The sequence below is a fragment of the Lethenteron reissneri genome, chromosome 26, assembly GCF_015708825.2.
Source record: "Lethenteron reissneri isolate LAM-NWPU_2019-01 chromosome 26, ASM1570882v1, whole genome shotgun sequence".
NCBI classification, from domain to species: Eukaryota; Metazoa; Chordata; class Hyperoartia; order Petromyzontiformes; family Petromyzontidae; genus Lethenteron; species Lethenteron reissneri.
In genome coordinates this window covers 16,102,371-16,172,628 of record NC_083804.1, presented here as the reverse complement: position 1 = coordinate 16,172,628, position 70,258 = coordinate 16,102,371, and the positions used below count along the sequence as shown (strand labels likewise).

General features: G+C 56.4%; 2 protein-coding genes across 6 annotated transcripts in view; both read right to left on the bottom strand.

Moving 5' to 3' along the window:
• The window catches only part of UBFD1 (ubiquitin family domain containing 1), a 10,520-nt gene extending 2,054 nt beyond the window's left edge, over nt 1–8,466 (bottom strand). The window contains exons 1-6 of one of the 3 annotated variants that reach the window (XM_061560867.1): nt 8,328–8,466; nt 5,010–5,339; nt 4,325–4,533; nt 3,198–3,263; nt 1,940–2,045; nt 501–583 (exon numbers count right to left, since the gene is read on the bottom strand). In XM_061560867.1, coding sequence (XP_061416851.1) covers nt 501–583; nt 1,940–2,045; nt 3,198–3,263; nt 4,325–4,533; nt 5,010–5,339; nt 8,328–8,343 — 810 coding nt within the window. In that variant the 5' untranslated portion in view covers nt 8,344–8,466. The other 2 variants (XM_061560868.1, XM_061560866.1) reach the window with 2 other exon arrangements.
• Nucleotides 8,467–14,111: 5,645 nt separating this feature from the next.
• Nucleotides 14,112–56,260, bottom strand: TRAF7 (TNF receptor associated factor 7). 3 transcript variants are annotated; one of them, XM_061560785.1, is made up of 21 exons: nt 56,218–56,260; nt 45,714–45,866; nt 44,272–44,329; nt 43,156–43,244; nt 41,086–41,184; nt 40,147–40,239; nt 37,236–37,269; nt 34,822–35,039; nt 34,193–34,323; nt 32,140–32,357; nt 27,064–27,137; nt 26,461–26,509; nt 24,969–25,099; nt 24,463–24,545; nt 23,847–23,886; nt 23,141–23,257; nt 20,019–20,141; nt 18,099–18,218; nt 15,959–16,090; nt 15,395–15,514; nt 14,112–14,729 (listed from the first exon to the last, which is right to left on the bottom strand). In XM_061560785.1, exons 2-21 carry the CDS (start codon nt 45,807–45,809, stop codon nt 14,715–14,717), a joined length of 2,040 nt encoding a protein of 679 aa, XP_061416769.1. In that variant the 5' UTR covers nt 45,810–45,866; nt 56,218–56,260; the 3' UTR covers nt 14,112–14,714. The 3 variants fall into 3 exon arrangements, with proteins under 3 accessions (XP_061416769.1, XP_061416770.1, XP_061416771.1); XM_061560786.1 differs by having other exon boundaries at nt 24,969–25,096; XM_061560787.1 differs by lacking the exons at nt 43,156–43,244; nt 44,272–44,329; nt 45,714–45,866; nt 56,218–56,260 and adding an exon at nt 42,231–43,114.
• Nucleotides 56,261–70,258: the final 13,998 nt, after the last annotated feature.

Genomic DNA, 70,258 nt, shown 5'->3' with positions numbered 1-70,258 from the left:
CGCTGTAGCGTGGTGTGGTGCAAGGTGGTGTGACGCTGTGTTGTGGGGTGGGTGGTGCAAGGTGGTGTGACGCTGTGGCGTGGTGTGGTGCAAGGTGGTGTGACGCTGTGTTGTGGGGTGGTGCAAGGTGGTGTGACGCTGTGTTGTGGGGTGGGTGGTGCAAGGTGGTGTGACGCTGTGGCGTGGTGTGGTGCAAGGTGGTGTGACGCTGTGTTGTGGGGTGGCGTGGTGCAAGGTGGTGTGATGCTGTGGCGTGGTGTGGTGCAAGGTGGTGTGACGCTGTGGCGTGGTGTGGTGCAAGGTGGTGTGACGCTGTGTTGTGGGGTGGCGTGGTGCAAGGTGGTGTGACGCTGTGGCGTGGTGTGCAAGGTGGTGTGACGCTGTGTTGTGGGGTGGGTGGTGCAAGGTGGCGTGATGTGACCCCAATGTGTGGTGTGGTGTAACCCCCCCGCGGCATGGAGGGGGGGGGGGGGTGGGGGTGGTGTGGCCGTGCTGCGCACCATCATGTGGTAATCCTCGTGCCCCTCGATCGGCTCGCTCACCACGTTCTTGATCGATCCCATCGGCAGCTTCTCCGTGCGCTCTGCGGCCACACGGGGAGGGGGGGGGGGGGGCGAGGCGGGGAGTCCGTTAGACATGGGGAACAACAGGAGGGCCCAGTGGGGGGGGGAGAGCAACAGAGCCAGGGAACAGCAGCGGGACGGCAGGGAAACAGAGCGCCGGCAGGGGAAGGGGCGGAAGAAACTGGCAGACGCGGCACACAGAGGACCGCACGCTGTCCAGCCGGGCAAAAACATCAATCGGTTGGTTCGCACAGGGAACAGGAGGGCACAGGGCACGCAGAGACAGGCACGCGGAATACGCGGAACGAGCGGAACGAGTGGAACACGCAGCCGGGGGAATGGGGAGCTCGGTGCCGAAGACGACAGTACGGTGGCCACCGGGGGCGGGTTCGTGACGCACCAAGGTCCCCTCTGAGTGAAGAGCCGATGATTGCAATGCCGGCCACTTCTAACGACGCACGCCCCACCCCCCTCTCCCGATTGAGCTCGGCCAGAGCAGAAGGAGAAGGCTCACGGCACCGGGAGGGGCGCGGCATCCTCCTCCTCCTCCTCCTCCCCACGGCCGCCGCGAGTCGAAAGGCCAGGGAGGCGATCATTCCGTCAGCGAAAACAGAAGGTTACCGGGGCGGCCAGTCCGTCGCCATGGCAGCCGCGAGGCGCGTTGAGGTGCCCGAGGCCAATTAGCGGAGAGAAGCAGGCAGCGCTGTCAGCGGCGTGCGTGCGCGCTAATTAGGGGGCACGCACTTACCGACACGTGGCGTTGGTGCGGAGAGACCCGATGTGACGCTGTCTCAAGGTGTGTCAGGATGCGTCACCGGGTGTCACAGGGTGTCATGGGGTGTGGCAGCGTGTCACTGGGTCAAACGGTGCATCTCGGCGTGTCGCAGCGTGTCACGGCGTGTGATGGCAGTGTCACATGGTGTCACGCCTGTGGGGACATCCGTGCCATGACCAGTCTTCTTCTTCTGCGCGAAGCTTCCTGCTCACCCCCCCTCCCACCCCCATGAGCTGCCCCCTTCCCCTCACCCTCCCCTCACCCCTCACTGAGCTGCCCCCCCCTCCCCCCCCGTGAGGTGAGGCCTCGGAGAGTCTGCCCGGCAAGCACCTTTGGGGCACCGCAGTGACGAGATGTTAACTACTTCGCCTGGTTGAAGGTCATGGGTTTGATCCCGACCCTGACGCCTGTATAGTTTGCGTGTCTCTCTCACCATGGTGGCGTGTATCTTTCTCCGTGTCCTCTGGTTTTTCCCACCAAATTTAAATCAACACGCTATCATTTGAGCTATCATTTGTGGCCAGGTCGCTTCTGAAAAAGAGCTATATCACCTGGTGTAATAAAAAAACAAAAACAGTTTTATTGTTTTGTAAAATTGTACCTTTCGTGCCGATCCACAGCTGGTCCTGCTCCAGCTTGAACGTGAGCCGCACCTTCCCCCCGGATTTGTTAAACATCCCGGACAGCGGCACGGACGGCAGCCGCTCCTGCACGCGGGGACACGGGGACATGGGGACGTGAGAACACGGGGACACGGAGACACGGAGACACGGGGACGTGAGGACACGGAGACACGGGGACGTGAGGACACGGAGACACGGAGACACGGGGACGTGGGGACACGGGGACACGGGGACGTGAGGACACGGAGACGTGGGGACACGGGGACGTGGGGACACGGGGACACGGAGACATGGGGACGGGGAAGACACGGGGACGTGAAGACACGGGGACACCAGCACACGGGGACGTGAAGACACAATACTGAGACATGGGGATACCAGGACATAGGGACACAAAGACACTGGGACACGAAGACACGAGGAAACAGGCACACCAGGTTACGGGGACACCAGGATATGGGGACACGGAGACACGAAAATACAGGAACATGGAAACAGGGAGACGCAGGGACATCAAGACACGGGGACACCAAGACACGGGGACGTGAGGACATGGGGACACAGGACTGTGGAGACACGAGGACAGAGGGACATCAGGACATGGAGAAATGAAGCCATAGGGACACAGAGACATGGAGATACGGGGGTAAACAACACAGGGACACTGGAACAAATGCGAGCTGTGTGATTGGGAGGAAGGGTAAAGCGTGCCATCTAGTGGTGGTGTTTGGCATCACCACCAGGGGTGGGGGCAGTGTCCCGGCTCATAACAATGAGTAACAGGGAAGGGGTGGGCGTCGGTGGATTATTGCGCCCATCTGTGCAGAGTTTAGAGCGTTATCCCTTGAAGCAAGCGGGATTACTCGGGGATTCACCCAGGCCCCCCGACGTGGCAAAGTCCAAAAACGCTCGCCAACAGAATTGGCCGGGCACCGATAATACGGTCGGTGGAGTGGGGGGGAGGGGCGGGGGGCTCGTGAACAACGATTACCGGAGAATCGGTGCAGGTGATTTTTTTGTCCCTGACCAAGTGAACCGCGCATGTGTTGTCCTTCACATTCTTTCGTCCGATTCTCAGATGAGAGTCGGAGAAGGAGGGGAGTGGGCAATAAAAGCGTGGAAGGAGGGGAGTGAGAGGGGAAAGTAGCGAGCGACAGAGCAGTGGCCAAAGTAGAAGGGGCGGGTTCAGTAAGAGAGGGGAGAGCATGACAGGTAAGGGTTGAGGCGAGTGCTCACCATGGTACCCTTGATGGCCGGCATGATGTCGTCAGGTTTGCCCTTGTCCAGAACTTTCCTGTGTTGCTGCGAAGACAGGAAGCGGTGGGGGTGGGACGAGGATCACAACCCAAAGAGCACCCAACGAGGGGATTGGAGTGTGACGCGGTGAAGGTCAGGTGAGGGTCAGCCAAGCAACGGATTCCCAAGAGACGTTTCGGAGTTCAGCCTTTCAGCGGCTGCCAATCGTCAGCGACCAGTGGCTAAATAATTTTTTTTTCTAAAATCCGCAAATTCTAAATGTTCTGCCGTTAATGGCTGCGGTGCTTTCGTTGCTCAAGGTTCCTAAACTTTTAGGGCTCAAAAAAATGTGCAAGCAATGGTTCCAGTACCTCTACTGTTCACGGTTCTGGAACTTTCTCTGGTCACGGCTCTAGAACTTTTGCTGCTCACGGGGTCATGGTTCTAGCACTTGCACAGATCACAGCGATGCAACCTCTGCGGCTCAGTGCTGACCGAGCAGTCAGAGGTTAAACTTCATAGAAATGAAGACGCTGCACCAACGCAATCGTAGCTTGGGTGACGGTTGTAGTCGTGGTATATATATATTGAACTTCTTTCGTACCATACATAGCCACCCGTGCAAATCGCAGGTGCGGGCGAAGGGCAAATTAAACACAAAAAGCAGTTCTAAAGAAATTCGCTTTCAATCTAGACTTTAAAGTGCATAGCTCCAGTGGCTTCCTAATATCGGAAGCAAGAACGTTCCAGACGGCCACAGAAGCGCATCCGAAAGCGCGCGATGCGGTGACCATCTTTGTTCGATGGCTATCCAAAAGCCGCTGCCGTGAGAATGATCGGAGTTCGCGTGATGACGGTTTGTGCTCCTTGACGAGATCAGTGAGGTTCATACGTGGAAAGCACTTTGCGTGCAATGAACGCCACCTTGCAAATGTATTAAGTATCCGTTCGGCAATCGGGAGCCAAAGCAGCTTGGCGAGCACTGGACATAGACACGGTCGGACCTTGCAGCACCCGTCACGACACACGTGCCAGGGAATTTTGTACACGCTGCAGGCTTGAAGGTGGTGGTAGTGGAAGTGGGGTTGGCGGGGGGGGGGGGTAGGGGGAGGGGTAGGGGGGGGCACCTTCTGCCGGCAGAGCGGCTCCTTCTTGGGCTCGTCGGCCCGCGTCTCCTGCGCCACCACCTCCTTGGGCGCGTTGACGGCGAGGACGTCGGTCAGCGTCGAGCCGACCACCATGAACTTGGCTCCACTCGTCACCTTCATGTCACGCAGCGTGCGCTCCTCCCGCACCAGCCCCTTGAACATCACCTTCTGCATCGCCGGCGGGACGCCTGGAGACAAACGCGCGCGCACGCACGGGAACGAGTGTAACCGAACGAGTGCAACCCTCTGGGTCGTTAGACGCAGCAGGAAGTATCGGAGAGTAAGACGCAACCTTTGGGTGATTTTGAAGAGAAATTATACCTCAACTCTCCGACATGAACGCGACCTCTATAATAATGGTAAGTGGTTTTATTATATCGCAAACTCTCGCATCCACAGTGCTGGGTTAAACCACCAAACACTACCCCCTACCCTACCCATACTCTCCCTAAGCCTTAACCAACAAACCACTACCCAATGCTGTATTCACACGAACCACCCAGCTCCTACGCCTAAGCACACAAACTATCCTGGTCCGAGCACTCGTCTTACCCCTACCACTATCCACACCAACCGCCCCGTAGCCGACCATCCCGTACCCAAATCCACACCAAGTCAACCTGGCTCGAGCACGACCCCAGCAGTATTCCACTGTGTTTCACACCTGTGAGAGTGTGGATCGTGTTCTTGAGGCTGGCGCCCGTGCTGTCCAGAGACACGGACACATCGAACTTGGCCTTGTTGTAAATGATTTTGATGTCAACCAGGTCGGGCGTGCACTCCCCTCCCTCCGCCGTGACCCCGTTGACGGCAGCGGGCGTCTCCGCGTCGGCGTTCCGCGAGCCCTCTCCTGGCGCGGACTCCGTGACCTCCTTACCGACGACCTCGCCTACGACCTCGCCGACGACCTCGCCGGCCACGCCGACCTCGCCGCGGGAGCCGCCCTCCCCCTCCGACGAGTTTGTGTCGCCGCTCAGCGCGTCGGCCTCTGTGTCTTGAGGCCGCAAGAAACGCGGGGAGGAGAGAGGGGGTGGGGGGGGGAACGACAGAGAGAGAGAGGAACGAGGTGAGAGAGATAGCAGAGAGAGAAGGGACGAGAAGACAGAAGGGTCAGACGAAAGAGTGGCGAGAAGGGAGATTGGAGAGAGTGTGGGTGGAGGGGGGATTAAGGGGGAAGAGTGCTGAGAGGGGAAAGTGGGGAAAGCGTGCAGAGTGTAGAGTGGAGATGAGTAGAGAAAGGGAAAAAGAGGCCATCACTGGGGGAAGCAGCGTGGAAGCAGCCTGACACATGAGCAGCACAGCGCCTGGGTCCTGCTCTACCCTTGGTCACCGGGATTCCTGGATTGTGACCCCCTCCATGACCCCCTCCGTGATCTCAGGCCTACCCCCTCGTCCCTCTCTTACCCGTCTTATAGGGCCCACGAGGTCCCACTCCCCCTCGAGAGTGCCACCTCCTCCACCTCCCCCCCATGACTTGCCATTTTCATACAAGCCGATATCCAACTTCGCTTCGTGACGATTTCCGCGCGATCCCATCGCCAACTGTTTCGCAATTCGGCTGGAATGTCGCTTTTGTTGTTGTTGTTGTACCGCGATTGCTTTTCTGTTGCGCATGAAGATTGATTCAAACACAGCGCAAATTGAAACTGCAATTCACTCACTCGGCATAGGCCCGACCCACGGGCCCGTAAGGGTCTTCTTAAACACGGAGAATACACGAACGCGGCATTTTAATCATTCCAAACCGCTACGATAACGATATGTAAACCGCCAGGCAGTCAATCCCACGAGGAAACAAGTTTGCAGAGAAGTGCTTATTGCACTTGGGTTTCTTTAAACAAAACAAACTAAAACAAAATTTCGGCCACAACGCAAGTAGCCGTCTTCAGGTGAAGACGGCCAAGAAGATGAAACTAAAACAAAGTTTCTAATCACGTTCGTTAATTCCGCAAACACGTCAGCACCTCGCGTATTTCAGATACAAACGCGCGACGATAACCCACGACATCCAGATGTCTCGAGCGAGGGACGACACGATTATCGTGGACTTTACGTCGCAGTAATATCGCCACATCGCGGCGAGGGGGAGTCAACAACGTTTCAAAACGGGACCAAGATGACATCGCAAGCACCACCACCCCCCCTGCCGGCGAAGATCACGACTAGCCCGGTCCCACGACTAGCCCGGTCCCACGACTAGCCCGGTCCCACGACTAGCCCGGTCCCACGACGAGCCCGGTCCCACGATGAGCCCGGTCCCACGACTAGCCCGGTCCCACGACTAGCCCGGTCCCACGACGAGCCCGGTCCCACGACTAGCCCGGTCCCACGACTAGCCCGGTCCCACGACGAGCCCGGTCCCACGACTAGCCCGGTCCCACGACTAGCCCGGTCCCACGACTAGCCCGGTCCCACGACGAGCCCGGTCCCACGACTAGCCCGGTCCCACGACTAGCCCGGTCCCACGACTAGCCCGGTCCCACGACGAGCCCGGTCCCACGACTAGCCCGGTCCCACGACTAGCCCGAGAAGAAGGGGGGGAGGTCCCCGCAGAATCCCGAGAAGGGCCCCCCCCAGAACCCCGAGAAAGGCCCCCCCCCAGAACCCCGAGAAGGGCCCCCCCCCCCAGAACCCCGAGGTTCCCCGTTCCAGTTGTTAAGTCAGCGGTGGTCACCAACAGCGCAGTAGAAGTAGCAGCAAGCAGCGGCAGGCCCACGAGAAACCACGGAACGTGTGACGAGACCCGAGGGGGCACGGGGCCCCGTGGCCGGAGTAGCGGCGTGAGGGGGGGCGGCGTGGGGGGGCGGCGTGGGGGGGGGCGGCGTGGGGGGGGGCGGCGTGGGGGGGGGGCGGCGTGGGGGGGGGGGCGGCGTGGGGGGGGGGCGGCGTGGGGGGGCGGCGTGGGGGGGGGGCGGCGTGGGGGGGGGGCGGCGTGGGGGGGGGCGGCGTGGGGGGGGGCGGCGTGAGGGGGGGCGGCGTGGGGGGCGGCGTGGGGGGGCGGCGTGGGGGGGGGCGGCGTGGGGCGGCGTGGGGGGGGGCGGCGTGGGGGGGGGGGGCGGCGTGGGGGGCGGCGTGGGGGGGGGGCGGCGTGGGGGGGGGGGCGGCGTGGGGGGGGGGCGGCGTGGGGGGGGGGGGCGGCGTGGGGGGGGGGCGGCGTGGGGGGGGGGGCGGCGTGGGGGGGGGGCGGCGTGGGGGGGGGGGGGCGGCGTGGGGGGGGGGGGCGGCGTGGGGGGGGGCGGCGTGGGGGGGGGGCGGCGTGGGGGGGGGGCGGCGTGGGGGGGGGGGCGGCGTGGGGGGGGGGCGGCGTGGGGGGGGGCGGCGTGGGGGGGGGGGCGGCGTGGGGGGGGGGGCGGCGTGGGGGGGGGGCGTGGGGGGGGGCGACCCCCGTAACCTGGGAGGCCGAAACAGCGCTCCCAGCGGGGGGCACCCTCTGGGTTCAACCCCGGGAACCAGAACCGAGACCCGTGACCAGATGATGGTCCCAGACGATGATCCCAGACGATGGTCCCAACCAGATGATGATCCCAACCAGATGATGATCTCAGACGATGATGATCCCAACCAGATGATGATCTCAGACGATGATGATCCCAACCAGATGATGATCCCAACCAGATGATGATCCCAACCAAACGATGATCCCAACCAGATGATGATCCCAACCAAACGATGATCCCAACCAAACGATGATCCCAACCAGATGATGATCCCAGACGATGATGATCCCAACCAGATGATGATCCCAACCAGATGATGATCCCAACCAAACGATGATCCCAACCAGACTGATGATCGCCTGATCCCTAAGACATAGAACCAAGGAACCAGATACCGGTGGGAGGGATGGGGAGCCAGGGGGGGGGGGGGACCTGTTGGCCCTGCGACCAGGGGACCCCGGGGGACCCCGGTGGCACCACGGGGACCCCGGGGGGACCACGGGGACCCCGGGACCAGCTGCTGGCCCCACGACCCCCTCACTCACCGTGCGTAGCCGCCATCACGCAGCGGGGGATTGTGGGTAGCGCACGTGACGTCTCCTCAGGACTCGCGCATGGCTGCGTCGGCTTTCTGCTCTACCCCCCCCCCACCACCACCACCACCTCCTCCTCCTCCTCCCCGTGTCGTCCACAGCGTTGTCTTCCGCGTCCGCCTCTGTCTGTGCCTCTGTCTCTCTGTCTGTGTCTGCCTGCCCGCCACGATGTCACCGCTCCGTGCCGGCTGCTGAGGGAACCCAGAAGCGGCCGCGCGACTGTCGGAAGTGACGTCAGATCCTCCCCCCCCCTCCCCCTCAACGGTGACGTCACGCTCCCACGCGTGACATGGCACTCTCGCGGTGACGTCACGGCGCGGCTGTGTAAACAAGTGGTTGCAGTGGGCTACGAAACGTCGCCTGGTGTATGCATCTTTTAAGACCGCACTGTTGTTGACCAACGTGATTTGTTGTTGTTGTTGTTGTTGGTTAAAGTGGAATTTTTGAAATTAAAAAAAATTATCCGTGAACTTTTTCACGCTTTTAAAAATTATGCGCAACGGTATTTTTAGACGTTTCGTGTCACGGGGCAATGGCAGTTACACCGCAAATGTGTTTTGTTGTTGCTAAACAATCGCCTCACGTTTCGTCGCAATGACATGGCACTATTAAGGTGACATCATAGCCCCGAGAGAGAAGCAGCGGTGCAGCGATGACGTCACCGCGCGCATTGACACGACTCTCTTGGTGATGTCACGAGGAACCAAATCGTCAGATGACGTCACGAGATTGGAAGTCAGACGATTCGATGATGCTGAAGCTACGTTGGCAGTGGCGCAGAAGCACAAATAACAACAATAACAACAACAACACTCAACATACTTTACGTTTTGGAGTAAACGACCCTTCTTCGTGTGCTGCCGAACGTGTGTTTATTTCACGTGGCTGTTTAACGCGTTACGGGCCGTCACATTACAATCAAATGACGTCATTTCCAAAAAAATTGTTACATGGTCGATCTTTCGCAAAGGTGAAGCGACAAAACTATTGTTAAATTAAAGTTGTGCCGATTGTGGCCTCCCCCTCAACCAAACCGGATCAAACTCCAGTAAACGTGCCACGACGTTGGGCCCCGACCCTGGCAGGTTGGTTGTGAGACCCTTACACACCAACGTTGGCTCAAAACTTTCCCGGTTTGTTGTGTGGGTGGGTGTGTGGGTGGGTGAGTGGGTGAGTGAGTGAGTGGGTGAGTGGGTGGGTGTGGGGTGGGTGAGTGGGTGGGGAGTAGGTGGGGAGTGGGTGGGTGTGTGGGTGGGTGAGTGGGTGGATGGGTGGCTGGGTGGGTGCGTGGGTGGGTGAGTGGGTGTGTGGGTGGGTGGGTGAGTGGGTGGTGATAGTGGGTGGTGGGTGGTGATTGGGTGATGAGTGAGTGGGGTGTGTGGGTGTGAGTGGGGTGTGGGTGGGTGAGTGGGTGGGTAGTAGGTGGGTGCCGTGGGTTGGGTGTGTGGGTGGTGAGTGGGTGGGTGGGTGTGTGGTGGGTGTGTGGGTGGGTGAGTGGTGGTGTGGGTGTGTGGTGGGTGAAGTGGGTGGGTGAGTGGTGGGTGTGTGGGTGGGTGGGTTTGTGGTGAGTGGTGTGGGTGAGGGGTGGGTGTGTGGGTGGTGAGGTGTGTGGTGAGTGTGGGTGTTGGGTGAGTGGGTGGGTGAGTGGGTGGGTGTGTGAGTGGGTGGGTGAGTGGGTGTGTGGGTGGGTGTGTGGGTGTGCGAGTGGGTGTGTGGGTGAGTGGGTGGGTGAGTGGGTGGGTGTGTGAGTGGGTGGGTGTGTGGGTGGGTGAGTGGGTGGGTGTGTGGGTGTGGGTGTGTGAGTGGGTGGGTGTGTGGGTGGGTGTGTGGGTGGGTGAGTGAGTGGGTGGGTGGGTGAGTGGGTGGGTGTGTGGGTGGGTGAGTGGGTGAGTGGGTGTGTGAGTGGGTGTGTGAGTGGGTGGGTGAGTGGGTGAGTGGGTGGGTGTGTGTGTGGGTGGGTGAGTGGGTGTGTGGGTGGGTGAGTGGGTGTGTGGGTGGGTGTGTGGGTGAGTGGTGTGTGGGTGGGTGGGTGAGTGGGTGGGTGAGTGGGTGAGTAGGTGAGTGGGTGTGTGGGTGGATGAGTGGGTGAGTGGGTGTGTGGGTGGGTGAGCGGGTGAGTAGGTGGGTGGGTGAGTGGGTGTGTGGGTGGGTGAGCGGGTGAGTAGGTGGGTGGGTGAGTGGGTAGATTAATCGAAGCAGAGAGACGCAATCGCCTTTTTTAACCTGTCGTCGTCTTCCGTACTGCTAATTAAATATTTAACGAGGACAAACGCGTGTTGGGAAGTTTTAAAATAATTTTTTTTTAAACCTATCAACTATTTTTTTTATTCTACCAGGTGAGGCCCACTGTGATCTGTCGCTGTGGTTTTCTCAGAAGCCACCTGGTCATAAGTAATGGCCCAATTTAAAAGGGCTTATCATCACGTGGACGTTATTCACGTGGCATTGCGGCTATTTAAATATCGAGGGGTGGTTTTTTTTCCACCAAATTCTAAAGAAATGGCTCTTCTTGTTATTTCGGTTGCCGACCCCTGGCCTAGCCATATGAAAGCATCCAGCAGTACAAGTCGTGCTGCAATAAACTTCTCGGCAGTAATGGATTCTCGCCACGCGAACACAGGTGCTGATAATACAGGTAGGAACAACAGGTTCCATACTGCCCACCAGGGAGTATTTGTCTGTCGTGCATAGGGGGAGGGTGGGGGTGGGAGGGGTGGGGCTGGGTGGGGAGGGTGGAACCTACACACTACACTTATACAGGTAGGAACAACAGGTTCCACACTGCCCACCAGGGATTATTTGTCTATCTGGCTGTCGTGCACGAATGCGCTGTCCAACCAAGTTCCTACCTGCCCACTCCGAAGGAGCGTGTGGACGTGTTTCCCAGGATGTCCGCGTCAAAGGCTGGACAGGTGGAAACTCAAACCTCGAGTGTGTTCATTTACTCGATTGACCGTGGAGATTAGTTCCAGTTTGTTGTCGGGAGGGGGCAGTGCAGCACAATCGATGGCCCTCTGGCTGCATGCGGAGATTCAACATTCACGTCCATGTGGGTTTCTACGAGTATGGGTCTCTGTGGGTCTAAATGGGTATCTACGGGAATGGGTCCCTCCGACTAACATTACCCATAGACTCAACACTGCCCATAGACTCAAGATTTCCGACATTATGAAGTCACTGGAGCTATATGCACCTTTTAATCATCTTGATTGAAGTTTAGTTTTTAGTGTGTCCTTCCCCCCCCACCGCCGCACCTTCGATTAGCACGGTTGGCTGCCACGTACGGTGCGAAGGAAGTTCAACGTACACTCAATCTTCCTCTTCTGTGCCAGCCCGATCAGCCAGCTGCATACACTTGGCAGTGATTTGTCTCCCATCGCCCCCTCGAGTCTCCCGACTTCTCCGAGGACATGCGCCTCCATTGGTGGCCCAAGCCGGCGCTTGGCAACTCCACATTCCTACGGCAGGAACGGGTTGTCTCCAAAGAGCAACGCTGAAAACTAATTTCTTCAGAACTGCTTTTTTGTGCCGTCCTTCGATTGGCACGGTTGGCTGCCACGTGCGCAAAAAAAATTCAACGTGCGTGCAAGCGAGCGACCGTTGACTTTCCGTGAATTGGCACCCGTTTGAAGGACCGCGGAGGACGATGATGGCGAGGCCGACGCGCAGCACACGCACGAGACGGGAGGCCACGCGGTGTGCGCAGCACGGCGACTTTATTGAGGCTGCCGCGCGGGTCGCGGCGCTGTGCTCGTCGGAGCCGCTTCCAAAATCTCGCCGCACACAATTCTCGCAGTCGGGAGGAAATGGGCAGTTTCTCGCCACGATTTGGCGGAAAAGTTGCCCAAGTGGTTGCTACTTGTCCCACGGAGCTTTGGCTGAAACCGTGTCGGACGACACACAAATACGAACAGTGGCATTGCGTGGTTGGCGTGGGCCCTGGTGCTAGGAATGAAATGCATGTACGAATGTCGAACTTTTTTCACACCATACGTAGCGAACCGTGCTAATAGGTGCGGATGGACCCCCAACCACTCCACCCACACCCCCACCCCACCACTCTACCCCCGGGGCTCACCAACTCCCTTCCCCGTGTCCAATCTCTCCTTCCCATCTTCATAACTCGAGGCCTCCTCCGGTCCGGCCCACAGGCCTCTGTGCAGCTGCACGGCCCTGCAAGCTCGAAAGCCGCTGAATCTGGCCCAGTACGCGAAGTGCCTCCTCAGGGCCGGACAGAGTCTCGATGGCTCCTGACGGTGGAATCTCGCTAATCACGGGAGCCGCGGTGCCTACGGCGGTGGCCGTGGCCCCCATCCGCCTGTAAAGTGCCGGCACGTGGCGGTTGAGGAGCTGGCCGAGACTCCGCCGTGCCCTCCTCCACCCCGTCCACATCTTCACTGAGACTCCACCTCCTACCTCAGACACTCGATTCTCTACCGTCCACCCCCCCCCCATCACGACCATCTTCTCTCCCGCATATTCCCTAATCTCCGAACTGGAACCCCAATCCCTTGTCACCTCCCACCACTCTCCCCCCTACCCCCACAACTCATTGCTGAACGAATACATTCTAAGGTCGCACTCATTACACACAAAATGTGCTTGCCACAAATGAACCACAATACCTTGCTGATCTCGTCAAGGAGCATAGACCATCATCACGCGAACTCCGATCAACCACACAGCGGCTTTTGCCCAGCCATTGAACAAAGATGGTGACTGCATCACACGCTTTTTGTGGCCGTCTGGAACTATGCACTTTGAAACCTAGATTGAAAACTCATTTTTTTTAAACTGCTTTTTGTGTTTAGTTTGTTGTCCTTCCCCCGTAACCTCCGATTAGCACGGTTAGCTACGTATGGTGCGAAAGAAGCACTATCTACATACACACAACAGGAGGCGATCCATTCTGAACCGCTCGTGAACGAGGTGTCTGTTAAAAACTGATTGCGACGCATCTCAGCGTCTAGGCTGCGTTAACAGCAGCGTGACTTACATTTTAAAATGCGACCGATTAAGCCACGGGTTGTGGCAAGTCACCTTCAAGTTACAAAAGTCAGCGAAGTCAACTCTGTACAATTTGCATCGCTTCCTTCTTCGCGTAATCCCGGCGACTAATGATTGGTCAATCGCAGCACAGCACAGGCGCTAAGCGTATTTAAAAACTATCGTACAGGTTTAAATTTCACACGCATATATATATACTCTACAGTTGTACTGTTGACAAACGTCAGCCAGCAAGTCTCTAGAGAGTATGGGTGTGTATGTATATATATACAACCACTAACTGTGCCCTCCACGTGGTGCACAGGTGATGCATCTGTCAGTCGTCTCAGTCAGTCAACTCATGGCACCTGCTGGGTCTGTCCCGTGACCTCCTGGCAGTAGTGAGCCTTCGACACTTCATGCGACGACCTCATAGTGCACCTGGCCTGGCACGGGCCGCCACTTAGTGGCGAATGGCGGCTGCTGTTGTTGTTGTTATACAACCGCTAACTGTACATGTGTACACAAACCGTTTCTCCCACCACCAGCACCACCACCGCAGTGGCGCTGTGCAGTGGCGAGAGACTGCGCACACCCCCCTTGCCCCCCCCCCCAGGCCGAGGTCACGGCGGCGAGGGACCCCTTGCCAACAGCAGCCGCTGCCGACGTCCCACCGGCGCTCCTCCCAGCGTCACGACGACCGCTGCGTTATCACGGCGCCGGCGCGAGATACCGCGCCGCGATTCACACCGTGCGCGTCCGCCCGCTGCCTCCGCAGGGGTTGTCCTTCCCACCGTGGTCTCTTCCTCGGCAGGAGCAGGGGGGGAAGCAGGTTCCATTCCCCTGCCCCTCTGCCGCTCCGCCACAATCCACTCGGCGGCGATCGCCCACGCCGCCGGCCTGAGCGCTGGCCGTGCGCGCGTCTCCGAGCGTCGGAGCGCACTGTCGGTCGGTGAAGGTCACCGGTGCCGGACGTGTCGGCCCCGCAGAGCGGCGGTCCCGTCGCCGTGCAGGGGGACGGGCGCTGCCAGCTGCACCGGTGATGGAGAGTCGCTGGAGGATGGCGCCCACGTTCGGCTCCCCCAGTGGCAAGTGAATTTGTGCGGAAAACGCCGCCGCCGCCGCACCGGTTCAAGAGGTTTGACCGCTGGCACGCCCTGGGGCAAGCTGCGTCAACGTCGTTCCCCCGTCGCCCAGACACGACCGTGGGTTTCCCGTGAGGTGGGGGGGGGGCGACGGGGGGGGGCCCTGACCCCCCAAGGGTTTAACGCGAGTTGCAGGGAGGTGGGGGGACCGGTGAGCAGAGGCGTGGTGGTGCCCGCCGTGGATCCGGTGCTCTGCGCGATGGAGCCGTTACGATGTCCAAACCTGCATCATGAAAGCACGGAGAGAGAGAGAGGGGTAACGTGAAAAATAGCCGATTCTGTTAGGCGGAGAGTGGAAGGTAGCCTTGATCCAGATCCTCACCCGAACACGCCCCATGCTGACTCTAGCCCTCGACGTAATCCCTCAACCTCAGCCTAACTCTCAAGATGTTAACTCCCTCGCCTGGCACACAGGAGGTCGTGGGTTCGATCCCGACCCTGACGCCTGCTGTATATCTGGAGTTTCCATGTTCTCCCTGTGGTCGCATACATTTTCTCCGTTCTTTCACCTCCACATTTAGAATCAACAAGCGTTTTAGAGTAGATGATGAGCCACTTCGTTGAGCTATCATTTGTGACAGCCAGGTCACTTCTGAAAAAGAGCTATACAGCTCAGTGGGCCTTGCCTGGAAAAATAAACTACAAGATGAAACTAATCCTCACCCCAGCACGACTAACCCTCCCCACGAGGGCCCTCTTCGCCATAGGAGGATCCCGACGCAGGTTCCCTGCTAAAATGTCACCGCACCTCCCCGCACTCAAGCCAAGCGGGGAGGTGCGGTTCGCGAAGCCTCACTAACTATCTCCCGGCGTGCCACGGCGGCCCGAGGCGCCGTCGTGTTCCGACGGGACGAGAGAGCGGCGCGCGGCTCCGAGCGGGAGTCGAACCTTGACGGTGCTGTCGACGGCGCCCGAGAAGAGGCGCCCGCGCGAGACGGCGAGCGCCGTCACGCTGCCCTGGTGGCGCAGCAGCGTCTGCGTGCAGATCATGTTGTCCATGCTCCACACCTGCCACGTGTCATCACGCGGACGTCACGCGCACATACACGGACACGTCATGCACGCGCGCGCATGCACACACACACGGAAGTAACTCACAAATTCACAATCTCGTGCGTGTGTGGTAAGTAGAGCGGGCTGTGCCGTGTGCAGCGCCGTGCGGTGTCTGGCGTGCAGCGTGCGGTTGTGCAGCTATGCAGTGTGCAGCGTGCAGTGTGCAGCACGCGGCGTGGGGTGTCCAGCCTGAAGTGTGTGGTGTGCAACATGCGGTGTTTTACATGCATAGTGCAGTGTGCGTTGCACCCTTTTCAGCACACAGCGAGTGGGGTGCAGTGTGCAGCGCGCGGTGTGTGCAGTGCAGTGTGCGGTATGCAGCGTGTGGCGAGTTGAGCGGTGCGTGCGGTGCGTGCGGTGCGTGACGTGCGAGTGGTGTGGGGTGCGTGCGGTAGTCACCCGGAGTGAGCGATCGTAGGAGGCACTGAACACTTTGGTCTGGTCGGGCGTGGAGATGACGGCAAGGGCGTACACAGTGCCCACGTGCCCCGTCAGCGTGCGCACCTGCTCCTTCGACTCAATGTCCCACACCTGAGCCACCACACACCCCGCAGGGTTACATACAGACAAGGACAACGATCCCCCGAATAGTCTTTAACAGACTGTTGAGGCAATGGCTGTTCGCGAGCACCTATGAAGGCCGGCATGGCACGCGAGGGGTGGGTGGCCAGGACCACGCCCGGCTGCCTTTGTCCCCCTCGTGGCGATGTTTACACATCGCACCAGGTACTCATTTGAGGCCGAGTCAACCTAGGGGAGGCCCAGGACCGGTTAATTTAATCGTCACTGGAGTTGGGAGGCCGAAACTGGTAATCGAACCGCTGTGCCACCTCTCCCCACAAGTCACACACCACACCACCGCACACACCACCACACACACCACCCATTACACACACACACACACCGCCATGTGCGCACACAGTACACACTGCACGACACACGCACACCCCGCGGACCGTGCCAGGTGGGTGTCCGCACGGGGAGGCGTTCATCCAGCAGTGGAAAGACCGTGAGGTAGCGATGATGGAGCACGCCGCGGTGGCACACTTCGCGCAGGAAACGCGACGGATCGTGCGGGTTGATGAACCGGCGACGCTGCTGCGAGCTGTGCTCATGGGGGGGGTGCGGCGGGTCGATCTTGGCGAGTTGACGGATGAAACGCGACGACGGCGCGTGGGTGGAGAGGGATGAGCGGGCAAGAAGAGGGGAGGGAGGAGGAGGAGGAGGCGGGGGCGGGGAGATTGCTCCGATTAGGGGGATGGGAGCTTTGATAAGATGCACAATAGGGGGGTGGGTGGGAGGGAGCGGGTGGGTGGGTGCGGTGAGGTTCCGGGGACGTTTGTTGTGACGGGCGTCTGGTGGCCGGGGTCGCGTGCCATGGGGGGGGGGGGGGGCGGTGAAAGGGGGGATGATGGGTTGAAGGGCGTGGAGACGCGAGCTTCACGGGGGTTGCGTTCAGGATTGATGGGGTGGCCCGGCACGATACACCATCTGGAGACGCCGTGCGGATAAGGACGCCACCACCGGCGTCGAGTGGCAACATCTATCACTTAAATGGGAAAGCGCGCATCGCGCACGAGATAATCGTGATAATTGGTTATTCGCGCAATATGTCTGAGAGCGGAAGACGGACATGAAGTAAGACGCAGCTGTGTTTCGCGGGCCTACATGTATGGAATAGTTTCACAGTTGGTGGCAATGACGCTGTACGTTCCTGCTGCCGAGTCATTTGCGGCGAGGGGGGGGGGGGGGGAATAAAAAATAATAAATTGATAAAATTTGGAACATTATGCTGCCACGCGTCTGGACAACTCGTTTCGAATCACATCAGGGGATCTTTAGTGTCCACTGTGAAGCGGACGGCGCGTTGCATTTGACGGTTTAGCGAACACGCAGGAGTAACCGGGACGGTCCGCCAGGTTGGAACCGTGAACCTCTGCATCGAGCGGCGAACACTGCATCGCTGGGCACATGTGACCTCCCAAAGTCGGGTGGGATGACTACAGGAGCGCTCGCTGGTTCGTGACAGCCCTGGCTTGTGACAACACGGGCGAGTGACAGCCCTGGCTTGTGACAACACGGGCGAGTGACAGCCCTGGCTTGTGACAACACGAGCGAGTGACAAGATCGCCCAGCTGTACGAGTATGCGTGCGAGTGTGAATGTGTACGTGAGCGTGTGAATGTGTACGTGAGCGTACACACGCGTGTGTACACGTCTATGTGTGAGTGCTACGAAGCCGGTGACCCGAGTTCAATTCCTGCTTACGCCCATCACCAGTGACGATTATCGGAACCGATCATCAGCCTCCCCTAGGTCAACTCAGCCTTAAATGAGTACCTGGTGCGATGTGCAAACGTCGCCAGTGCGGAGACAAAGGCGGCCGGGCGTGGTGCCGGCCACCAACCCCCTCTCGTGTGCGTGCCGGCTTTAATAGGTGCTCGCTAACAGCACTTGCCCCTACAGTCTGTCAATGCCTTGTGTGTGCGCGCGAGTGTGTGCGTGCGAGTGTGTGCGCGAGTGTGCGTACGCATCCGTACGTGTATGAGGTTCTCGTAGGTGCCGCACACGATGTGGTGGTTTGTAACGGCGATGGAGTAGACGCTGCCCCCGGACGTCTGCAGGACGTGCACGCACTCCAGCGAGCGCATGTCCCAGATCTGCAACCGAAAACACGCAGAGGCAATGATCCCCGGTGTACCCCCGCAGGCTGCTGAGGCGAGTGCCATCCGGCGGGCACCTCTGAAGGACATACTCTTAGTTTTTTCGGTAAAGTCACGTAGGTAACAAGGAAAAATTAAATTAATAAAAATAAAATAACATAAATCACGACGTTTCGGAGGCAACACAAGTCTCCGTCATCAGGTGGGACCGTCACAGCCAGATTTGCTGTATCACAGCCAGATTTGCTGATGCAGCAAATCTGGCTGTGACAGTCCCACCTGATGACGGAGACTTGTGTTGCCTCCGAAACGTCGTGATTTATATTATTTTATTTTTATAAATTTTTATTTCAGTTTTTTTTTTACCGACGTGACTTTACCGAAAAAACTAAGAGTATGAATCCTTGCAAGTCACGAAAGCTTCAAATCTAGAACGTCTGAAGGACGCCACGGACGAACGAGGAGGGGCGGGCAGTGACCAGCACCGCCCCTCCGGCCGCCTTTGTCTCCCCGATGCCGATGCAGCACGTTGCACCAGGTGCTAAATTAAGGCTAAGTCGTCCGAAGAGAAGACCACGAGTTGGTTCTTACAATTGCCACTGATGCGAGCCGTGGCCGGGAGTCAAACTCAGGTCACCGGGTTCAGTTGCGCAGTGCTCTTTAACCGCTATGGCTCGTCTTACCGACATCACACCAAAGTGCTTGTGCAGGGCTAGGTGCACTTCGAGGACATTTGATGTACCGACGGGAGGCCACGCGACAGACCCAGGTGCCATGGGTTGACCGACCGAGATGACTGGCAGATGCATCACCCGTGCTCAGCTTCTTTGCCAACCTGCTGCGTTTTAGCCACCCGGCGCTCGTTGTGAGCATCACAGCATACACACTAAGATCCCCCGTATAACCTTGACAGACTGTGCTGTTAGCGAGCACCTATGAAGGCCGGAACGGTATACGAGGCGGTGGGTGGCCAGCACCACGCCCGACCGCCTTTGTCTCCCCAGTGGCGATGTTTACACACCGCACCAGGTACTCGTTTTAGGCTGAGTCGACCTAGGGGAGGCCCGGGACCGGTTCAGATAATCGTCACTGGTGTTGGCCGTGAGCGGGAATCGAACTCGGGTCGCCGGGTTCATAGCACAGCGCGCTAACCGCTACACCATCGCTCCCCAAATACACACACACACACCACACTCAATCCACGTCAACTACAGAATAGTCATGACAATGAGCAGATATGCATACACAAGTGTACCACCATATGTGTGCATGTACATGTGTCTTGACCTGCATATCTCTTGACAGCGAGCTTTCAGCACTGCATGTGGCCCTAAAGTTCACCTAATCTTGCACGGGCACTGCCGTGACATCACCGTCGCTTAGTGTCGAATGACGGCTGTTATTGTTGTTGTGTACATCTATGTGTGTGCGTATACACACACTCAATGACATATGCACCGTGTGTGTGTGTGCGTACACGTGTGTGAATCCACTCTCTGGAGAGTGGTAGTGCAGCGGTTATCGCGGTGCCCTACATACCCGTGGACCCGAGTTCGATTCCCGCTCATGGCTAAGACCAGGTCCTGGACCTCCACCTAGGTCGACTCAGCCTCAAGTGAGTACCTGATGCGGTGTGTAAACATCGCCACTGAGGAGACAAAGGGCGGCCAGGCGTTGTGCTGGACAACCGCCCCATCATGCGCCGTGCCAGCCTTCATAGGTGCTTGCTAACAGCACTTGCCTCAAAAGTGTGTTAAGGCTATACGGGGGATCTTTGTCTTTGTTGTGTGAATCCACCTTGATGGTCTGGTAGGAGCCACTGTAGAGGTAGTGCTGCGAGGCCACCAGCGCCCGCACCCAGTGGTTCAGGCCCGTCAGCTCCTTCTTCAGCTTCAGCTCTGTGCCCACCATGTCCCACACCTGCACCACCGACACAGCACAGCCTGACACAGCTGCCCATTGGGAACATCGGTACAGCGTGGACACCCGTCGGTACAGCGTGGACACCCGTCGGTACAGCCGGGACAGCCGTCGGTATATGTGGGACAGCCATCGGTACAGCGTGGACAGCCGTCGGTACAGCGGGGAGACCCGTCGGTACAGCTGGGACAGCCATCGGTACAGCTGGGACAGCCGTCGGTACAATGTGGTGCGGACGGCATGGGTGGTAGAGGGGTGGTAGAGGGGTGGTAGAGGGGTGGTAGAGGGGTGGTAGAGGGGTGGTAGAGGGGTGGTAGAGGGGTGGTAGACGGGTGGTAGAGGGGTGGTAGAGGGGTGGTAGAGGGGTGGTAGAGGGGTGGTAGAGGGGTGGTAGAGGGGTGGTAGAGGGTGGTAGAGGGATGGTAGAGGAGTGGTAGAGGGGTGATAGAGGGGTGGTAGAGGGGTGGTAGAGGGGTGGTAGAGGGGTGGTAGAGGGTGGTAGAGGGGTGGTAGAGGGGTGGTAGAGGGGTGGTAGAGGGGTGGTAGAGGGGTGGTAGAGGGGTGGTAGAGGGGTGGTAGAGGGGTGGTAGAGGGGTGGTAGAGGGGTGGTAGAGGGGTGATAGAGGGGTGGTAGAGGGGTGGTAGAGGGGTGGTAGAGGGGTGGTAGAGGGGTGGTAGAGGGGTGGTAGAGGGGTGGTAGACGGGTGGTAGACGGGTGGTAGAGGGGTGGTAGAGGGGTGGTAGAGGGGTGGTACAGGGGTGGTACAGGGGTGGTAGAGGGGTGGTAGACGGGGTGGTAGAGGGGTGGTAGAGGGGTGGTAGAGGGTGGTAGAGGGGTGGTAGAGGGGTGGTAGAGGGGTGGTACAGGGGTGGTAGAGGGGTGGTAGAGGGGTGGTAGAGGGGTGGTAGAGGGGTGGTATAGGGTGGTAGAGGGGTGGTAGAGGGGTGGTAGAGGGTGGTAGAGGGGTGGTACAGGGGTGGTAGAGGGGTGGTAGAGGGGTGGTAGAGGGGTGGTAGAGGGGTGGTAGAGGGGTGGTAGAGGGTGGTAGAGGGGTGGTAGAGGGGTGGTAGAGGGGTGTAGAGGGGTGGTAGAGGGGTGGTAGAGGGGTGGTCGAGGGGTGGTAGAGGGGTGGTAGAGGGGTGGTAGAGGGGTGGTAGAGGGGTGGTAGAGGGGTGGTAGAGGGTGGTAGAGGGGTGGTAGAGGGGTGATAGAGGGGTGGTAGACGGGTGGTAGAGGGGTGGTAGAGGGTGGTAGAGGGGTGGTAGAGGGGTGGTAGAGGGGTGGTAGAGGGGTGGTAGAGGGGTGGTAGGAGGGGTGGTAGAGGGGTGGTAGAGGGGTGGTAGAGGGGTGGTTAGAGGGTGGTAGAGGGTGGTAGAGGGTGGTAGAGGGGTGGTAGAGGGGTGGTAGAGGGGTGGTAGAGGGGTGGTAGAGGGGTGGTAGTAGCGGGTGGTAGAGGGGTGATAGAGGGGTGGTAGAGGGGTGGTAGAGGGGTGGTAAGGGGTGGTACAGGGTGGTAGAGGGTGGTAGAGGGGTGGTAGAGGGGTGGTAGAGGGGTGGTAGAGGGGTGATAGAGGGGTGGTAGAGGGGTGGTAGAGGGGTGGTAGAGGGGTGGTAGAGGGGTGGTAGAGGGGTGGTAGAGGGGTGGTAGAGGGGTGGTAGAGGTGGTGGTAGAGGGGTGGTAGAGGGGTGGTAGAGGGGTGGTAGAGGGGTGGTAGAGGGGTGGTAGAGGGGTGGTAGAGGGGTGGTAGAGGGGTGGTAGAGGGGTGGTAGAGGGGTGGTAGAGGGGTGGTAGAGGGGTGGTAGAGGGGTGGTAGAGGGGTGGTAGAGGGGTGGTAGAGGGGTGGTAGAGGGGTGGTAGAGGGGTGGTAGAGGGGTGGTAGAGGGTGGTAGAGGGGTGGTAGAGGGGTGGTAGAGGGGTGGTACAGGGGTGGTAGAGGGGTGGTAGAGGGGTGGTAGAGGGGTGGTAGAGGGGTGGTAGAGGGGTGGTAGAGGGGTGGTAGAGGGGTGGTAGAGGGGTGGTGAGGTAGAGGGGTGGTAGAGGGGTGGTAGAGGGGTGGATAGGGGTGGTACAGGGGTGGTAGAGGGGTGGTAGAGGGGTGGTAGAGGGGTGGTACAGGGGTGGTACAGGGGTGGTAGAGGGGTGGTAACAGGGTGGTACAGGGGTGATAGAGGGGGTGGTAGAGGGTGGTAGAGGGGTGGTAGAGGGGTGGTAGAGGGGTGGTAGAGGGGTGGTAGAGGGGTGGTTAGAGGGGTGGTAGAGGGGTGGTAGAGGGGTGGTAGAGGGGTGGTACAGGGGTGGTAGAGGGGTGGTACAGGGGTGGTAGAGGGGTGGTAGAGGGGTGGTAGAGGGGTGATAGAGGGGTGGTAGAGGGGTGGTACAGGGGTGGTACAGGGGTGGTAGAGGGGTGGTAGAGGGGTGGTAGAGGGGTGATAGAGGGGGGTAGAGGGTGGTTGGTTAGAGGGGTGATAGAGGGGTGGTATGGTAGAGGGGTGGTACAGGGGTGGTACAGGGGTGGTACAGGGGTGGTACAGGGGTGGTACAGGGGTGGTACAGGGGTGGTAGAGGGGTGGTTAGAGGGGTGGTAGAGGGGTGGTAGAGGGTGGTAGAGGGGTGGTAGAGGGGTGGTAGAGGGGTGGTAGAGGGGTGGTACAGGGGTGGTACAGGGGTGGTAGAGGGGTGGTAGAGGGGTGGTAGAGGGGTGGTACAGGGGTGGTACAGGGGTGGTACAGGGGTGGTAGAGGGGTGGTAGAGGGGTGGTAGAGGGGTGGTAGAGGGGTGGTAGAGGGGTGGTACAGGGTGGTAGAGGAGGTGGTTAGAGGAGTGGTAGAGGGGTGGTAGAGGGGTGGTAGGGCGGTGGTAGAGGGGTGGTAGGGCGGTGGTAGAGGGGTGGTAGAGGAGGTGGTAGAGGGGTGGTAGAGGGGTGGTAGAGGGGTGGTAGAGGGGTGGTAGAGGGGTGGTAGAGGGGTGGTAGAGGGGTGGAGGGGGCCGGCTCCTCGCCTTTATGGCCTTGAGCGAGCCGGTGAAGAGGAGGCTGGCCGAGGCCACCAGGGTGCACACGGGGTTGTCGTGCGCACGGATCGTGTTCACGTTCTGCAGCGTCGGGATGTCCCACACCTTCACACACACACACACATTCACGTACGCACGAATGTACATGCGCACGTAAGTGCGCGTAGGCACGCATACACATACATACATATAAACAAAGACATATATCCCCCGTATAGCCTGAGGAGACTGTTGGGGCAAGTGCTGTTAGCGAGCACCTCTGAAGGTCGGAACGGCACACGAAGGGGTGATGTGGCCAGCACCGCGCCCGGCCGCCTTTGTCTCCCCAGTGGTGATGTTTACACACCACACCAGGTACTCATTTTAGGCCGAGTCGTCCGAGGGGAGGCCCAGAACCGGTTCAAATAATCGTCACCGGTGTTGGCCGTGAGCGGCAATCGAACTCGGGTCGTCGGTTTCGTAGCACAGTGCGCTAACCACTAAACTACAAAGACAAAGATTCCCCGTATAGCCTTAACAGATTGTTGGGGCAAGTGCTGTTCGCGAGCTATACTACACACACGTACACGCAACAAACACGCAAAACACGCGCACAAGCACTCGCGCGCGCACAGGTCTGGTTAAATATCCCTTCGCTTCGGGAGAGAGAGGAGAAAAGCTGCCACAAAATGTTACCACTCCAGCGGCCACTCACGATTATGGTGCAGTCTGCCGATCCGCTGTAGAGCTTGTTCCTGGAAAAATATAAAAATAGGAATCAATTTCCTCCACGTCTTTATTATAAATTCGTTTTACACACAACCAGACGCGCCTGCGTTCGTCAAGTGCGCGTGCTGTCATTGCGGCATGTTTGTGCGTGCGAGTGTGATAGGTGGTTGCTGTTGTTGAGTGTGGGAAACCTCTGTTCGATTCCCGCTTGTGGCCAAAACCAGGCACGATTATCAGAACCGGTCCTGGGCCTCCCCATAGGTCGACTCTGCCTAAAATCAGTACCTGGTATGTAAACATCGCCACTTGAAGGTGGCCGGGCATGGTGTTGGCCACCCGGCCTTCATTAGGTGCTCGCTAACAGCACTTGCCCCAACAGTGTGTCAAGGCTAAACGGGGGTTCTTATCTTTGTTGGTGTGAGTGTGCTGCAGTGCGTGTGGTGTTGTGTTTCTCCGCTCGTGTGTGTGTTTGGCCAAGTGAATCTCAAATGGGCCATTGGAATCGCAGTGGGCAAGAGGTGTCTCAATGGTCCAGTATTCACCTGGTGGTGGCAACAACCACTACTACCACCGCCACCACCACCACCACCACCACCACTCACCCCTGTATGCACAGCGCCAGCACGATGCCGTCATGCCCCTCCAGGGTTTTCTGACACTTGTAGTTGGTGCACGTATCCCACACCTGCACAACAGCATGGATATCATCAGCAACGGGATTAGCAATAACAGCTGCGACAACCAACAACAAACATCTCTCAGACTCCCACATCTCACAGGTGGTTCAAGGATAGTGGCTGTTGTGTTGATGGTGCCGGTGGTCGTTAGATGGCAGGTGGTGGTGGTGGTGTTGGTTGTAGTGGGATGGCAGGAACCGGCGGTGCCAGGATATGGGTCACCGTGCTAGAGGTGCTGCTGGCGGCACTGCTAGTGGTTGTGCTGGCGGTGCCGGTAGTTGCAATACGGCAGATGGTGAGAGTGGTGGTGTTGGTTGCCGTGAGTTGGCAGAAACTCGTGGCAGTACTGCCGGGTGTTTTGGTAGTGCTGCTGCTGGTGCTGGTGAGATGGCACGAGCCGGCCGGTGAGGGTGGCGAGTGGCGCAGCCTGCCTTGATGGTTTTGTCGGAAGAGCCGCTGAAGAGGAGATCTCCGGTGGGGTAGACGCACAGGCACCACACGGGGCCCTGGTGGCCCACGAACGTGCCCTTGCACTTGAAGATCTGCTGCGGGTCGTATGCTGCTGGGGGGTGGGGGGGGGGAGGCATGCGAAGCGTTACACAACCGCCATGATGTCACGTTGGCATCAACGCCATGACCCAGGCTTCCCCTGCCAGAGGCACTCAGGCCGGGCCATATCCTCAGTCACTGCCGCAGCTCAGGCCTGAGCCGCCCACTTGCTTTCAGAGACGTACGAACGACGACTCACCCGTGGCTCGATTCAGGCTCGGCTCACGATGAGAAAACCCCAGCATGGTTGGGACCGTGATCAGAGCCGGATCGAGTTAAGCGGCGGAGGCTTTGTGCCCATTGCTCACTCCTCGAGGCAGAGCCAAGCCGTGACGAAGAATATGGGCGCCGCGGTGGCAAGATGTTCACTACCTCGCCTGGTATGCAGGAAGTCGTGGGTTCATTCCCGACCCGGACACCTGTAAATTTGGAGTTTGCATGTTCTTCTCCGGGTCCTCCAGGTTTTCCCTCCACGTTTAGAATCAACATTTGTTGAGTATTTGGCTGCTATAAATTTCCACGTGATAAACTACTTCTCATTGGGCTACCATTTGTGGCCAGGTCGCTTCTAAAAAACGAGCTGTATAGCTCAGTGGGGATTACCTCGTCAAAAAAATAGAATTTATAGCTTACAGAGGCCTAGGTATTAAAGGTCTCTCACCTGGAATTACACTGTAAAGGATATTGACCGTTTCATCGTTTGACGAACAATATCTGCTCACACACGAGGTGTTTTTGATGCGTGCATCATCGGTGTCGGAATCTTTCGGTGCCCACTCCCGCAGTTAGCAATCGGTGGCTGATTGATACCCCGGCAATCTCATTAATCACCTACAGCCCCGTCTGCATTTCTGCATCAATTCTCAAAAAAAACTGTCTTTTTTTTTTCCCTGCTCAGACACTGATGTCCACGGGGGCCAGCGGCGGCAATTCCGCATTCCTATGGCAGGCACAAGACTGTCCCGTGGATCCAAGCCACCCCCTGCTGCCGTGCCGGCTATGAGCGAGGCTAGCGTGAGGACTCAGCGTGAGGACTCAGCGTGAGGAGCCAGCGTGAGAAGTCCGCGCGTCAGCACGGCCACAGCTGGGCTCCACTTCCTGCCATTGCACCGGACGGGAAGCGCTGAGCTCACGACAGGAAACACCGGGCAGCCCCCACCTCCTCTCCCCCCCCCTTCTTCTTCATCCTCATCATCATCGCTGGCCCGATTCTCTCATCACCGGCTAGATCCCCCCCTCCTCAATTGCTTGTCGGGCCCCCCCCCCCCTTGATCACATCGTCAGCATCGTGCCACAGTGGCTGAGTGGGTGGGGCCGAGCATTGGTGAGTGGGGGGGGGTGGCAGAGGGCGGTAGTGGTGGAGGGGCTACTTACATCCCAGGACCCCCATGTTGAGCCGCGCGTTGATGTGCGAGAGCTCGTCCTGCGGAGGGAGAGGGCCACGTTGTGACTTCACAGCGTTCTCACGCTCGAGAGATCGCGGCGGGGGTTGGGGGGGGGGGCTCACGGGGGGGGCAGGGTGGGTGGGTGGGTGGTGGCAGGAGGGTTAAGGGGAAGTTGAATGAATTGTAGTTTGCGTGTCGTGTCGCCAAATTAATCTCCGGTGCCGTTGAATTAATGTTGATGTTGTCGCACGGATAATAAAAGTCGGCTCTTATATCATACTTTTTCATTTTCAGGCAACGGTGTTCTTGACGAACGTGATGGATGTTGGCTATAGATGTGCTTGGTCATTATCACTGCCAACACGGCAGCAACACAATTAGCATGACAATGAGGAGGACCGTTTGGTACCTTGTAGCAACAAAGGCATTGGCGAAGGTACCTTGGCCATGGCTTGGTAAGCTTCACACTGCTGCGGAACGTGGAGGCGTGGTTGCCGCGTGGTTGCCGCGTGGTTGCCGCGGTTCTACGTGTTGTCACGTGTGGCTATTGCCCGGTCAAATGTGCGGCTGCGCAGTTGCAAGCACGACTCACGCTCAGCATGGAGGTGTCTCTCCGGAACTCCATGAGGTCCTCGCTCAGCTTGCTCTGGTTCTCGTCGAGCACGTCTGCAGGCACGGCCACACACCCACGGCACCGCCACATAAGCCCCAACACCACCACCACCACCACCACCAACACCACCACCAACACCACCAACACCACCACCAACACCACCACCACCACCACCAACACCACCACCAACACCACCACCGCCAACACCACCGCCAACACCACCACCAACACCAACACCACCACCAACACCAACACCACCACCAACACCACCGCCACCAACACAAACAACACCACCACCAACACCACCACCAACACCACCGCCGCCGCCACCACCGCCACCAACACCACCACCAACACCACCACCACCACCGCCAACACCACCGCCAACACCACCACCAACACCAACACCACCACCAACACCAACACCACCACCAACACCACCGCCACCAACACAAACAACACCACCACCAACACCACCACCAACACCACCAACACCAACACCACCACCAACACCACCACCAACACCACCGCCAACACCACACCACCGCACCAACACAAACAACACCACCGCCACCACCAACACCACCGCCACCAACACAAACAACACCACCACCAACACCACCGCCACCAACACAAACAACACCAACACCACCACCAACACCACCGCCACCAACACAAACAACACCACCACCAACACCACCGCCAACACCACCCGCCACCAACACAAACAACACCAACACCACCACCAAACACCACCGCCACCAACACAAAACAACACCAACACCACCACCAACACCACCGCCACCAACACAAACAACACCAACACCACCACCAACACCACCGCCACCAACACAAACAACACCAACACCACCACTAACACCACCGCCACCAACACAAACAACACCAACACCACCACCGACACCACCGCCACCAACCAACACAAACAACACCAACCACCACCACCAACACACCGCCACCAACACAAAACAACACCAACACCAACACCAACACCACCGCCACCAACACAAACAACACCAACACCACCACCGACACCACCGCCACCAACACAAACAACACCAACACCACCACCAACACCACCGCCACCAACACAAACAACACCAACACCAACACCAACACCACCGCCACCAACACAAACAACACCAACACCACCACCAACACCACCGCCAACACCACCACCACCACCAACACCACCGCCACCAACACAAACAACACCACCACCAACACCACCGCCACCAACACAAACAACACCACCACCAACACCACCGCCAACACCACCGCCACCAACACAAACAACACCAACACCACCACCAACACCACCGCCACCAACACAAACAACACCAACACCAACACCACCGCCAACACCACCGCCACCAACACAAACAACACCAACACCAACACCAACACCACCGCCACCAACACAAACAACACCACCACAACACCACCGCCAACACCACCGCCACCAACACAAACAACACCAACACCACCACCAACACCACCGCCACCAACACAAACAACACCAACACCACCACCAACACCACCGCCAACACCACCACCACCACCAACACCACCGCCACCAACACAAACAACACCACCACCAACACCACCGCCACCAACACAAACAACACCACCACCAACACCACCGCCAACACCACCGCCACCAACACAAACAACACCAACACCACCACCAACACCACCGCCACCAACACAAACAACACCAACACCAACACCACCGCCAACACCACCGCCACCAACACAAACAACACCAACACCACCACCAACACCACCGCCAACACCAACACCACCGCCACCACCAACACCACCGCCACCAACACAAACAACACCACCACCAACACCAACACCACCGCCACCAACACAAACAACACCAACACCACCACCAACACCACCGCCACCAACACAAACAACACCAACACCACCACCAACACCACCGCCAACACCACCACCACCACCAACACCACCGCCACCAACACAACAACACCACCCACCAACACCACCGCCACCAACACAACAACACCACCACCAAACACCACCGCAACACCACCGCCACCAACACAAACAACACCAACACCACCACCAACACCACCGCACCAACACAAACAACACCAACACCAACACCACCGCCAACACCACGCCACCAACACAAACAACACCACCGCCCACCAACACACCACCGCCACCACCAACACACTGCCAACACAAACACCACCGCCACCACCAACCACCACCGCCACCAACACAAACAACACCACCACCAACACCAAACACCACGCCACAACACAAACAACACCAACACCACCACCAACACCACCGCCACAACACAAACACACCACCAACACCACCACCAACACCACCACCAACACCAACACCACCGCACCAACACAAACAACACCAACACCACCACCAACACCACCGCCACCAACAAAACAACACCAACACCACCACCAACACCACCACCCCCAACACAAACAACACCAAACACCACCACCAACACCACCGCCACCAACACAAAACAACACCAACACCACCACCAACACCACCGCCACCAACACAACCAACACCACCACCCAACACCAACCACCACCAACACACCACACACCAACAACACCAACACACCACCAACAGCCACCGCCAACACAAACAAACACCAACACCACCACCAACACCACCGCCACCAACACAAACAACACCAACACCACCACCAACACCACCCGCCACCAACACAAACAACACAACACCACCACCAACACCACCACCACCACCAACACAAACAACACCAACACCACCACCACCAACACAAACAACACCAACACCACCACCAACACCACCACCACCAACACAAACAACACCAACACCACCACCAACACCCACCGCCACCAACACAAACAACACCAACACCACCACCAACACCACCGCCACCAACACAAACAACACCAACACCACCACCAACACCACCACCAACACCACCACCACCACCAACACCACCACCAACACCACCACCACAAACAACACCAACACCACCACCAACACCACCGCCACCAACACAAACAAACACCAACACCACCACCAACACCACCGCCACCAACACAAACAACACCAACACCACCACCAACACCACCGCCACCAACACAAACAACACCAACACCAACACCAACACCACCGCCACCAACACAAACAACACCAACACCACCACCAACACCACCGCCAACACCACCGCCAACACCACCACCACCAACGCCACCAACACAAACAACACCACCACCAACACCACCGCCACCAACACAAACAACACCACCACCAACACACCCGCCAACACCACCGCCACCAACACAAACAACACCAACACCACCACCAACACCACCGCCACCCACACAAACAACACCAACACCAACACCACCGCCAACACCACCGCCACCAACACAAACAACACCAACACCAACACCACCGCCACCAACACAAACAACACCACCACCAACACCACCGCCAACACCACCGCCACCAACACAAACAACACCAACACCACCACCAACACCACCGCCACCAACACAAACAACACCACCACCAACACCACCGCCAACACCACCGCCACCAACACAAACAACACCAACACCACCGCCAACACCACGCCACCAACACAAACACCCACCCCACACCAACACCACCGCCACCAACACAAACAACACCACCACCAACACCACCGCCACCAACACAAACAACAAACCACCACCAACACCAACACCACCGCACCAACACAAACAACACCAACACCACCACCAACACCACCCCACCAACACAAACAACACCAACACCACCACCAACACCCCACCAACACCAACACCACCGCCACCAACCAAAAACACCAACACCCACCAACACCACCGCCACCAACAAACAACACCAACACCACCACCAACACCACCAACACAACAACACCAACACCACCACCAACACCACCGCCACCAACACAAACAACACCAACACCACCAACACCACCACCACCAACACAAACAACACCAACACCACCACCAACCCACGCCACCACACAAACAACACCAACACCACCACCAACACCACCGCCACCAACACAAACAACACCAACACCACCACCAACACCACCACCAACACCACCACCACCACCAACACCACCGCCAACACCACCGCCAACACCACCACACCAACACCACCGCCACCAACACAAACAACACCAACACCACCACCAACACCACCGCCACCAACACAAACAACACCAACACCACCACCAACACCACCGCCACCAACACAAACAACACCACCACCAACACCACCACCAACACCACCGCCAACACCACCGCCAACACCACCGCCAACACCACCGCCAACACCACCGCCAACACCACCGCCAACACCACCGCCAACACCACCGCCGCCGCCAAGGCGCGCCACACCACACCACCCGCTAGTCCACCTCAACCCCTGGAACCGCCTCCGACTGCGAGTGTCGCGCTGGGTGAGCTCTGTGCGGGCCTGTGACCGAGCTGTGCGTGCCAGTTTTAGCCGTTTGTGTCCATGTGAATCGTGCACGCCTGTGACTACCTGCATGCTGTGCGCGTGTGCCCGTGCGTGTGCCCGTGCGTGTGCCCGTGCGTGTGCCCGTGCGTGTACCCAGCCACCCAAGTTCAATTCCCACTCACGGCCAACACCGGTGATGATGTTCTGAACCGGCGATGTGCGAACATCGCCGCTAGGAAGACAAATGCGGCCGGGCGTGTTGTTGGCCACCTACCCTGTCATGTGCCTTGCCGGCCTTCATAGGTGCTCGCCAACAGCACTTTCCCCAACACAGTCTGTTAAGGCTACACGGGGGGTCTTAGTCTTTGAGTTTCGCCCATGCGAGCTGTGTGTGCCTGCGAGGGCTGTGCACGCGTGCCCATGCTCACTACTGGACGATCTGCGAACGAGAGCTTCACAGCTCATCGAATCAAGATTCCGAATCCGATTGGGCGCCGTTCGCGTGGGCTGCTCTGCCACTGCGGTCGTTACCGAACTTGAGCTCGACGCTCTTCTCGTGCTGGTCGAGGCGCTCCGACAGCTTGCCCAGCATGCTGCGCAGGAAGCCGATCTCCTGGTCCTTCTGCGTGAGCGACAGCTGCAGCTCGTGGAAGCGATCCTCCGTCTGCTGCAGGAACTCCTTGAGCCCCTCGAAGCGGCACGATGGCAGGTGCAGAGCAAACGCCTCCTGGTTGCCAGCAAACGGGCACCTGGGGTCACGCACACATGCACGCACGCACGGAAGGAAGGACGCACGACGTCAACGGAAAGACCCACCGAGCAACACAGCTCTTTTTCAGAAGCGGCCTGGCTACCACAAATCACAGCTCAACGAAGTGGCTTATCGTCACGTGGTTTTTATTTATTGCAGCAGCCAAATACTCTAAACGCGCGATGTTGATTCTAATTGCGGAGGGGAAAACCGGAGGACACCGGAGAAAAAAATCCACGCGACCACGGAGAGAGAGAGAACATGCAAACTGCAAATATACAGCAGCAGGCGTCAGGGTCATGATCGAACCCACGACCTCCTGTATACCAGGCGAGGTAGTTAACATCTCGCCACCGTGATGATGATGTTGAGAGAGAGAGACACGCAAACTCCAAATATACAGCAGCAGGCGTCAAGGTCATGATTGAACCCACGACCTCCTGTATACCAGGCGAGGTAGTTAACATCTCGCCACCGTGATGATGATGTTGAGAGAGAGAGACACGCAAACTCCAAATATACAGCAGCAGGCGTCAGGGTCGTGATCGAACCCACGACCTCCTGTATACTGGGCGAGGGAGTTAACATCTCCTAGCCACTGTGATGATGATGAGAGAGACACGCAAACTCCACATATACAGCAGCAGGCGTCAGGGTCGGGATAAAACCCACGACCTCCTGTATGCCGGGCGAGGGAGTTAACATCTCATAGCCACCGTGATGATGATGAGAGAGAGACACGCAAACTCCAAATATACAGCAGCAGGCGTCAGGGTCGTGATCGAACCCACGACCTCCTGTATACCAGGCGAGGGAGTTAACATCTCGCCCCTGCAGCGGCCAACGTTTGGCGATGTGATGGCGACGTCACCTCAGCGCTCGTGCCAGGAAAGGTGCAGTTTGAGGCTAACGCATAAATGTGTCAAAGGCTGGATGCTGGCAGGAGGTCACGGGACAGGCTCAGTGTGTTTTGGGGTTGACTTGGCGGAGATGGCACCGCCCCACCTGTGCTCCCCACTGTGCCACCATGCTGTGTTTTAACACAGCACACACAAGACAAAGATCCCCTGGGTAGCCTGTAACAGGTTGTGGGGGCAAGTGCCGTTAGCGAGCACCAATGAAGGCAGGCACGGCGCCCGAGGGTGTGGGTGGCCAGCACCGCGCCCGCAAAACTAAACAATAAACATGAAAGCGTACGACTACTACACGAGGGTAAAATGTACAGTCCGCACCATAATGATTCAATCAAATGCAAGAAGAGTACGAGGTGGTGCGTTGTACAGCATTTCCCTTAAACGGTGAGGAGGAAGGGCTATGGTCACTCCCAGAGGAATCGGCTATTTTTTAAACGGTCTTAACCCCGATAAAAGTGTTATTATGTTCACGTCTCTCGGCTGTTTTAGTGTTTTTAATAAAACAAAGTTTTTTTTTTATATTTTTTTTTACACTCTTTCTCGTCAATTCGTTTTACACGTATTACTTTCGCTCACCCCTGCACCCATTGGAGAGTTTAAACGGGGGGGCAGGGGGGGGAAGTGGGCAAAACTCCGAGAGGGGTGGGGGCAGGGGGGGACATATCACAGCGAGTAATAATAATATTTTAGTTTTTATACATTTGCATGAGCTGCTGCTGCTGCTGGCGAAAGCAAAATGCAGCTGCCGCTGATTATTACAACGCTGCAGCTGCTGCTGATAAATGATGATGATGCTGTTGCGGATACTGCTACGGGAGATGATAGTAATGGTGACGATGCTGTAGAAAATGATACTGCTGCTAATGATGCCGAGGCTGCTGCTGCTGCTGCTGCTGATGCCCGCCGGCGCTGAGCGTACCCGTACTTGGCGTGCACACACTTGATGTGCTCGCACTCCTTGAGGTGCACTGCCAGGTTGACCTTGAGCAGCGGCGGGCAGCTGGGGTTGTTGGGGCAGTGCACGGGGCGGTAGTCACAGCTCTCCTCGTGCTCCCTGCAAAAACAAAGACCAAGATCACCCCCCTATAGCTTTTACAAGACTGTTGGGGCAAACGCTGTTAGCGAGCGCCTATGAAGGCCGGCACGGCACACGAGGGGGTCGGTAGCCAGCACCACGCCCGTCCGCCTTTGTCTCCCCAGTTTCGATGTTTACACACCGCACCAGGTACTCATTTGAGGCCGAGTCGACGGAGCAGAGGCCCATGACTGGTTACGATAATCGTTACTGGTGTCGGCTGTGAGTGGGAATCAAACTCTTGTCGCCGGGTTTGTAGCGCAGCTCGCAAAGCGCTACACTACGGCTCCCTGCACATGCTCCCGGCACAAACGCGCACACACACACGTGCGCACGCACACACACACACGTACACGTGCACACGCACACACGCAGGTATATGTGCACAAACACGTAGCGCTGGCTAGTGCTCCGTGTAGTGGGGCGTGGCAGTGCGGCGTGGCAATGCGGCGTGTGGAACAGCGCGGGGCGACTTGCTTGCGAGCGCTGATGCGGATGGTGAAGGGACAGCCGCGAGGGTCGACCTCCCACGAGGAGCCCAGCTTCCCCGCGACCCCCACGACCCCGCCGCCGCCCGCCGCCGCCACGCGGCACCCGAACTTGCAGTGAATGAAGAGCTCCCCGATCTGCTCGGCCACCGCAATGTTGTTCACCACCACCGTGAGATTCGCGTTGTCCACCGGACACTTCTCTACAAAAGACAAAAGATCACCCCCCACCGGGAGAGCCGTTTTAAATGCACCCTTTGAGGCAAGTGCTGCTGGTGAGCGCCCGATTGTACGGATGCACACGCATATCAATGTCAAACTTCTTTGGCAACGAACGTAGCCGACCATGCTAAGCGGAGGTGTGGGGGGTGGGGGGAAAGACAACAAATAAAACACAAAAAGCAGTTCCAAAGAAATACATTTTCTATTTAGATTTCAAAGTGCACAGCTCCCAGTTGCTTCCTGATATCGGAAGGAAGAGCGTTCCAGATGGCCGCAAAAACGGATCTGAAAGCGCCACGCGATGCGGTGACCCAGCTTTGTTCGATGGTTGGCCAGAAGCAAGGCTAACCGGTTTTTGCGTAATGGTTTATGCTTCTTGACGTGATCAGTAAGGTGTTGTCGTTCATTCGTGGCAAGCACTTTGCGTGCAATAAGTGCGACCTTGTAATTAATGTCGGCACAGCACACACAGGCGGGTGGGTGACGCAGGGCAGTACTGCGCCCAGTGCTGATGTTTACACAACCGCAGCGGGTACTCATTTAAGGCCGAGTCAGCATAGGGGATGCCGAGCCTCTGATCGAGATATCGCTCGCCACTAACGTTAGCTGTGAACGGAGATCGAACTCCGGAAGCTGGGGTTTGTAGCGCCGTGACGCAGCAGTTAACACTGCACGTACACCGGCCTAAAAAACTTGTTGGGTGTTGTTAGCGAGCAACTAGTAAGGCCAGCATGGCATAATAAGTAGGCATTGTGCCACCCCCCGCCACCACACACACAATATAACCCCTCATGAACTGTGAGCTGGCAAGCGATGGGAACGAACGCAGGGGACGGTGGACGGTGTGAGAAAGGTTCGTAACGAACATGAAAGGCACGTTCAGCGACACGCGACCACCTCCAGTTCATCGCTCAATCTCCCAACTTGCGCCCCCCCCCACAACCCCCGGCCTTCATCTGGACGCAAGAGCCACTCCACTCTGCTCGGCAAGAAAACGCCACCCCTCATCTCCACCTTCCCCCCCCCACTCCGTTACCGCTTTGCAATCAAAACAAAATTTACGGCCAAAATCCGGCACTTTCTCCCGGCGTCTGGCACTGCGCCCGGGGCCACGACGGCCAAGGAGTCGTGACGTCCACGGCGACCGGTGGGGGGGGGGGGGGGCAGGAAGCACCTTGCCAGGGAGGGGGGCCGCCACCCCCCACCTCCCCGCCCCTGCCTCCCCCCAAGGCCCAGCTTATCTGTCCTGGCGGCGCCCGCCACCGACGCTACCCTCCACTGCCGCCACCCACCCCACGCCACCCCATCTCCCACCCCTCCATCCACTGACTCCTTCTACAACCCCCCCCCCCCCCCCGAAGCGCCTCGCACCGCGCTCTCTGTTGTTGTTTGGCCCTGGCCGCTGTCGTAGGTGTGGTCGCCGCAGCTTAACGATCTCTGGAGGTGGGTTTTTGCGTTTAATTGCATCGAAAACACAGCGGCGTGCCAATGGGATGTTCTGGTCGAGGTTCGGGTTTTGGCTTTTAAAGATTCTGTTTTCGAGGCGCGTCTGTGTTTGTTCGGCTGCTGCTGCCGTGGTGGTGGCGGTGCTGAATGCTGTTGGCGGTGGCGATTGGGTGCACCGAGCCTGACGCAAGCGCCGTTGTGACGTCGCTGCCACTTGGTGGCGAACGGCGGTTGTTGTCAGTGGTGGGATGGTAATGGTGCTGGTGGTCTCAGTAAATATATCGGTTCGAAACCAGCGGCCTGGCACAAGCGCTGCGATGATGTCCACGAATGGCGGCTGTTGCTGCTGTTGGTGGAGTGTGATAGTGATGGTGGATGGTAGTGGTGCTGGTGGTGGTGGTCGTGGTGGTCGTGGTGGTGGCAGTGGTGGCATTGGGGGGCGGTGGAAACAGCGAAGGTGTTGGTGGTAGGGATGATTGTGAACCTGGTAGGTGGTGCTGGCGGTGCCGAGTTGAACAGAATAGTTTTTCAATGACCACCAGTTGCAAGGATTCCTCACCACCTCCATCCTCACCGTTGCGCACATCTCCCTCACCGCAACCTTCACCACTACACCTCGCTCACCACCTCGCTCACCACTCACCGCAGCATCTCACCACCGCCCTCCCCCCACCCCGAGCGGCTCGCTACACATTCACCCGGACGCGACGCAAACCGGACGCGCAACTCACCGGACGTCAGCGCGCACTTGCGGCAGAACGTGTGCTGCAAACCCAACAGACACAGCACACACGCACGCGCGCGCACGATCAACAACGCGACAGGGGCATGACAGATGCAACACACACAGCAGAGGGTGCGCGGTGCACACAGAGCAGATGTAACCCATAGCACAACACACGCAAGACAGACACACACACGCAACACGAAATGAAAACACCACAGAAAAACAACACAACACACACGGACACACAAACTGCACACAATGTTGTCGTTCCCCCACGCAAGAGACGCACGCAATACAAAACAGACACACCATGCACGAGAGAAACGCACGCAGCGTTGGGCTGTAGGATTCCACCCCCTTGCACGTCGGGGTGACAGTCCCGCACGCGAGTCAAGAGCCGTCACGGCCCAGCTCCAGTCAAGAGCGGTCACGGTTCAGCGGCAGTCACGAGCAGTCAAGGCCCAACACGGAGTCACGAGAGCCGAGGCGCGAGCCGTCACGGCCCGGGCTATCGCTCTGCTCCACTACCGCCGACAAAAACTCCACTCGGTTGGGAAATAGCTCGAGGTGATCGTCACGTCGCCCCGCACCACGTGGCTGAAAAATGAAAGCCTTGAGGCTAAGCGAGTCTTTCCTTGGGTAAATAATTGCGAGACAAAATTAGAAATGAATGCGAAGAAAAGAAAAAAAACCCAACAACGGAGGCCTCCCCGTCCTCGTTATGAAACAAAGCGCGCGGAACTGATAAGTGGGGCGCCAGCAATCGCGAGCGGAACTGGGCACGGGCGACCGGGTTCCACACACACACACACACGGACGTACGTATGTACAAGCGGCAAGGGCGCCAGTGGGTTCCACACACAAACACACACACGTACGTACGTCCACGTAACATGGGCGCGGGTTCCACACACAAACACACACACGTACACATGACATGGGCGCGGGTTCCACACACAAACACACACATATACACACACGTACGTCCACGTGACATGGGTGCCAGTGGGTTCTCCATAAAAACACTAAAACTAAACGATTATTCGTATTGATTTGAAGCTTTCGTGACTACGGAATCCATACTCTTTGGTTCTTTCGGTAAAGTCACGTGGGTAGAAAATTAACAGATAACGACGTTTCGATCAAGCACATCAAGAAAAAAAAAAAGTTTTTTCTTGATGTGGTGGTCCCACCTCATGATGGTTGCTTGTGTCGCGATCAAAACGTCGTGATCTATTAATTTTCTACCTACGTGACTTTACCGAAAGTCACGCAGCTCTTTTTCAGATGCGACCTGGCAAACAAACGATAGCTCAACAAAGTGGCTTATCACGTGACAATTTATAGCAGCCAAATACTCGCAACGCGTGATGTTGATTTTAAACCCGTAGGGGAAATCCTGGAGGACCCGGAGAAAAATCCACGCGACCACATTCAAACTCCAAATATACAAGCGTCAGGCTTGGGATCGAATCCACAACCTCCTGCATACCAGGTGAGAGGGAGTTAACATCTCGGCACGGAGACATACGTACGTACATACACGTGGCACGGGCAATCAGCAGGGACCACTGCCCCCCCCCGCTCCCCTCCCCTGTGTCAGCAAATGGTGGCACCAGACAGCCAATTACTGGTGCTGCTGGTGGCCAGGAAGAAGGATGCATTTGATGTCTGTATATTGAACTTATTACGCAACATATGCAGCCCGACCGTGCTAACCGGAGGTGCGGTGATGTGGTGTGGTGACGTGCGAGGGTAGGCGGTGACGTGCGATGGTGGTGTGAGGGCGAGGGACAATGCACCGATTGTGAGTGGTGAGGTGTAATAGTGAGTGATGATGTGTGATGTTGTGTGATGGTGAGTGATGATGCGTGATGGTGAGCGATGGAGTGTGTCGGTGAGCGATGGTGTGTGATGGTGAGTGGCGATGTACGGTGGTGAGCGATGATGTGAGTGATGGTGTGTGATGGGGAGCGATGGTGTGTGATGGTGAGTGGCGATGTACGGTGGTGAGTGATGATGCGAGTGATGTTGTATGATGGTGAGCGATGATGCGAGTGATGGCGTGTGATGGTGAGTGATGGTGTGTGATGGTCAGTGGTGATGTACGGTGGTGAGTGATGATGCGAGTGATGGTGTGTGATGGTGAGTGATGGGGTATGATGGTGAGTGGCGATGTACGGTGGTGAGCGATGATGCGGGTTGATGTTGTGTGATGTTGTGTGATGGTGAGTGATGGGGTATGATGGTGAGTGGCGATGTACGGTGGTGAGCGATGATGCGGGTTGATGTTGTGTGATGTTGTGTGATGGTGAGTGATGGGGTATGATGGTGAGTGGCGATGTACGGTGGTGAGCGATGATGCGGGTGATGTTGTGTGATGGCGAGCGATGGTGTGGGGGATGATGCTTGATGATGAGCGGTGATGATGAAGGCTACGATTTTGGCACGGAGGTCACGGCGGTGGTCAGGAAAGTCCGTGAAATATTGGAAATGGCTGCAGAAACACATTAGATCAGGCGCTTCCTTTATTTATTTTTGAAAATGCTCTACGTTGGTGGGAGGGAAGTGGAGTGGGGGGTGGAGATAATGGGGCGGGGGAGGGGGTGGGGGGGTGCTAGCACCCCACCTTATTCCGTGAATTCTAGTTTTTTCCACACAAACTGTGCCGCACACGCTCCCGCATGACCTTGCGGGGAGCCTCGGTACCGATAAAGTGATTTTATCTCCGTTTTTATTCTGCTTTCATTTCGATGATGTACGCGTACATCAACGGAGGGAAATCGGATGAAAAAAAGAAAAACCGACGCCGTACACATACGTCATCGGAACGGGAAAGGGTTAACGTGACGGGGCGGGTAAACGGGCGATGTGCGACCGCGCACAGCAGCAACGTGCGAGGCCGGGTGACTTACCCCGCACGTCGTGATGATGGGGTCCTTGAAGATGCCGCAACACAGCTGGCAGCACAGCTTGATGGACGGGGGCTCGGCAAAAACCAGCGGGTCCTGTGGTCACACACACACCACATGTCACATACGCCACACGACAAAAACAAATATCCCCCTGTATAGCCTTAACAAGACTGCTGGGGCAAGTGCTGTTCGCGAGAACCTTTGAAGGCTGGCAAGACACACGAGGGGGTGGGTGGCCAGCACCACGCCCGGCTGCCTTTGTCTCCTAGTAGCGATGTTTATTCACTAGATACTTATTTGGGGCTCTGTACGCATGCGTGCACGCATGTGTGCGCGCGTGTGTGCGCGCGTGTGTGCGTGTGTGTATGCGTGTGTGTACGCGTGTGGTGTGTGTCTCTGTGTGTCTGTGTGTGTCTCTGTGTGTGTCTCTGTGTGTGTGTCTGTGTGTGTGTGTGTCAGTGTGTCTGTGTGTGTGGGTGTCTCTGTGTGTGTGTATGTATCTGTGTGTCTGTGTCTCTGTATGTGCGTGTGTATCTTTGTGTGTGTCTGTGTGTGTGGGGAGCGGTGGTGTAGCGGTCAGCGCGCTGCGCTATGAACCCGGTGACACCGGCTCGATTCCCGCTCACGGCCAACACCGGTGACGATTGTCTGAACCGGTCCCGGCCCTCCCCTGGGTCGACTCAGCCTCAAATGAGTACCTGGTGCGGTGTGTAAGCATTTCCACTAGGGAGACAAAGGCGGTCGGGCTTGGTGTTGGCCACCCACCCCCTCGTGTACCGTTTTGGCCTTCATAGGTGCTCACTAACAGCACTTGCCCCTACAGTCTGTTAAGGCTACACGGGGGATCTTTGTCTTTATCTTTGTACGCGTGTGTGTATGCGTGTGTGTAGGCGTGTGTGTACGGGCGTGAGAGGCAAGGGCCCGTCACCTCCCCCTCACCTCGTCGTCCTCGTCCTCGTGAAGCGAGAAGGTGGAGCGCACGGACATGTTAGACTCGGAGTGCAGCGAGCGCACCGACATGGCGGCCACAGGGCCCGGCTGCACACAAAAAAATGACAAAGACCCCCGCCCCCCCCCCCCCCGCGTAGCCTTTAACACCCTGCCGGGGCAATCGCTGTTAGCGAGCACCTGTTTAGGCCTGCACGCCGCAGGACGGGGTGGGTGGCCAGGACCAAGCCCGGCAACCTTTGTCTCCCCGGTGTGTTCACATCGCCTCAGGTACAGAGTCGACTTAGAGGAGGCCCAGGACCGGTGCAGACATTACTTGCCACCGATATTAGCCATGGCCGGCAAGACGTCGAACTTCATTTGCCCGGTTCGGAGTGCAGTTCCACTAACCACAGCGCTGCAGCTCCACACCACGTGCACAGCAGCAACAACCAAGGCCTCACAAGCATGCCCACACATACATACACACACACGCACGCGTGTGCGTGCACATGTGCCGACAAAAGCCTTAACAGACTTTTGGGGCAAGCGCTCTTGGCGAGCACCTTTGAAGGCCATCGTGCCACACGAGGGGGCAGGTGGCCAGCACCATGCCCGACCGCCTTTGTCTCCCCAGTGTCAATGTTTAAACACCGCACCAGGTACTCATTTGAGGCTGAGTCGGCCTAGGGGAGGCCCAGGACTCGTTAAGATAATTGTCACTGGCATTGGCCATGAGCAGGACTCAAACTTGGGTCGACGGGTTCATAGATCAGTGCCCTAACTGCTGCACCGCCGCTACCCACATTTGCACAAAGATCCCCTGTATAGCCTTTAATAGTGTTGGGGCAGTGCTATCAGCAAGCATCAGCGCACGCACGCACACACACACATACACACACGTGCACAGGTACAGAGAAAACCTAATCAACCACCATCACCGCCACCACGCACCGGCCCTCCCAACTGACGGTCACCGTTCCAGAAATGTCACAACCGCGACACCGGCGGCGCCGACCTTTCCCGGCGAGCGCCCGTCACGCAGAGCTGTCGCGAGCGCGGCTCGCTCATTAAAAGACGGAGAGACGAGAGGCCAAAGAGAGGCGCGGTCACGGAGAGCCGACGACGGGCGGAGGACCGGGGGGTGGGGGGGTTACCTCCTCGCGGTCACCTCTCCTCCTCCCTCTCTGGTAACACCGTCACCGCTGCCGCGGCGACGCCGGAGCGCCACGACGGGAGACGACGCGGAGAGACGCGGTGCGGACGGGCATCGCAAGCACTCGAATCGGAAGCTCACTTACGGCTCACCTCCACTCGACACTTGCCACCTTACAAGCGAAGTACCGCTCCCCTAGTCTCGCACGCTCGCAGCACCACCCTCTTTACGCACACGCTCACGAGCACTCGCTCACCGCTCGCTCACTGCCTCGCTCAATGCCACTCGCCAAGTCGCTCGCTCACTCACTGCCTGTCAATCGCTCGATCACCCATTCACGCTCGCTCGCCTCACCGCTTTCACTTGCTTCTACCTGCTCGCTCGCAAATATTCTCTCGCTCTCTGCCACTTCTCTGCCTTGCTCGCTCGCTCGCTCGCCCACTCACAACCACTCGCGCTCGCCTCGCTCACTCCCCGCTTGCGAGCGTGGACTGGGGAACGTCCACCGAGCGACAAGCCAGAAACGCTCGCTCGCTTCCTGTCACACGCACGCGTGCTTCCTGTTGCTGCCACCCCCCCCACCACCGACAGGGTTGGGGAGAGGGGGGGAAGGAGGGGGGTAGGGAGGAAAGGAGAGAGCGGGGAAGAACCCAAGTCTCTGAGCCCATGGGAGCGGGATGTTAGCCAGGGAGGAACAAAGCACGAATCATGACCTACGGCGTGAGGGACAGCCAAGGACAGCTCCCGGGCCAACACAACCGTTAAGAGAGAGAGACACGTCCCCCCGAGATGCAGCGACGATGCAATAAGACGCCGCTTCGACGGGGTAGACGGTGAGATGTTCCTGCCGTCAGACCCAGCCGTGGGACAGCAGCGACAGACGCGGCGGCGGCGAGACGACAGCGGGGAGAGGGGCGGCCTCTCACCAGCAGGTTGGCGTCATCGTGGATGCTGAACACCGCCGAGCCGGATGACGGCGTGCGCCGGTGCTGCATGTACGAGCTTGTGCCATCCGCTGTGCGCGCACGTGCACACACGCACACACACAGGTGCACACACACGTACACACACGCATACACAAAAAGACAAAGATCCCCCGTATAGCCTGAACAGACTGTAGGGGCAAGTGCTGTTAGCGAGCACCTATGAAGGCCGGAACGGTACACGAGGGGGTGGGTGGCCAGCACCACGCCCGACCGCCTTTGTCTCCCTAGTGGCGATGTTTACACACCGCACCAGGTACTCATTTAAGGCTGAGTCGACCTACGCATACACACGCATACACACACGCATACACACACGTACACACGCATACACACACGTGCACGCACGTATGGGCATGTACGAACTTGTGTGCAGGATGTCACACACAAAGACAAAGATCCCCCGTGTGGCCTCGACAAGTGATGTCAGGTCGATGTCCTTCCCTCGCACTTCCGATGAGCACAGTTGGCTAGGCACGGTGCAAGAGGAGTTCAACGTACGTACATGTGAAGGCCAGCACGGCACACGAAGAGGGTGGGTAGCAAGCACCACGCCCGGCCGCCTTTATCTCCTGAGTGGCGATGTTAACACACTGTACCAGGTACTTATTTGAGGCTGAGTTGATCTAGGGGAAGCCTATGACCTGTTAAGATAATCGTCACAGGTATTCGTGGCCGTGAGCGGGAATCGAACTCGGGTTGCCAGGTTCATAGTGCAACACGCTAACTGCTACACAGCGTCTCACACACATACACACGTATACATAGTGTCTCACACACACACATACACACGTACACACACACACAGCGTCTCACACACACACATACACACGTACACACACACACACACAGCGTCACACACACACACACGTATACACAGCATCTCACACACACACGTATTACACAGCGTCTCACATACACACACGTACACACAGCGTCACACACACACGTATACACAGCGTCTCACACACACAGCGTCTCACACACGAATGACTCCATGGACCGTACCCATCTGTGCGGCGCTGGCTTGTGCCGCGTGTACAGCTGTGCGGTGCTCACCCTTGGTGATGGTGGTGATGGTGGTGTACGCAGGCCCAAACGTTGTCTCCATCCTCGCCTGCCGTACACAACCAGAGCGTTACCCGACAGAGACAAACCAAAAATATCCCCCATATAGCCCGAACAGACATGCTGGGGCAAGTGCTGTTAGCAAGTAGCAGCTATGAAGGCCAGCACGGCACACGAGGAGGTGGGTGGCCAGCACCATACCTGGCCGCCTTTATCTCCCTAGTGGCGATGTTTACACACCGCACCGGGTACTAATCTGAGGCCGAGTCGACCTAGGGGAGGCTTAGGACCGGTTCAGATAATCGTCACTTGGTGTTGGCCGCGTGCAGGAATGGAACTCGGGTCGCCGGGTTCGTAGCGCAGAGCAGCGCTGACCGCTACCACTCTCAACGCCACAGTGGAGCTACAGAGGTACGCGGAGTTAGTACGTAGCGGTACAGGTACGGACACAGGTGCACACAGAAGAACAGGGTACTACACGAGTGTACATAGAAAGCGCAGGGACTACATTCGCTGCGCAGGCTTCTCCTGGCAAGCCAGATGTGTTGTAGCACCTCGACTCTCACGGGAGTGCGGAGTTTCACAACATTTGTGCAATCCACCAACGCTCACTCACCAACCCTCCCACAGTGCTGGATTAGAGGCCACCACTGGCGTAGAAGGTCTAGGTGGGTACTATAGGTGTAGGTGGTACTATAGGACTAGGTGTGTACTATAGGGCGAGGTGGTACTATAGGTCTGGGTGGGTACTATAGGACTAGGTGGTACTATAGGTGTAGGTGGTACTATAGGACTAGGTGGGTACTGTAGGTGTCTGTGGGCCACCCCCCTTCTTTCTCCCGATTCACCTTTACAGAAATATCTACGGATGTTTTTAACCCGTATACAATCATATGTTGGCTAAATAACGATATATTTTACGTTCTCAAATATTGTTCTTAAATTTTGGGACTTGTTTATCTGTTGATTCGGGGCCCCCTTGTGGCCGACTGGGCCCCCTATGCGTCGCATAACGCGACCACATACCCTCCCATAATAAAGGTTTTTTTGGGGTTAGATCACGTAAATATGTGTCGTTAAACCAGCCACCACCTGACACAGCTAATTAGTAAGGTCTGTCAAGTAAACAGAACTAGTACAGCACACTGGCACGTTGGAGAGCAAATCCACAATATTTACAATCGTAAACGGATTGGCATGTTCTGTTTCCCATGCCGGGTGGTGGCGGGTTTAACGACACATTTACATTTACGTGATCTAACCCCAAATTTTAAAAAAGCCTATATAATGGAATGATATTGGTCACAAAAGCCGACGTGTTAAACTACCCCCCCCCCGCCACCCACCACAATAGCTGCACCCCTGGGTTGTAGTTAGTGTAGTTGTGTGTAGCCTGTGTGCTGGAAGGCGGTGGGGGGGGGACTCTCTCTCACCACGCCCGGGGGGGACTGGCTGGCAGGCGAGGTGGTGGTTGGCACGCCGGCGCCGCTCGCGAACGGGCTGTACCAGCTGCCCCGGGCAGAGGCCATCCGCTCGCGGCAGCTGCGACAGCGGCGGCGGCGGCGCTACTGCACGGGCAGCACCGCCTACACTCGGACACACACGGACACACACGGACACGCGACACACTCAGTGGACACCGCACACACTACCACAGCAACCAAAACCCACAAGAGGCAATGGCCATGCGAGCAGGGCACCACGCACAAGAGGAGGCAAGACACATACACACACAACGCGGCACAAATGTCACGCGCGCACATAGGCAGAGTGCAACAACAACAACCGCCATTCGCCACTAAGTGGCGGTGACGTCACCACGACGCTTGTGCCAGGCCAAGTGCACCTTGAGGCCACGTGAAGTGTCGAACGCCCGCTGGCAGGAGGTCACGGGGCAGACCCAGTAGGTGCCATGGGTCGACTGACTGAGATGCCTGCCTCGGTCAGGCAGAGTGCGAACATGTACACACATACACCATGCACAAGAGGCACGTCGCAGAAGACGCACCACACAGCACGCACACAGCAAGCACACAAACAGCACACAAACAGCACACACAACACTTAGCAGCTCACGACACGTGCAACAGGGCACGCAAACGCACAGCGCACACAAAGTACAAAAAGCACACGACACACACACACATCAACGCGCGTTCCTCGCATACTCCGCGCGTCAACAACAACATTGCCAGCGGTTCTCGGCACTGCCGGCTATGGATGAATCATACACAGCCTCGATTGGTGACATCACAACAATAGAAGCAATAACAAGAATGTGAAATTTGCTGCTTCAGACGCTGTCTTTCCGACAGACCTGTTCTTCACCTGAGGACGGCTGCTTGCGTTGTGGCCGAAACGTCGTGAGAATTATTTGATTATGTTTTATTTTTATTATTTTATTATTTCCCTTCTACGTGACTTTACCGAAAGAACCAAGAAGAACAACAAGAATGTGAATCATACCCCGATTTACGTCCCTCGCCCCTTTAAACGTCGCTTCGCAGCTGCGTCGTCGTCACGCTATTAACACCGCGACCCGATTAGCGTCGACTCCACTCCACGCACTTTGACGTCGCCGACGGCATCGTCGTCCGTCCCGTCTCGTTACCCGTCGCCTCTCAGCCATCGCCTCCACCACCTCCTGCCCCGCCAATCGCTTTGATGGACGTCGGTTCGATATCCGCCGTCGCACCTTGCAGGAGCGTTGGTGTGCGGTGCTTTATCTGCAATATTTTGCCGTCTTTTCTTGGATTTTATGTTTGCACGTAGTCAGTCACTTGAAGATGTTTTCTTGTTCACGGTCTTGTTTTGTGTTTGTTGCGGTTGCACCCGATTCAAGAGCCAATTGGCTCATAGGGCTATACCTAATCAATGAAACTGAACCGAAGGAACGCTTCCCAGAGGTCGCAACCGGGTACCCGATACCCGTACCCTACCTGATACCCGGCTACCCGTACCCGGCCGGGTACGGGTACGGGTAGCCGTTTGCGACCCTGGTGCGGCCGGGTACGGGTAGGCCGTGAGTCATTGGTGAGTCACCGTTTGTCACTCATTTCGGGTAGGGTACGGGTACCCGTTTGTGACCCTGGTGCGGCCGGGTACGGGTACGGGTAGGCCGTGAGTCACTGGTGAGTCACTGTTTGTCACTCATTTCGGGTAGGGTACGGGTAAGGAATCAAAACCCGTTTGCGACCTCTGACGCTTCCCCGACGTAAATCGGGGTATCACTGCGACGTGACTCACCAAGGAAAGCCTCGCCGAGTCTCTGGCTCTCTCTCTCTCTCGGCTCCTGCTACGTCTCTGAATGTCTCTGTGAGGAGTTGGTCCTCAACGTTGTGAGAGCGTCTGCCCGCAGGAGCCGGAGTAAGGCTCAGCGTGCTCGCAGTCCCAGCTACACAGCCGTGTTCAGACCCCCCATCTCATGCCCGCCTGGCAGCCCAGGACGGCCTGGACTCCGAGTCTCACCGCTCAAACTACTAAGGGGCCGTCCATAAATGACGTCACGCGACTTTGGACGATTTTTGACCCCCCCCCCCGCTCGTCACATGGCGTCACAAAAAGTCAGTCCCCCCCCCCCTCAAATATGACGCCACAAAGCTCTGCCCCCCCCCTCCAAAACCATATTTCCATTTTGAATATAAAACATGCTTTAAATCGTTTTAAACTATTGTCATTGTAGTGCGTATTTAATGTAGCGCTGCACTCTGATGTTGTAGGAGAAAACTTTATTAAAAAGCCTATTTAGTTAAGTAGAACGTGTTGTCTATATTTATTTAAAGTTGCTCATTTTGATGTGACGTCACATTTCAACCCCCCCCCCTCATCAGTCACAAATGTCTGACCCCCCCCAGGTGCGTGACGTCATTTATGGACGGTCCCTTTATCAAGAAGCGACCTCGCTATCACAAATGATAGGCTCAACGAAGATGGCTTACCGTCGTGTGGAAATGTTTAGCAGCCAAACACCCTAAACGCGTGGTGATGTTGATTCTAAATGTGGAGGGAAAAAAACGGAGGACCCGGAGAAAAATCCCCGCGACCACGAGGGGAGAGACACGCAAACTCCAAATATGCAGCAGCAGGCGTCAGGGTCAGGATCGAACCCACGACCTCCTGCATACCAGGCGAGGTAGTTAACATCTCCTAGCCACCGTGATGATGATGAGAGAGACACGCAAACTCCACATATACAGCAGCAGGCGTCAGGGTCAGGATCGAACCCACGACCTCCTGCACACCAGGCGAGGTAGTTAACATCTCCTAGCCACCGTGATGATGATGAGAGAGACACGCAAACTCCACATATACAGCAGCAGGCGTCAGGGTCAGGATCGAACCCACGACCTCCTGTATACCAGGCGAGGGAGTTAACATCTCATAGCCACCGTGGCGCCCAGTGAGAGAAGAGATAGTGGCAGGAGTGATACCGAGGGAGGAAAGTGAGTGAAAGAGTGAGTGAGTTAAAGAGTGAGTGAGTGAAACAGTGAGTGAATGAGAGTGACTGAGAAGAGTGATGAGGAGTGAGGGGAGCGAGTGAGACGAGTGGGGGGCAGGAGTGAGTCAAAGAGGAGTGAAGGGAGAGTACTGAGCGAGAGAGTGAGGAGTGAGTGAGAGAGAGTGAGAGAGAGTGAGGGGAGTGATACTGAGAGTGGAGGGAGTGCTTGAGAGAGTGGTGAGTGAGTGAGGAGGGAGAGGGGAGTGAGTCAGAGAGGAGTTAAGAGAGAGTAGTGAGTTAGTGAGGAGTGAGTGAGAGAGTAGTGAGAGAATGAGTGATACTGAGAGCGGAGGGAGAGAGTAGTGAGTGAGAGAGTGAGTGAGGAGGGAGAGAGTGAGTGAGGAGGGTGAGGGGAGTGATACTCAGTGAGGAGAGAGTGAGTGAGAGAGTAGTTAGTGAGTGAGTAGTGAGTGTGAGTGAGTAGTGAGTGAGTGAGAGAGTGGTGAGTGAGTGAGTAGTGAGTGAGTGTGAGTGAGTGAGAGAGTAGTGAGTGAGAGTGGTGAGTGAGTGAGTAGTGAGTGAGTAGTGAGTGAGTAGTGAGTGAGTGTGAGTGAGTGTGTGAGTGAGTAGTGAGTGAGTGAGTAGTGAGTGAGTAGTGAGTGGGTGAGTGAGTAGTGAGTGAGTAAGAGAGTGGTGAGTGAGTGAGTAGTGAGTGAGTGTGTGAGTGAGTAGTGAGTGAGTGAGAGAGTGGTGAGTGAGTAGTGAGAGAGTAGTGAGTGAGAGAGTAGTTAGTGAGTGAATGAGTCAGAGATGAGTGAGGGAGAGGAGTGTGAGTGAGTAAGAGAGTGGTGAGTGAGTGAGAGAGTAGTGAGTGAGCGAGAGAGAGAGTGGTGAGTAGTGAGTGAGTAGTGAATGAGTGAGTAGTGAGTGAGGAGTGAGTGAGAGAGTAGTGAGTGGTGAGTGAGTGAGAGAGTGAGTGAGAGAGTAGTGAGTGAGTGAGGAGTGAGAGAGTGAGTGAGAGAGTAGTGAGTGAGTGAGTGAGGAGTGAGAGAGTAGTGAGTGAGTGAGGTGTGAGAGAGTGAGTGGGAGAGTAGTGAGTGAGTGAGGAGTGAGAGAGTGAGTGAGAGAGTAGTGAGTGAGTGAGGAGTGAGAGAGTGAGTGAGTCAGCGAGGAGTGAGGGAGAGGAGTGAATGAGGAGGATTGAGAGAGGAGGTGAGGAGTGAGTGGGTGAGTGAGAGAGCGGTGAGGAGTGAGTCAGTGAGTGAGAGAGGGGTGAGGAGTGAGTGAGTGAGAGAGGGGTGAGGAGTGAGTGAGTGAGAGAGGGGTGAGGAGTGAGTGAGTGAGTGAGAGAGGGGTGAGGAGTGAGTGGGTGAGTGAGAGAGGGGTGAGGAGTGAGTGAGTGAGAGAGGGGTGAGGAGTGAGTGAGTGAGTGAGAGAGGGGTGAGGAGTGGGTGAGTGAGAGAGGGGTGAGGAGTGGGTGAGTGAGAGAGGGGTGAGGAGTGAGTGAGTGAGAGAGGGGTGAGGAGTGGGTGAGTGAGAGAGGGGTGAGGAGTGAGTGAGTGAGAGAGGGGTGAGGAGTGGGTGAGTGAGAGAGGGGTGAGGAGTGAGTGAGAGAGGGGTGAGAAGTGGGTGAGTGAGAGAGGGGTGAGGAGTGAGTGAGTGAGAGAGGGGTGAGGAGTGGGTGAGTGAGAGAGGGGTGAGGAGTGAGTGGGTGAGAGAGGGGTGAGGAGTGGGTGAGTGAGAGAGGGGTGAGGAGTGAGTGAGTGAGAGAGGGGTGAGGAGTGGGTGAGTGAGAGAGGGGTGAGGAGTGGGTGAGTGAGAGAGGGGTGAGGAGTGAGTGAGTGAGAGAGGGGTGAGGAGTGGGTGAGTGAGAGAGGGGTGAGGAGTGAGTGAGTGAGAGAGGGGTGAGGAGTGAGTGAGTGAGAGAGGGTGAGGAGTGAGTGGGTGAGAGAGGGGTGAGGAGTGAGTGAGTGAGAGAGGGGTGAGGAGTGAGTGAGTGAGAGAGGGGTGAGGAGTGAGTGGGTGAGAGAGGGGTGAGGAGTGAGTGGGTGAGAGAGGGGTGAGGAGTGAGTGGGTGAGTGAGAGAGGGGTGAGGAGTGAGTGGGTGAGGGAGGGGTGAGGAGTGAGTGAGTGAGAGAGGGGTGAGGAGTGAGTGAGTGAGAGAGGGGTGAGGAGTGGGTGAGTGAGAGAGGGGTGAGGAGTGAGTGAGTGAGAGAGGGGTGAGGAGTGAGTGAGTGAGAGAGGGGTGAGGAGTGAGTGAGTGAGAGAGGGGTGAGGAGTGAGTGAGTGAGAGAAGGGTGAGGAGTGAGTGAGTGAGTGAGAGAGGGGTGAGGAGTGAGTGAGTGAGAGAGGGTGAGGAGTGAGTGAGTGAGAGAGGGGTGAGGAGTGGGTGAGTGAGAGAGGGGTGAGGAGTGAGGTGAGTGAGAGAGGGGTGAGGAGTGAGTGAGTGAGAGAGGGGTGAGGAGTGAGTGAGTGAGAGGGTGAGGAGGAGGAGTGAGAGAGGGTGAGAGGAGTGGGTGAGAGAGGGGTGAGGAGTGAGTGAGTGAGAGAGGGGTGATGAGTGAGTGGGTGAGAGAGGGGTGAGGAGTGAGTGAGTGAGAGAGGGGTGAGGAGTGAGTGGGTGAGAGAGGGGTGAGGAGTGAGTGGGTGAGAGAGGGGTGAGGAGTGAGTGGGTGAGAGAGGGGTGAGGAGTGAATGAGTGGGTGAACGAGGAGTGAGTGAGGGTGAGTGAGAGAGGGGTGAGGAGTGAGTGAGTGAGAGAGGGGTGAGGAGTGAGTGGGTGAGAGAGGGGTAAGGAGTGAGTGAGTGAGTGAGAGAGAGAGGGGTGAGGAGTGAGTGAGTGAGAGAGGGGTGAGGAGTGAGTGAGTGAGAGAGGGGTGAGGAGTGAGTGGGTGAGAGAGGGGTGAGGAGTGAGTGGGTGAGAGAGGGGTGAGGAGTGAGTGGGTGAGAGAGGGCTGAGGAGTGAATGAGTGGGTGAACGAGGAGTGAGTGAGGGTGAGTGAGAGGGGGGTGAGGAGTGAGTGAGTGAGTGAGAGAGGGGGGAGGAGTGAGTGGGTGAGAGAGGGGTGAGGAGTGAGTGGGTGAGAGAGGGGTGAGGAGTGAGTGAGTGAGAGAGGGGTGAGGAGTGAGTGGGTGAGAGAGGGGTGAGGAGTGAGTGGGTGAGTGAGAGAGGGGTGAGGAGTGAGTGAGTGAGAGAGGGGTGAGGAGTGAGTGAGTGAGAGAGGGGTGAGGAGTGAGTGGGTGAGATAGGGGTGAGGAGTGGGTGAGTGAGAGAGGGGTGAGGAGTGAGTGGGTGAGAGAGGGGTGAGGAGTGGGTGAGTGAGAGAGGGGTGAGGAGTGAGTGGGTGAGAGAGGGGTGAGGAGTGGGTGAGTGAGAGAGGGGTGAGGAGTGGGTGAGTGAGAGAGGGGTGAGGAGTGAGTGGGTGAGAGAGGGGTGAGGAGTGAGTGGGTGAGAGAGGGGTGAGGAGTGAATGAGTGGGTGAACGAGGAGTGAGTGAGGGTGAGTGAGAGGGGGGTGAGGAGTGAGTGAGTGAGTGAGAGAGGGGTGACGAGTGAATGAGTGGGTGAGTGAGGAGTGAGTGAGTGAGGGTGAGTGAGAGAGGGGTGAGGAGTGAGTGAGGAGTGAGTGAGGAGTGAGTGGGTGAGGAGTGAGTGAGTGGGTGAGGAGGAAGTGGGTGAGGGTGAGGAGTGGGTGAGTGAGTGAGTGAGTGAGAGAGGGGTGAGTGTGAGTGAGTGAGGAGTGAGTGGGTGAGTGAGGAGCGAGTGGGTGAGGAGTGAGTGGGTGAGGGTGAGGAGGAGGAGGTGAGGAGTGAGGAGTGAGTGAGAGAGGGGTGAGTGAGTGAGTGAGGAGTGAATGGGTGAGTGAGGAGCGAGTGGGTGAGGAGTGAGTGAGTGGGTGAGGAGTGAGTGAGGAGTGAGTGGGTGAGGAGTGAGTGAGTGGGTGAGGAGGAAGTGGGTGAGGGTGAGGAGTGGGTGAGTGAGTGAGTGAGAGAGGGGTGAGGAGTGAGTGGGTGAGTGAGGAGTGAGTGGGTGAGGAGTGAGTGAGTGAGTGAGTGGGTGAGGAGTGAGTGAGTGAGTGGGTGAGGAGTGAGTGGGTGAGTGAGGAGTGAGTGGGTGAGGAGTGAGTGGGTGAGTGAGGAGTGAGTGGGTGAGGAGTGAGTGAGTGAGTGGGTGAGGAGTGAGTGGGTGAGTGAGGAGTGAGTGGGTGAGGAGTGGGTGAGTGAGTGAGGGTGAGTGAGGGTGAGGAGTGAGTGAGAGAGGGGTGAGGAGTGAGTGAGTGAGTGAGGAGTGAGTGAGTGAGGGTGAGGAGGAGATGAGTGAGGAGCGAGTGAGTGAGGAGTGAGTGGGTGAGGGTGAGGAGAAGGAGGAGGAGGTGAGTGAGTGAGGGTGAAGAGGAGGAGAGGGGTGAGTGAGTGAGGGTGAGGAGGAGATGAGTGAGTGGGTGGGTGAGGGTGAGTGAGGAGTGAGTGAGTGTGAGTGAATGAGGGTGAGGAGGAGCGAGTGGGTGAGGAGTGAGTGGGTGAGTGAGTAAGAGTGAGGAGTGAGTGGGTGAGTGAGAGAGGGGTGAGTGTGAGTGGGTGAGGAGTGAGTGGGTGAGTGAGTAAGAGTGAGGAGTGAGTGGGTGAGTGAGAGAGGGGTGAGTGTGAGTGGGTGAGGAGTGAGTGGGTGAGTGAGTAAGAGTGAGGAGTGAGTGGGTGAGTGAGAGAGGGGTGAGTGTGAGTGGGTGAGGAGTGAGTGGGTGAGTGAGTAAGAGTGAGGAGTGAGTGGGTGAGTGAGAGAGGGGTGAGTGTGAGTGGGTGAGGAGTGAGTGGGTGAGTGAGTAAGAGTGAGGAGTGAGTGGGTGAGTGAGAGAGGGGTGAGTGTGAGTGGGTGAGGAGTGAGTGGGTGAGTGAGTAAGAGTGAGGAGTGAGTGGGTGAGTGAGAGAGGGGTGAGTGTGAGTGGGTGAGGAGTGAGTGGGTGAGTGAGTAAGAGTGAAGAGTGAGTGGGTGAGTGAGAGAGGGGTGAGTGTGAGTGGGTGAGGAGTGAGTGGGTGAGTGAGGGCTGAGGAGTGAATGAGTGGGTGAACGAGGAGTGAGTGAGGGTGAGTGAGAGGGGGGTGAGGAGTGAGTGAGTGAGTGAGAGAGGGGTGAGGAGTGAGTGGGGGAGAGAGGGGTGAGGAGTGAGTGGGTGAGAGAGGGGGGAGGAGTGAGTGAGTGAGAGAGGGGTGAGGAGTGAGTGGGTGAGAGAGGGGTGAGGAGTGAGTGGGTGAGTGAGAGAGGGGTGAGGAGTGAGTGAGTGAGAGAGGGGTGAGGAGTGAGTGGGGGAGAGAGGGGTGAGGAGTGAGTGGGTGAGATAGGGGTGAGGAGTGGGTGAGTGAGAGAGGGGTGAGGAGTGAGTGGGTGAGAGAGGGGTGAGGAGTGGGTGAGTGAGAGAGGGGTGAGGAGTGAGTGGGTGAGAGAAAGGTGAGGAGTGGGTGAGTGAGAGAGGGGTGAGGAGTGGGTGAGTGAGAGAGGGGTGAGGAGTGAGTGGGTGAGAGAGGGGTGAGGAGTGAGTGGGTGAGAGAGGGGTGAGGAGTGAATGAGTGGGTGAACGAGGAGTGAGGGAGGGTGGGTGAGAGGGGGGTGAGGAGTGAGTGAGTGAGTGAGTGAGAGAGGGGTGACGAGTGAATGAGTGGGTGAGTGAGGAGTGAGTGAGTGAGGGTGAGTGAGAGAGGGGTGAGGAGTGAGTGAGGAGTGAGTGAGGAGTGAGTGGGTGAGGAGTGAGTGAGTGGGTGAGGAGGAAGTGGGTGAGGGTGAGGAGTGGGGGGGGGAGGGAGTGAGTGAGAGAGGGGTGAGAGTGAGTGAGTGAGGAGTGAGTGGGTGAGTGAGGAGCGAGTGGGTGAGGAGTGAGTGGGTGAGGGTGAGGAGGAGGAGGTGAGGAGTGAGGAGTGAGTGAGAGAGGGGTGAGTGAGTGAGTGAGGAGTGAATGGGTGAGTGAGGAGCGAGTGGGTGAGGAGTGAGTGAGTGGGTGAGGAGTGAGTGAGGAGTGAGTGGGTGAGGAGTGAGTGAGTGGGTGAGGAGGAAGTGGGTGAGGGTGAGGAGTGGGTGAGTGAGTGAGTGAGAGAGGGGTGAGGAGTGAGTGGGTGAGTGAGGAGTGAGTGGGTGAGGAGTGAGTGAGTGAGTGAGTGGGTGAGGAGTGAGTGAGTGAGTGGGTGAGGAGTGAGTGGGTGAGTGAGGAGTGAGAGGGTGAGGAGTGAGTGGGTGAGTGAGGAGTGAGTGGGTGAGGAGTGAGTGAGTGAGTGGGTGAGGAGTGAGTGGGTGAGTGAGGAGTGAGTGGGTGAGGAGTGGGTGAGTGAGTGAGGGTGAGTGAGGGTGAGGAGTGAGTGAGAGAGGGGTGAGGAGTGAGTGAGTGAGTGAGGAGTGAGTGAGTGAGGGTGAGGAGGAGGAGATGAGTGAGGAGCGAGTGAGTGAGGAGTGAGTGGGTGAGGGTGAGGAGAAGGAGGAGGAGGTGAGTGAGTGAGGGTGAGGAGGAGATGAGTGAGTGGGTGGGTGAGGGTGAGTGAGGAGTGAGTGAGTGTGAGTGAGTGAGGGTGAGGAGGAGCGAGTGGGTGAGGAGTGAGTGGGTGAGTGAGTAAGAGTGAGGAGTGAGTGGGTGAGTGAGAGAGGGGTGAGTGTGAGTGGATGAGGAGTGAGTGGGTGAGTGAGTAAGAGTGAGGAGTGAGTGGGTGAGTGAGAGAGGGGTGAGTGTGAGTGGGTGAGGAGTGAGTGGGTGAGTGAGTAAGAGTGAGGAGTGAGTGGGTGAGTGAGAGAGGGGTGAGTGTGAGTGGGTGAGGAGTGAGTGGGTGAGTGAGTAAGAGTGAGGAGTGAGTGGGTGAGTGAGAGAGGGGTGAGTGTGAGTGGGTGAGGAGTGAGTGGGTGAGTGAGTAAGAGTGAGGAGTGAGTGGGTGAGTGAGAGAGGGGTGAGTGTGAGTGGGTGAGGAGTGAGTGGGTGAGTGAGTAAGAGTGAGGAGTGAGTGGGTGAGTGAGAGAGGGGGTGAGTGTGAGTGGGTGAGGAGTGAGTGGGGGAGTGAGTAAGAGTGAGGAGTGAGTGGGTGAGTGAGAGAGGGGTGAGTGTGAGTGGGTGAGGAGTGAGTGGGTGAGTGAGTAAGAGTGAGGAGTGAGTGGGTGAGTGAGAGAGGGGTGAGTGTGAGTGGGTGAGGAGTGAGTGGGTGAGTGAGTAAGAGTGAGGAGTGAGTGGGTGAGTGAGAGAGGGGTGAGTGTGAGTGGGTGAGGAGTGAGTGGGGGAGTGAGTAAGAGTGAGGAGTGAGTGGGTGAGTGAGAGAGGAGATGAGTGAGGAGTGAGTGAGAGAGGGGTGAGGGTGAGGAGGGTGAGGGTGAGTGAGTGAGAGTGGGGTGAGTGGTGAGTGAGGAGGAGGAGATGTGTGAGTGAGGAGTGAGTGAGTGAGTGAGTGTGAGGGGTGAGTGAGGAGTGGGTGAGTGAGTAAGAGAGGGGTGAGTGTGAGTGAGGAGTGGGTGAGTTGGAGAGAGTTCGCATCCCTCACCTCCACACGGGGTGCTCTTCCTCCTCACGGGCCTCCAGTGACGGCGCCTTTGATTGGTCGACGCGTCGGCGAGTTCGATGCCACCGCCCAATCACAGCGAGGCGGACCAACACATTACACCCATTTATTTGGGTGGAATCAACTTCGCTTAATACAGGAATTTGTAAAAAAAAAAACGAATAAATCTATTTAAACACTTTAATCAGAAGAATAATTCAATTAATATTAGATTTATATACGTAGATAAACAATGTAAACGCAATATTGTATCGTCTTACAATACTTAATTTTCCATTCCCCCCCGCTCTACGGGAAAGTGGTATCACCCACGGGTATTTAAGCGCCCATCGCGCTCCACTCGGTCTTGTGTCTTCGTGGAGGTGAGTTGGAGTGGTCCACTTATAGCTCGTAGTGCGATCTTAACAGTTTAGATTCGTTTAAAAGTTAAATACTTTAATTATGTGTATTGGTTGGATTTATATTAACTGCTTGGTAGTAGCGCTTTGGTAAAACTCGATTTAAAGCACTTTATCCGTCTTGGATTGGTCGTCCACGTGGGTCGAGGCCTAGGCCTTTGGTTTAAGCCCGTTTGGCCTAACCACGCGCGCGGTAAATGGGGTTCGTCAGCGGGGTGCGAGTTTTAAAGCGCGGCTTAATCCGCAAGATAAATGCTACAGCGATTGATTTTGTATAGTTACACGGTGGGTGGTGAGGGCTTCATCCAGCAGTGGATGAACTAAGGGCTCTCCAGTCTGCCGTGACCTTCCAACGCGCAGTCGCCGTTAACGCCGCCCTGGAAGGGCAACGTTTCGGGCATTGTACCTTTGAAAGGCATTGTCCGAATCGTCGCCGGTTTGTATTTTTGGGCGGGCGCGTAGTGTTTTAGACGAATGTCCCAAGTTGACTTTCGAGTTTGACGAACCCCGCTGTAAACGCGTTTCGGTATCCGAAAAGGTAAAAAAGTAATTTGACTGAAATAATTTGTTTTGCTTAAACCACGCCATCTATCTACATGGTGGTCTAGATGTATTGTGACCCCCCCCCCCCCCACCCAATTTAGTCCCCTTAATATTTTTTTACGCGAGGTTTGTTTTAAATATTTAAAGGGTGAAAAAAATTATGGTTAATGTATGGGGGAGGGGCGGTCACAGGACATGTGGACCACCCTGTAGGTTCATCGTTATTGTATACGACGTCTTTCTGTAAGGAGCGGCCTCTTTGTCTTGACGCGCAAGGGATCGTACGTGCAGGATGGAAATCGCGATTCCCGCGTGAACCACGTGGTCGACTGCTTCTTCGCTTGGCATGGCCGGCTGCAGCTGCTGCTGCACCACGTGGCTTTTAAAACTTAAAACCCACGCGCGCGTTTCGGATATTACTGTACTGTGCGTAGACTTAAACGCGTTTTTAGGATTTATAATTGTTTTTTTTTGTTCAGGCGTGATATCGGTTACCTTACAATAAATGATTTGACAACGGTGCGTATACAAGAAACGTTACCTTGTTGGGAAGAAAGATGTTGGGATCTATCCAAAACCGATTTTATTGTCCCTGGATTAATCCGGTTCGAGTCGATGGCATGTATGATGAAATATATATATTTGAGATGCAGTACGGTGATGCGTGGACAAATGTGTATACTGGAGACCTGAGAGCCTCGTAGCTCATTGGATTCCTCCGGAAAAAAATTAACCCGTAAAAACAAAGTTTTTCACTATAAATCCTTTGTGTGGCATCGGTTTTATTTTATTATTCATTTCTGTTTTTCTTGAGTAAGAGTTTAATTTTTATCACATTGGTATTTTAAATTAAATATGAGATTTTTTTCTTCAAAAGTGGCACATTTTGGAAGAAATACGAAAGTAAATTGTCACGCACGAGTCTGTGTGCAAAATGTCAGCTCGACTGGATCACGGAAAGTGGGTTAAAAAACGACCGAAAGATTTGCACGGTCTTAAACGCGCAAGCAAGCGAACTTAATATAAAGGATTTAAAAATACAACTCTGGGAAGGGGAGCTTAATTGGCGTCTTGATTGTCGTCGATGGGATGTGAGCAGGCGGAGGCGTTGCCCATGATGAGTCAGCACTGACACCTCTTGTTTGAGTGCCCTTGGCACACTGAACACAACTCAAGCTTTAACCCCACTGAGGCTGCCTCGCCTGCTCCCCCAATGCCCTCCACCCGCAACATTGCTGCCGATGACCGTGCCAAGTTTATTTACCATCTCCCACTTCTTTCCCCCCCACAGGTGGAACCGGGGAGAGATGCTTGGGACCAGGGGAGCCCGGAGGAGGGACGACGTGGGGAATCTGCACACACAACACGATTCCACATTCTGTGAACTGAATTTAAATAAACGTGTGTTTTCTAATTTTCGTTGTGGTGTGTCATGTTGTTCCACGCGTTTATCCGGGAAGGCCTCCCGTTATTACTCCGTCAGGAGGCCCCTCATGTTTTCAGTGGCGGGCGAAAATGGATGTGCAGTCATCCAAATGAATAACCTGGTTAACCCCAGGGCTTGTAATTACTAGTGGGAGTTTGTATGCTGCTGCTGTAGCCATCACGTGCACTATTGCTGGGTGAGCCCGTTCCATACCAGTTAATGTGGAGTGGTCCGGCAGTAGCCTACGGTAGCTGGGTTGCATGGTGTGTTCCGAGTTGTGACGCTTGACCGTGTTACGTTTATATTGCCTGTAAGGCCCACAGCTAACTTATGTTTCAGAAGTGACCTGGCCGCAAGATAGCTCTGTGAAGTGGCATGGGAAGTCGTAGCAAACGTGGTTCCGAATGTGGAGAACCAGCAAAACAAACCATCCACCTGACCACGAGAACAATCCAGTTTAGGATTGGACCCACGACCTGTCCCTGGCAAGGCAGTTAGCATCTTGCCATTTCGGTGCCCTGTTAGCCTGGCGCACACTGTGTGAGGAGCTGCCTTGCCGACCATTACAGTATGTGTGTCAACCCCAGCCAATCGGAGATGCTCGAGTGCCTTCGTGTGAACTGGGTTTGATGCGCTCATGAAAACATCCTCTTTGGCTCTTTAGGTAAAGCCACGTAGGTAGAAATAAACTAAATCGTTTCGATCGCAACAAGCAATCTGGTGGAAGCGCAGCAAGAACATACTAAAGTAGGCGAGTGCTGCTGCAGCAAGAGGTTATATAGGTAAGAAAGGGGGGGGGGGCACGTGAGCGCTTGGGGAAGAGGACATGAGGCTGGGGGGGGAGTGGGAAGCTGAGTGAGATACGGGGGAAAAACAATTAAATGTACGGTAGTCGTAAACCGGCAGGTCGGACGGAAACAACCAGTTAAGGCATTATACGCTAAGTTTTCTCGGTAAAGTCACGTAGGTAAAAAATGAAATTAAATGTGCATCAAGGTGATGCAGCAAATCTGGCTGTGACGGTCCCACCTGATGACGGAGACTTGTGTTGCCTCCGAAACGTGATTTTATTATTTTATTTTTATTAATTTTATTTCATTTTTTACCAACGTGACTTTACCGAAAAAACTAAGAGTATGGATCCTTGCAGTCACGAAAGCTTCAAATCTAGAGTTAATGCATTACCTGGTGAATAACATCCTTCCAAAGATTGTTCAATTTGTATCTATCTTCTTGGTTGAAGTTATGTATTTATATCTGGATGGCTTCATGAACAAACCTTTGATAGTTGCCCGAAGGTTCGCAGAGTACCTTGGTCTCGAAAAAAACGTCATGCGAGCCCACAGCGTTATAACAATGGTTAGCCACGGCAGAGGTATTGGTTCTGCCATGTTTCAGATCTGCCTTGTGTTTGCGAACACCTATGAAGACCTGCACCCCCAGTAAGGGCATCTTGCACCCCCAGGGGGTGTACACTCGAGATTAAGAACCACCGTTAAACGCACGGTTCATGGATGACTCAGCCTGTTACGCCTGTTTTGTGCGAGTAAAATATATATTCTAAAATTTGCTAGTGCGGATAATAAATGTATCTGATACAAGCGAATGGCAGCTTTATAGGCCTTGCCATATCTGCGCTCAGGGGCCCAGTCCGCCACAAGGGGGCTCCGTATGAACGGATGAACGAGTAAGAAATGTTCAGCTAAATTATTCCAAAAATGTGCTTCCAACAATTAACCAAAAATGGCACAACATTGTTACAAATGAAAAAATAGCATTTTTTTTTGCTAACTCACGTGCGCATGAAAGCAAGACGCATGATCATTGTACCTTTACATTTTTTTTGTAATACCGTCACTGACGCTGTTTACCTATAAAACCAAAACACGGTGCCACTAAAATAATCCATATCGAGTTATTGCCTACGTATTGTAAACGGGTTATAAACATGTCTCGCTATTTCAGTAAACGTGAGTGGTAAGAAAGGAGGGGCACCACAGTCGTCTCTTGCATATATCCCTTGACAGGGAGTTGCGTCCCTCTGCGGTGGGGTCGAGTTAGCAAGGACGTAGCCATGGAGTCAACATTGGGGGGGACCCAATCTTCCAGGGTGTCTGGGGGGTCCCAACCCAGAAAAATACCTAAATTAGAAAACTCATTTTCTGCCTAAAATATTCAAACATTCACCAACACATGGGATGGACTTTTTATTTTATTTTTTACGATAATGTCGAATAGTGTATTGTATCACATTGCTCTGTTTTTACTTTTTTACCATTTCTTGTTTCATTGTATGTAATGGCAGGGATTTGGGATTAATAAAGTACAACCATAACCACAATCATATAAAAATAAATCTATGCATTGATTTATATGAAGACAAATCCAGATTTTATGGCCAAGATTTAGCAAATTGTTTTTTTTATTTACATAGGATAGCAATGATATATATTTTCGCATAATATTGGGGGGGGGGGTGGGGACGACATTTGATATATAGTGTCGAGAAAACATTTGAACCGGTGATAATTTTGGAAATTGCATAGTTTTATCATGATAGCCTTCTTGAATCAAACCCGGTCTTTAACATCGAATAGCTTTGCTGCCTCAGAACCTAGATGGCTTGCCATCATCGACATAACCATGAATTCTGAAATGTATCAGAAGATTCTAGAGGAGCATGTCAGGCCATCCGTCCGTTAGTTGAAGCTGAGCCGAAAGTGGGTCTTGCAGCAAAACAATGATCCTCAACATACAGGCGGATCTACAAAATAACGTTGGCTGCAGAAGAAGAAATTCTGCGTTTTACAATGTCCTAGTGAAATTCCGGACCTAAACCCCCATCGAAATGTGGCAGGACCTGAAGCGAGCTGTCCATGCAAGGCAACCCTCAAATGTCAGCGAGATGAAGGAGATATGTTTAAAAAAATTGCCAAAATTCCTCAAATCCGATGTGAGAGACTGACCAACGATACCAGGACACGCTGAGTTGCAGTCATTGCTGCTCAAGGGGGTGTCGCCAGTTACTGAATCTCGAGGTTCACATTCATTTTTTTCACGCGTGGTTATTGAATGTCGAATCATTTGAGGAGACGTGTTCTTCTTTCGTATGGATTCATCGCAGCAGATTAAAGATGTAATTTTAGATTTGTTATCCACTCAGTTGTCTGTTCGGAAGCAGAGTCGATCTCGTTCCTTCCTCCTTTCAAGGAGTGAAGATACAAATAGTATTATGTTTGTGTTATTTAACCAGGTTATCTTTATCTTCCATAAGAGGTTTTTGATGCTGTGACTCTGTATTCGGATAGGCGTCAGTATGCGTTTTCTTTCGGTAAACGCTGTGTTATTTTACCATTTTTACCCCGTCCGAGCAGAATATCCAGAAATGGTAGACTTCTGTGAGCGTACACTTCCATGGTGAACTGGATGGATGGGTTTTGCGAGTTGAGATGATTTAGAAATGCGTTCAGTGTATCTTTGCCGTGTGGCCAGACCACCAATGTGTCATACACATATCTAAACCAAGCAGATGGTTTTAGTGTGCTTGAAGCTATTGCTTATGTTTCAAAAACGTCCATGTACAAATTCGCTATCACAGGAGACAAAAGAGAGCCCATTACTGCTCCTTCCTTTTGTTTATAGAAGTCACCTTGCCACATCACCCCGCACAAAAATCTGCTCTTATCAAGACGCTCATTCATCAAGCTAAGAAAATGTCAGATGATGACAGTCTGAGAAGTGAAATTCAACATGTTCAAGAAGCGCTGCAAATGAGCGGTTACAATGATGCACAAATCAACACGGCATTGAATACCAAAACCAAATAAAATAACAAGAGCATTGAAACTGCCCAAACAATTAAAACGATAAATAAAATACCGTACATTGCGGGAGTAACTGATAAACTAGCCAGATGTTTGGAAAAACAAAACATCCGAGTCAGATTTGGCACGGTACATAAAATACAGAAATTAACATCTGGTACAAAAGATGTACTACCGAAGCTATCAACAGAAGGTGTGTACAGGATTAAATGCACGTGTGGTAAATGTTATGTTGGGAAAACAGGACGAATGATCAGCACCAGACTTAAAGAACATCAGAGAAATATGAAATTATCCCAAATATAGGTAGTAGCAGAACACGCGTGCCAACAAGACACTCAATTGATTTTTATCATTTTTAAGTTTTGTGCAAAACTAACTGGCCAAGACTAATTAGAGAATCTATCGAAATTGAAAGAAATCGAATAACTTTAACCGTTCGGATAGCTACCGCCTTAGTGCTGCGTGGAAGCGAATCGTCAAATAATACATTATTTAAATGCATGCCTACAAAGGGCAGCGTACTTCAATAGGGATCACCGTTGGTACGCTATTTTAATAAACACAATAGACAGGAAGGACAAGTTCAAAGGGCTCGCATAATGCACACGTTGACCCAGTAACCCCCCCCCCCCCCCCCACATTGTGCAAGAGCGCAGCTGCGTGGTCACCATATCTACGCCTCTATAAAAGGAACGAAACAATAAGACTTCTCCACAAATCTGACTGTCGCCTGATGAAGCTAGTTGTAATTACTGGCGAAACGTCGTACTCAGATTGTAAATGTTGCGGCTTGGCTCTCCAACACACTGGTGTGCTGTACTAGTGACGAATTGGCCACGTTCTGTTTACGTGACAACCCTTACTAGTTGGCTGTGTCATGTGGTGGCGGGTTTTAACGACACATTTATATATTTACACGATATAACCCAAAAACCTCTATTATGGATGATATTGGTCGCGAAAGCCTACGTGTTAAAATTATCTTCATCTATTATTAAGACTTAGATTAAGATCTAATAACATTGTAGGTTTGAAATATGTGAAATATGTGAAAATCGTAAGGGGTTTACAAACGTTTTTCTCGGCACATCATATATATGGTTCCCCATACTTTACACTGGTGTCAGTTGGGGCAGGGAGGAAATCGAACCGGTTTTGGTGCCACTTGGCTGAACCGGTCTTGCATGGGCCCCATCCGGAAACCGCCAAGACCCACTGAGCCAAGACCTGGAATTGAACTGGTCGGCTCGCTGGCTTTCGCAAACGCTGAAATATGTGCTCATAACAACACTGTGCACCATTAACCCCTTTAACAAGGGTTGCGGAGGTACAAAACCGTTCATCCGATATTTTTACATCGGTAAGTGGTTCTCAATTGGGAAAGAGCAAATGTAAAACCCTTTCTGGCACAAGGTCTTAATTTGGTCCTGGTCGTGAAGTCTTCTTGGGCGGCTTTAATTGTATCCAATTGATTTTCTAAGTAACCGACTGTGTAAATGACGCTCGATCGAGCCAACAGAAAAAAAAAATCCAATTGCAAACCCAGACGAACTTCATCGCCGGAGCTGTGGCGAGAGAAACTGCCGAGCTTAACGGGGCATAACGTTCTAATGGGCTCTGGCTGAGACGGCGATGAGTGTGGTGTGCTGGCTGGGTAGGTGGGGTGGTGTGCTGGTTGGGTGGTGTGGTGTGCTGGCTGGGTGGTGTGGTGTGCTGGTTGGGTGGGTGGGTGGTGTGGTGTGCTGGCTAGGTGGGTGGGTGATGTGGTGTGCTGGTTGGGTGGTGTGGTGTGCTGGTTGGGTGGGTGGGTGGTGTGGTGTGCTGGGTGGGTGGTGTGGTGTGCTGGTTGGGTGGTGTGGTGTGCTGGTTGGTTGGGTGGGTGGTGTGGTGTGCTGGTTGGGTGGGTGGGGTGGTGTGCTGGGTGGGTGGTGTGGTGTGCTGGTTGGGTGGTGTGGTGTGCTGGTTGGTTGGGTGGGTGGTGTGGTGTGCTGGCTGGGTGGTGTGGTGTGCTGGTTGGTGGGGTGGGTGGTGTGCTGGCTGGTTGGGTGGTGTGGTGTGCTGGCTGGGTGGTGTGGTGTGCTGGTTGGGTGGTGTGGTGTGCTGGTTGGGTGGGTGGGTGGTGTGGTGTGCTGGTTGGGTGGGTGGGTGGTGTGGTGTGCTGGCTGGGTGGTGTGGTGTGCTTGTTGGGTGGGTGGGTGGTGTGGTGTGCTGGCTAGGTGGGTGGGTGGTGTGGTGTGCTGGTTGGGTGGTGTGGTGTGCTGGCTGGGTGGTGTGGTGTGCTTGTTGGGTGGGTGGGTGGTGTGGTGTGCTGGTTGGGTGGTGTGGTGTGCTGGCTGGGTGGTGTGGTGTGCTGGTTGGGTGGGTGGGTGGTGTGGTGTGCTGGGTGGGTGGTGTGGTGTGCTGGCTGGGTGGGTGGCTGGCTAGGGTGGTGTGCCTGGCTGGTTGGGTGGTTGTGCTGGCTGGTTGGGTGGTGTGGTGTGCTGGCTGGGTGGTGTGGTGTGCTGGTTGGGTGGCGTGGTGTGCTGGCTGGGTGGTATGCTGGCTGGCTGGCTGGGTGGGTGGTGTGCTGGGTGGGTGGTGTGGGGTGGGCTGGGCTGACTGGGTGGTGTGGATGTGGCTGGCTGGGTGGGTGGGTGGATGGTGGGCTGGACTGGCTGGCTGGGTGGGTGGGAGTGCTGGCTGGGTGGGTGGGTGGGGTGCTGGCTGGGTGGTGTGGTGTGCTGGTGGGTGGGTGGTGTGGCTGGCTGGGTGGTGTGGGTGTGCTGGTATGGGTGGGTGGTATGCTGGGCTGGGTGGTGAGGGGGGGGGGGGGGGGGGGGGGGGGGGGGGTGGTGTGGCCTGGTTGGGTAGGGTGAGGTGGTAGTGGCTGTGCCTGGGTGGTGGGTGGTATGTGCTGAGCTTGGGTGGTGTGGTGTGCTGGTTGGGCTGGGTGGGTTGTGCTGGCTGGTGGGTGGTGTGGTGCTGCTGGTTGGTGGGGGTGGGGTGGTGTGGTGTGATGGGATGGGTGGTGTGGTGTGATGGTTGGGTGGTGTGGTGTGGTGTGATGGTTGGGTGGTGGTATGCTGGATGGGTGGGGTGTGGTGTGATGGTTGGGGGGTGGATGGTGTGGTTTGATGGCTGGGTGGTGTGGTGTATGGTTGGGTGGGTGGTATGATGGATGGGTGGTGGGTGTGATGGTTGGGTGGGTGGTATGCTGGATGGGTGGTGTGGTGTGATGGTTGGGTGGGTGGGTGGTGTGGTTTGATGGATGGGTGGTGTGGGTGCTGGATGGGTGGTTGTGTGATGGTTGGGTGGTGTGATGGCTGGTTGGGTGGTGTGGTGTGATGGATGGGTGGTGTGGTGTGATGGTTGGGTGGTGTGGTGTGATGGCTGGGTGGTGATGGTGGATGGATGGATGGGTGGGTGGTGTGATGGGTGGTGGTGTGGGGGATGGATGAACTGGGTGTGTGGTGTGATGGATGGGTGGGTGGGTGGATGGTGTGATGGTGGATGGTGGGTGTGGGGGGGTAATGGATGGGTGGGTGGGGTGATGGAGGGTGGGTGGGTGGGGTGATGGATGGGTGGGTAGTGTGGTGTGATGGATGGGTGGTGTGGTGTGATGGATGAGTGGTGTGGTGTGTGGTGTGCTGGATGGGTGGTGTGGTGTGATGGATGGGTGGTGTGGTGTGGTGTGATGGATGGGTGGTGTGGTGTGATGGGGGTGGTGTGCTGAATGGGTGGGTGGTGTGGTGTGATGAATGAGTGGTTGGTGGTGGTGTGATGGATGGATGGGTGGTGTGGTGTGATGCTGGGTGGGTAGTGTGGTGTGTGATGGGTGGTGTGGTGTGATGGATGGGTGGTGTGGTGTGATGGTGGGTGGTGTGATGAATGGGTGGGGGTGTGGTGTGTGAATGAGTGGTGTGGTGGTGTGGTGTGATGGATGGGGGGTGGTGTGGTGTGATGGATGGTGGGTGATGATGGGTGGGTGGTGTGGTGTGGCTGACTGAGTGGTGTGGTGTGCTGGCTGGCTGGGTGGTGTGGTGTGCTGGCTGGGTGGTGTGCTGACTGGGTGGGTGGGTGGTGGTGTGCTAACTGAATGGTGTGGTGTGTGGTGTGGCTGGCTGGCTGGTGTGTGGTGTGCTGGCTGGGTGGGTAGTGTGGTGTGCTGACTGGGTGGTGTGGTGTGCTGGCTGGGTGGTGTGGTGTGCTGGCTGGGTGGTGTGGTGTGGTGTGCTGGCTGGGTGGTGTGGTGTGCTGGCTGGGTGGTGTGCTGACTGGGTGGGTGGTGTGGTGTGCTGACTGAGTGGTGTGGTGTGGTGTGCTGGCTGGCTGGGTGGTGTGGTGTGCTGGCTGGGTGGTGTGCTGACTGGGTGGTGTGGTGTGCTGGCTGGGTGGGTGGGTAGTGTGGTGTGCTGGCTGGGTGGTGTGGTGTGCTGGCTGGGTGGATAGTGTGGTGTGCTGGTGGTGGGTGTTGGTGTGGTGTGCTGGCTGGTGGTGTGCTGACTGGGTGGGTGGTGTGGTGTGGCTGGCCTGGATGGGTAGTGTGGTGTGGCTTGGGCTGGGTGGGGTAAGTGTGGTGGGTGGCTGGCTGGGTGGGTGGTGGCTGGCTGGGTGGGGGTGCCTGGGCTGGCTGTGGCCGTAGGTGGGTGGGTAGGTGTGATATGGCTGCTGGCTGGAGTGGTGTGGTGTGCTGGCTGGGTGGATATGTGGGTGGTGCTGGCTGACTGGGTGGTGTGGTGGTGCTGGCTTGGGTGGGATGGTGGTGTGTGCTAGGCTGGGTGGTGTGTGGGGGGGATGTGGCTGGCTGGCTGGGGTGGGTGAGGTGGGTGTGCTGGCTGAGTGGGGGGGGTGGTGTGCTGGATGAGTGGTGGGTGTGTGCTGGTGGGTGGGTGGGGTGCTGGCTGGCTGAAGTGGGGTGGGTGGTGGGCTGGCTGAGTGGGTGGGTGGTGTGCTTGCTGGGGTGGGGTGGTGTAGTGGCTGGCTGGGTGAGTGGGGGGAGTTGGGTTTTAGCTGGCTGGGTGGTGGTGGTGTGGTGTGCTGACTGGGTGGGGGTGGGGGGTGGTGGTGTGCTGGATGGGTGGGTGGGTGGTGTGATGGGGTGGGTGGGTGGGTGTGTGAGGGTGGGTGGGTGGTGGTGGGTGGGGTGGATGGGTGGGTGGGTGGTGGTGGTGGGTGGGTGTGGTGTGGTGTGATGGGCTGGTGGGTGGTGTGGTGTGCTGGCTGGGGGGGGGGTGGGTGTGCTGGATGGGTGGGTGGGTGGTGTGGGTGGGTGGTGTGGTGTGATGGTGGGTGGGTGGTGTGTGTGCTGGCTGGGTGGGTGGTGGGTGTGCTGGATGGGTGGGTGGGTGGTGTGCTGGCTGGGTGGGTGGGTGGTGTGATGGTGGGTGGGGGTGGGTGGTGTGGTTGTGTGGGTGGGTGGGTGGTGTGGTGGTGTGGTGGGTGGGTGTGTGCTGGTGGGGGGTGGTGGTGTCTGGCGTGTGGGTGGGGGGTGTGCTGGCTGGGTGGGTGGTGTGGGTGCTGGCTGGGGGGTGGTGTAGTGTGCTGGCTGGGTGGTGTGGGTGCTGGCTGGGTGGTGTGCTGGCTGGGTGGGTGGTGTGGTGTGCTGGCTGTGGGTGGTGTGCTGGCTGGGTGGGTGGTGTGTGTGGCTGTGGTGGTGGGTGGTGTGCTGGCTGAGTGGGTGGTGTTGTGTGCTGGCTGGGTGGGTGGGGGGTGTGGGGCTGGGTGGGTGGGTGGGTTGGTGCTGTGATGGCTGGGTGGGTGGTATGGTGTGCTGGCTGGGTGGGTGGTGTGCTGGGGATGGGTGGGTGGTGTGCTGGCTGGGTGGGTGGTGTGTGGTGTGGGTGGGGGGTGTGTGTGGTGCTGGGTGGGTGGGTGGTGTGGTGTGCTGGCTGGGTGGTGTGGTGTGCTGGCTGGGTGGGTGGTGTGTGGCTGGTGGGTGGGGTGGTGTGTGGCTGGGTGGGTGGGGTGTGGCTGGTGGGGGTGTGTGCTGGCTGGATGGTGTGTGGCTGGGTGGGTGGTGTGGTGTGCTGGTGGCTGGGTGGGTGGGTGTGCTGGCTGGGTGGGTGGTGTGGTGGTGCTGGCTGGCTGGTGTGGCTGGCTTGGGTGGGTGGTGTAGTGTGCTGGCTGGCTGGTGTGCTGGCTGGGTGGGTGGTGTGCTGGCTGGCTGGGTGGGTGGGTGGTGTGCTGGCTGGGTGGGTGGTGTGGTGTGCTGGCTGGGTGGGTGGGGTGGTGTGCTGGCTGGGTGGGTGGGGTGGTGTGCTGGCTGGGTGGGTGGGGGTGGTGTGCTGGCTGGGTGGGTGGTGTGGTGTGCTGGCTGGGTGGGTGGTGTAGTGTGCTGGCTGGGTGGTGTGCTGGCTGGGTGGGTGGTGTGGTGTGCTGGCTGGCTGGGTGGGTGGGTGGTGTAGTGTGCTGGCTGGGTGGTGTGCTGGCTGGGTGGGTGGGTGTAAGTGTGCTGGCTGGGTGGTGTGCTGGCTGGGTGGTGGTGTGGTGTGCTGTGGCTGGCTGGGTGGGTGGTGTGCTGGCTGGGTGGTGTGCTGGCTGGGTGGTGTGGTGTGCTGGCTGGGTGGGTGGTGTGCTGGCTGGTTGGGTGGGTGGTGGTGTGCTGCTGAGTGGGTGGGTGGCTGGGTGGTGTGGTGTGCTGGCTGGGTGGGTGGTGTGGTGTGCTGGCTGGGTGGGTGGTGTGGTGTGGTGTGCTGGGTGGGTGGTGTGGTGTGCTGGCTGGGTGGGTGGGTGGTGTGCTGGCTGGGTGGGTGGGTGGTGTGCTGGATGGGTGGCGTGGTGTGGTGTGCTGACTGGGTGGGTGGTGTGGTGTGGCTGGCTGGGTGGGTGATGTGGTGTGTTGGCTGGGTGGGTGGTGTGCTGGCTGAGTGGGTGGTGTGCTGGCTGGCTGGTGTGCTGGCTGGCTGGGTGGTGTGGGGTTCTGGCTGGGTGGGCGGGTGGTGTGGTGTGCTGGCTGGGTGGGTGGTGTGCTGGCTGGCTGGGTGGTGTGCTGGCTGGCAGGGTGGGTGGTGTGCTGGCTCGCTGGGTGGTGTGCTGGCTGGGTGGGTGGTGTGGTGTGCTGGCTGGGTGGTGTGGTGTGCTGGCTGGCTGGGTGGTGTGGGGTGCTGGCTTGGTGGGTGGTGTGCTGGCTGGGTGGGTGGTGTGCTGGCTGGGTGGGTGGTGTGGTGTGCTGGCTGAGTGGGTGGGTGGTGTGCTGGCTGGGTGGTGTGATGGCTGGGTGGGTGGTGTGCTGGCTGTGTGGGTGGTGTGATGGAGAGGAGGAGAAACGCCTTAACCACGGGGCCATGCCGATAATAAGGAACCCGCAATTAGATTGGACACACGGCGCACAAAAAAAAATCGGAGGACAATTACTGTACCACCGACGACGACATCTTGTGGGGTTTTGTTATTCACATTCTCCATCCGCAACGGCTCGCGGCGCCAGGGCCGAGACGTTATCTTCCTCAACTGGTAATGCAGGAAATGGTGGGTTCGATCCCGATCCTGACGATGCCTGTATATTTGGAGTTTGGATGTTCGCGTGGATTTTTAATCCAGGTCCTCCGGTTTTTCCCCTCCACATCTATAGAATCAACATGCATTTAGAGTATTTGGCTGCTATAAATGTCCACATGATGAGCCACTTCGTTGAGCTATCATTTGTGGCGAGGTCGCTTTTGAAAAAGAGCTACATAGCTCAGTGGGCCTTACCTCTATAAAAAAAAAATGTTACTCGTGAATATCTCGTGTTGCCATAATACAGTACTTTATACACGGGTTTGCCTCCCAACTAGGAGCCATTACAGAAAGGGCCCTTGCCTCTAATGTTTATAAACATTTGGGGAGTTCACCAGCATAGGTTTAAGCAA

Bases quoted from the DNA above. Each gene is read 5' to 3' on its own strand.
- TRAF7 (XM_061560785.1), bottom strand. From the start codon at position 45,809: ATGGCCTCTGCCCGGGGCAGCTGGTACAGCCCGTTCGCGAGCGGCGCC. The intron at 41,185-43,155 runs GTGAGAGGCCGC...TTTTGTGTGCAG, and splicing joins ACGATGACGCCAACCTGCTG to CCGGGCCCTGTGGCCGCCAT. The intron at 32,358-34,192 runs GTACGCTCAGCG...GCGTGACCCCAG, and splicing joins TGTGTGCACGCCAAGTACGG to GTGCCCGTTTGCTGGCAACC.